Raw genomic sequence first — 70431 nt, 5'->3', positions numbered from 1 at the left:
CACGTGTAAGAAGGATCGCCTTGAACTTGTCTGTCTGTGTGTGCATCTCCTACAGCCCAGCCCAGCCCAGAAATCCACACACCACCACGTGACCCAGTCAATGCCACACAGGACCTAAGGATCGCCCAGATGAACCTTGCCCAGATCTCTGACCCCCAAATCATCACATAGAACAAAATGAAAGTCTTAAGCCGCTACGTTTGGGGTCCTTGGGGTCATTTGTTACTCAGCAGTAGGTAACGGCCACCCTGATTCCCTCTACCTTTGGACAGTCACTGAGTCAGAGACATGAAATCATCTTAAATGACTATCAAGTGCCCCTACAGGAACTGGGGGAGATCAGAAGGACAAGAAAAAAATTTTGAGACCCTCTTACATGCCAGACCCCATGCCAAGCATTTCCACCGGTTATCTCAGGAGACTTACACTCACTGGGTCACGTAGGAGTCCCTCTCCCCACGCTACAGAGGGCCTCGCGGAGGCTTGGAGAGGGCAAGGTGACTTGCTCAAAGTCATACCACTAGTTAGTGGCACCCCAGCATTTGTGCATTCAGTATTCACTCATTCACTCATTCCATCAGCCAAAGTCTCTTGAGTGTCTGCTGTGAGCCAGGTTCCACATGAGCCATTAGGGATGCGTGAGAGAAAGAACAGAGTAGATTCTGAATCAGGGATGAGAGTGGCTGGGGAGGGGGCACGTTTCAATAGAATGGTCAGAGCGAGTCTCTCTGAGAAGGGGAAATTCTAGCTGGGAAGTCTGGGGCAGCCTCCTCTCCGCTCTGAGCCCCAGACTCTGCAGCCCCGGGTCCAAGGCAGGGCTGGGCAGGCTCCGTGGCACCAGATAATAATGCCTCCATGTCGCCCACACGGGCACACCAGCTGCGAATGCCATCCGGTGGCTCCGTGTTAATTGCTCTGGAGCACAAGGGCCATATAATTTGGATCAAAAGGCCCCTCTCAGTGAAGTCTTAATTGTTGCACTCCATGCTGCCCTGGGGCTAGCTGAGCCAGGAGCACTGCCTCTAGAATCACAAGGTCATTGTGCTGGCCTCAGCATTGCTGCTTGGCTGCTTAACCCTCTCCCAGCCTCAGTTTCTTTGCCTATAAAATGGGAATGAAAAGCTGTCCCCTGGTGACCTCATGACACTATAGGTGAAGATCAGGTAAGGAAGTCAGTATGAAAATAATTCCATGAATATGTCCTGAATCTTCAGTTCTAGACACACAGACAACTTGGTAATCTGAGAATTTGCCTTGCATATTCATTCATCCATCCACCCACCCACCCAGCCAGCCAGCCAGCCAGTCAGCCAGCCAGCCACCCATCCACTCATCCACTCATCCATCCATCCATCCATTCATCCATCCATCCATCCATCCATCCTTCCATCCATCCATTCATCCACCCATCCATCCATCCAGCATTTCTTGTGCCCATTTTGTGCCAGGCATGGGTTCCAGGGTTGCAGAGCTTGCTAGCATAGAGTCACTGGCCTCTAAGAGCTGACTGTTCAGAGAGAAGACAAGCAAGGAAATGGAAAAAGGTAAGTAGAAAGTCACAGTGCTACTGGGGAGAGGAGTTTGGGGCTGGCTTTTGAAACTTGAACAGGAGTCTGTCCTTTGAAGTGTGGGAGGTCATCTGAGCAGAGCAAACTGCATGTGCAGAGAGGTGCAGCTGGGTGGCCCAAGAGGGCGGACAGGGGTGCATGCCTGACGAGGCTGGGAATGCAGTGTCTGGATTAGAAGTGCCTCTGGAGCCTGGCAGGAGAGGCTGACTTGGTTCCTGGACAACTGGGAGCCATGGAGAGATTCCTCAGCAGAGGAGAGATCTAGTGAGCTTTATTCTGGGGGTAGGGGTCTCTAGTAACCGTGTGAAGGGTGAAAAGGTGAAAGGCTGGGGACAGAATGGTCTGTGAGAGGCTGTTGCAATGGTTTAAACCACTCATTCATCCACTCAACAAATACTCATTGGACACCTACGTAAGCTTACCCTGGGCAGGTGTGGGGGTACATAAGATGGTGCTTACATTCCAGCAGGAGACAAAAACATGAGACATGAATGTACAAGGAACGCGGGAGGCTGATCAGAGTGGTGGAGAAAACCACAGCAGGTGTGGACAGGTTCATGCAGTCGGTTGGTCCCAGCATCCCCATTCACCTGGCGACCCCTTCAGAACCGCAGGAGCTGGAGAGCGAAAAACTACATTTCCCAGCCTTCCTTGCAGCTAGCGCTAGGAGACAAGTTCAGCTCCCATGCATGGACGCAGCTGTTGGAGCAGAAGAAAGCCAACCCAGACAGGGCCCTCTCTCCACCGCTTTGGGCTACTTTTCATAGGCGGCCAGGGCGTGTTTCTGCAGTGAGCCATGTAACAGTAAGTCCGGGCAGGGACGGAGTCAAGGGACAGGCCCCTTGTGCCTGATGCAGCAGGTCTGAGGGACCGAACCATTGATGTATCAGCCGGACTGTGAACTATGAGTCTGCAGAGATGACCTTGGTTATCTGAGTCCCATGGACCCGCCAGGAGGGTCCCACCCTTCTCCTCCAGCAAAGAGAATGTCAGGAGCCGTGTGGCCTAGGCCAACAGGGGCTGTTACCCAGCATTGTGGGAACTGCAGGGAAGCAGAGTGAGGAAGGGGTGACCGAGCAGGCCAGGGGCCGGGCCACGTGGCCAGCGCTGTCGCTGTGGTACCTGGTCCACACTCCACACTCTCCCGTGCATGGGAGGCCCGGGTGTCCGGAGGGCTCGGCATGTGCTGGCCTCGGACCCTCTTAGTGTCTGACCCAGGTCTGGTTCCCTAGGAGACACTGCCATTCATGCGCGGGAGATGTTCGTGGGGAGCAGGGACCAGGGACACTCAGGGGCAGCATGGGCTCAGGAGGATGGGCCCTCAGACAGGACTGTCCCTTTCCCTGCCCCTTGAGCAAGAGGGCAAGTCTGGAGAGGGACTCAGGAGAGAGCCACGGCTACCAACATGCCCACAGCTGGGAACAAGTATTTCCCCCTGCAAGGGGTCAGGGCTTTGAAACTTGCTGTCGACCATGGCCTTGCTGGGGGGGTGGGGGGCACGTAGCTGCTGCTACTTCTCTGTGCTCGGGGGGTGGAGGGAGCAGCCACATTTCTACTGGTGTGAAAAGCTAGTACGCCTGTATGGGAGCCGTGTTCAGGGCAGGCTGCACAAGCCAGGCAGGTGAAGGAGGTGAGGGGCGTGAGGGAGGCCGTGGCCTTGGGCAGAACAGCCTTGGTCCCATGCTGGAAAGTGCCTTGACCGAGAGCAGGCAGATCTCTGGACTGAACTCTGGGGCACGGCCACGGAGAGAGCTGGGAGGCTGGTGGCTACCTTGGATCTTTCCCGGTTTCCCAAATAAATAAGCCGTGCACCGTGCAGTTCCCCACTTAAAATAAACCCGATTTCCCCGTGGAACATAAACTACGGCTTAGCATTTCTTGGCAGCCAATGGTTTCCAGAATTTCACGCAGGTTAAAAATAAAAATGCAAAGCATGATGATAATGCCTTCTGTTCTCCCTGCACTTTCCGGTTTGCAAAGAATTTTCTGAGCCGTGTTTCAGCACGGATTCGTTTTATTCCTAACGGTGGATGAGGAAACTGAGGCATTTGGGGGGCAAAGTCCCCGAGATTGGTCATATCCACGAGGCCCCTGTTGGGCATCCCTCTGCTGTCCACGTTGTCATGTTAAGAGACGAGGCACAGGGTTTAGGGAAGGAGCCCCTGTGTGATGTCCCGTTCATGCATTAGGCAAGACTGGGAACCCACTAAACCTCAGATCAGCAAAAACCCATGCTCCCCAACACAGAGAGGGTTGGAATTGGTGTCCATATCATTTGCATCTCCCTCAGGGGACATTTGCCACTCTGTGCCTGTCTTGGTGATGGTACCCATCAAGGTCTGATGGGAAAAAGATGGTTTTTATTTTATTTTATTTTTTTACATTTATTCGTTTATGAGAGTGAGAGAGACAGAGCGTGAGTAGGGGAGGGGCAGAGAGAGAGGGAGACACAGAATCCGAAGCAGGCTCCAGGCTCTGAGCTGTCAGCACAGAGCCTGATGCGGGGCCCAAACCCACGGATTGTGAGATCGAGACCCGAGCCGAAGTCGGACGCTTGACCAACTGAGCCACCCAGGCGCCCCATGAAAGATGGCCTTTTTTAAGTGTGGGGAGTTGAGATCTGAGAAGGGGCTGTCCATGGAGGGAGGTAATATGTGCACAGGGGTCAGCCGGCAGGTCAGCCCCGGCTCCAGCACTATTTGGAGGCCACCCTCCAAGAACTGGGTGCTTGAGACATCACAGAGGAGAGAAAAAGGAGCCTGTGAGCTCAATGGGGGCACCTGGGGGCCTCTTTCCACTGGCCGGGGACCGTGTGGCCGGGTCACAGGCTGGTGGACGGCTGGGATCAGGCAACGTGGTGGTGACCCACTGAAGGGCTTGCCAAAATTCAGGTCTCCAGAAACGATGCCTCAAAGCAAGGCCTCTCCCACAGCGGGACCCGGCAGAGAACGGGATGTGGGTCTATGGCCATCACCGCACGTGTTCACCAGAGGCCCCTGACCTGACCACACATCTTGCAGGGCGGTTGGCCTCGGGCTCACCATCTGTGTCGCCACTTGCCGGCTGTGTGGCCATGGGCCTGTTACTCAACCTCTCTGAGGCCCAGGTTCTAAATCAATAGCAATAGACTCAGTGACACTTGTTGTTAATCCGGAGTGAGAGTGAGATACTCTTAAAGTGTGCTTGCAAATCAGCCTGTGGGAAAGACGTGCCATCGTGCAACATGCAGGGGTGATGTCTCGGGGGAGCTCAACCACGCGCAGGCACAGCAAAATGATATAATTCCTGTCTCCTCTTCCAGGAAGTCCTCCCTGACTGATGCTACCCTCCAGCTGGTTCGGCGCCTCTGGGCTCCCACATCCCCTCCACCCCACCCCCCACCATGCCTCTATCCTGACACATATCAGTCCACATCTTTTGGACCTTTTGTCTGCCTTCTCTCAGAACCAGGATCTCTTTGAGAGCAGTACTTCTTCTTTTTCTCCCCGGAGCTCCAGATCTAGCACATTTCCGGGCATGCAGGAGGCTGGTCCCTCAGCAAAGGGTCATTGAATGAACAAAGGCATGAAAAAATGAACTTCACCCTCCAGCAATGCCGTGAGGCAGAAGGAATAGACCGGACGCCCCATCTTAGAGGAAGAGGGAGGCCCTTAGAATGGAAGCACATCGTCCAAGGATACAGAGAGGCCAGTCCGTAGTTGCCTCTGGGCAGGAAAGTCCCAAGGACTTTTGTAGGACGATGAATCCTGGTGTCATCTGGTTTCCAACTGACTGCTAAGAGCATTGCTCTGGGGCCCTCGAGAACGCCTCCCAGGCAGAGAAGACGCAGGGGAGGCTCAGGGCCCATAGTGAGCCAGAGGGCGAGAAAAGGCGGCTTCTCAGCAAATAATGGTGCCCAAATCCCTGTTCACCTTATTTAATGCTCCGATTTTCTGAGAGGCCTAATTGAACATTCCTCCATGGAACCCTCTAGATGGAACAATTAACCGGCCTCTTAGCAGCGAGCAGCTCCCTAGGCAGGCCCCAGATTTATGTCTCGTGGGGAGGCAGCCTATTAGCTGTGACCATAAATCTCGGGGCCCTGGCTGGCAAGGTGGATTTTAATAAAATCATAGGGGACAGAGCCAGGCTGGGGCGGCAGATTTCCGGGGGGAGAGCCAACACTTGCCTGTAATTAATCGGGACACCTTGGAGTGCTGGGGAAGTGCCCAGGATTTTAATGAAAAGTCAGGATCTAGAAGCGCTGACCAGTTGGCAACCACGCCAGTCTCCCTGCGGGGGTGGGGGTAGGGGGGAGGATGTAGAGAATCGGGGGAGGGGGCCCAGGTCAGCCCTGCCAAGAGGGCTTGAAGTCGGGGTGCTACCTAGTGGATAGTGGTACAATGAATCCGAGTTTAGCTATGAAAATACTTTCATACCAGTTGGTAAGTTGCTTCTCCAATCCGCCAAGGACCTCCTCCTTTCCAGAGACCCTGTCCAGGAATCGCTGGACCTCCCCGTCACCCAGAAACAAGAGAGTAAGTGCCTGACCCAACAAGGGGCTTCCCGATCTTGACACAGGGCTCCACCGCTTGTGGTCAGTGTACAAGACCCTTCTTTACTTCATATGCTGGGGTGTCCCGGGGGACCCATCCAGACCCCCTTTGTGCCCTCTCCCTTCTCTCCTCTCTGCATACTTTTGCGAGTCCGGATCTGCAGCGCATGCCCGTCTTGAGCCCCCGATTGGGTACCCATGTGCCCTCCAGCAGGCATCTTTCCAGTGTATCCGAAACTGGACAGCCTCCCTGCCTCCCCCCACCTCGTCTCTCCATCCTCATCTCAGCAAAGAGAGCTGCTTCACAACATGTGCACAGACCCTGAACCCAGGAGTATCCCAGGGTCCTCATTCTTCACTATGTCTTGCCACATCTATCTCCAAGGCCCCAATGACCATTGTCACCAGGGATGTCCTGGCCCCCTGCCCCTTGTCTTAGTCAGTTAGTTCTGGATGCCACACCAAAGCATCATACACCGGGTGCTTGCACAACGGATATGTGTTTCTCAAGGTTCTGAGGGCTGGGAAATCCAAGATCAAGGTGCCAGTCCATTTAGACTCTGGAGAGGACACTTCCTGGTCTGCAGACAGACGCCTTCCCATGGGTGGAGATGGAGATCTCTGGTGTCTCTTCTTTTCTTCTAAGGATGCCAATCCTATCATGGAGGCCCACCCTCATGACCTCATCTAAACCTAATCTCCTCCCAAAAGCTCCACCTCCTAATACCATCCCATTGGCGGTTGGGCTTCAAAATATAAACTTTGAGGGAGACACAAACATTCATTCAGTCCATGGAGTCACCATTGGCTTCTGCCTCGTGAACTGCAGTCAACTCCCACCTTGTCTCTTCACATGTGTGTTCTTGCCTACCTGTCCCCTCCACACAGCAGCCCAAGAGCTTTTAGAAATTCAAATGAGGTCATGTCACTGCTCTGTGACATGTCTGTGATTTGTGCTGTGAAGTGTCTGGGATTTTAAGCTCCTTGCAAGCTAACAGGTTAGCCTCCTATAGTTTCATGGATGCTGGCAGAAGACACGAAACTCTTGGATCAGAAACAAAGAACAGCATATTACCGACAGCAATAGCAATAGCCAGGATACCATGCTCTCAAATTCCCCAATTCCTGTAGGGTGAAGCAACAGGATCCAGAAACGACTGCACAGGTAGAGGGATGCATTACAGGAAAGGAACCCCAGGCTTAGGGAACCTGAATCTTTTATAACGAGCTGCAAGCAAACCTGCTCAACCTTTGTCCTGGAGGGAGACATTTATCTCCATCATACTAGACAGCAAACAAATTGCCCTCTGTTTTGGAGGCAGACACTGTCTTTATCTTCTGAGGATGTTCACTCTACAAACATCTTTGAAAAGATAGTGTAGAACAAAGGTAATCAGAGCTTCTGATTGTGAGATGTGCAGAAATGTGATGGACCCATAGAGAATTGTGTCTGAATTAATTACCTATGGCTGTATGACAGTAACACTACAGTTTAGGGGCTTACACCAACATATATTTATATATATCACATTATCTCAGACTTCTGATGTCTGAAAATGGTTTAACTGGGCTCTCTGCTAGGCTGGAGGTTTGGCCAGAAAAGCCTGTGCTTACATGCTCATGTGGTTCTTGGCAGAATTTAGTTCCTTATGGTTGTAAGATGGAGGCTTTCTGAGTCTTGCTGGCTGTAGACTGGATGCTGCCCTCAGCTCCTAGAGGTCATTGGCAGGTCCCTGCCCAAATTTGGACTTTCCTAAAATGGATGCACGCCTCATCAGAGCCAGTAGCAGGGAGTCGCTTAGCAAAGTAAATATGCTACAGCCTTAGGTAAACTGATCACACACATGTAATCCGGTATACGCCTCATCAGCTTTGCATTTTCAGTTGGTTAGAAGCAGGTCACAGGTTATTCTCACACTCGGGAGGAGGGGAATACACTAGAGTGGGAATCTCAGGAGGCGGGGATCACAGGGCACTCTTGATAGCCTACGCCATAGTCTTCCAACAGCCCCTGCTTAAAATGAAAGGATGGATTTTATGGTACAGGAATTATATTTTAATGTAAAAAAAAAAATACAATGGCTTCTCACGACTTAGAATTAAACCCAACCTCCTTACACTGCTTTGTCAGGCTCTATGATAGACTCTGCCCGCTGCCTATAACCTCTGACATCACCCCCCTAAGGGTCTCTCCCTCACTCATTCCAACCAGACAGCCTTTTGTTTCCCAAACAAACCAGCCTGTTTCCTGCCTTCACACATGCTGGTCCTTCAGCTGCAACACTGTTCCCCGTCCTTTCCACAGCTGCCTCTCTCACTGTCCTCAGCCATTCTGTCCCGGCCTAAGGCACCATGGCTCCTGCTTAGTGGACTGGGGTCACCTCCTGCTTTGTCCCCTTGACAGCACACGTGTACTGCCCACGAAGGCCTTCCTGTAGTTGTGATCACGGCAACCGATGTTTCCTGGGGGCAGGGCACTCTCTCAACTGCTCCCTCACTCCTCACTTCATCCTCCAGACCACCCGACGGCCATGTGTGCCATGTTGTCTCATTTTCCAGCGAGGAAACTGAGTCACAGAGGTGAAATGATTTGTTTGAGGCCACACAGATGGTTGGCTTCAAAGGCCGTGCTCTTCTCCATGGAGGCCTCCTCCTCCCAGACTCCTCGGGCCCTGGCTCCACCTGCTGTGGGTCCCCATCTAGACTCGTCTTCTTCATGGGCCCTTTTGATTTCCGCCTCCCAAAGCCTGCGCTCTCCTCAGAATGGGACTATGGCTCTCCGGCCCACCAGCGCCTGGCACATAGCAGGTGCTCCACAATGCTGTGTTAACTTGAACTCTATTCTCAGCAGATGGTGGGTGGAGGGCCATTGTGAGAACCATGTGGGCTCTGCACGTGTTTGGGATTAGCCAGGGTTCTCCTCCCGGGGAAGGGGTCCGCTCCTGCCTCGGGGGGGGGGGGGGGGGGGAGGGACGGACTCAGCATTTTCTCTGTCACTCCCTCACTATAGGGGAGGTGGGGGCGGGGGGAGACTCACAGTGCTGGAGTAGAGCATGGATTTGGCATCTGTCTGCAGCTGTCATGCCTCGTGCTCATGGCATGGGATCCGTCCCCCATGAGGCTCCGTTGGTTCACCTGTGAGGTTGGGATGCAGTGCCGGTCTCCAGAATCCTGTCTGCGAGCAGGTGGACCGGAAGCTGCTGCCAGCACCTCCTAGAGCAGTGTCCCGGCCCGATGCCAGGCTGGGACCCTCAGGCGAGTCATCGGATTTGATTCTAGGAGCCATGCCCTGAAGAGCGCACGGATATCCTCATTTTCTCTGGGGAAACTCACAGCTTCTCATGTTTGAGCTGCGCCCCTTTCAAGCATCACAACCAACAAGTGATATCTGTTTATTTGATAGCTCTGTTTGTGGAATATTCCTAGGACCCCTAGGAGAGAATATTCTAGAATCCCCTAGAATGTTCCTGCAGATTCCAGCCTTCAGTCTCCAGAGGGCAGGGAGACATGACCTGTGCCTGGAAGCTTAGGGCGCCGGGTGAGTGGTTGTCAGAAGCAACCCACTCCCTCCAGAGGAGAGCTCTTACTGAGGCCTACCAGAAATTTCCCACAAGGGCCTCCTGTCGGGCTCCTGTGTCGTGAAGGGGACAGTCTGACAGGGAGATCTGGACAGACTGCTTTCCGTTTCCTGCTAACCACTGACTTTGCTTTCCTCATCTGCAAAACAAAGTGGGGACAAAATTCTCTATGTGCAGGTGCGCTTGGAAGGATGATGTGGTCAGAGAGAGAAAGGTGCTCTGTCCGCTCCGGGGAGCGGAGGTGGGGCACAAAAGACGCTGGTCTGATCCGCGCCCCACTGTTGACTCCCTGCTTGGGAACAGAGCGAGGGGCTGGTCCAGCGACAGAACTTCCAGCATGGAGCTGGAGAGGCGCCTTGTGTGTGTGACGGCCCTGGCGGGGCAGAATTAATCCATCTGGTGGGGACCCCCAGGTGTCTCCAAGCAGAGATGACAGGCACTAGTGGGCAACCATTTCAAAGAATTCCCAGTCCCCCAGCCCAGGGGTCGTGGAGACGCTCAGGAGCCTTCAAGACCTCGCTCCGGTGCGCAGGGAACTGAGAGACCTTCTAGAGGAGCCGGTGACTCTTGGTTGTACACATGAGGAAACTGAGGCCCAAATAGGGTGAGTGGTTTGTCCAAGGCCTCCCTGGCAGGCCCAGCACCTCACATTCTCAGAGGCTCTGCCCTGGGATGGGATTAGAAATGGCCCCCTTCTGTGGGTTCTCGCCTGAGCTTCCTGAGGCCCCTGATGTTACAGCTGGAATATCACCTCTCAGAGCGGTCACCTCTGATCTCTTCCGGGGGGACCCTTCTAAGGGCCCCAAAGCTCTCTGCTCCTCCAGCAAATCCGCACGTGGTTTACGCGGGTTTCGCCCTGGACATCCGCTTTGCCCGCGGGTCGCCAGCCTCCTCTCTCTTGCTCCTGACCTGCGGTCCCGAGGGCCTGGCCCAGCGGTGCTGAGCGAGTGGGCTCACGGGTGTCTTCACGCACCGCACATCCGCCAGCCAGAGTTGGACCACATAGGTTCTTTAGTGCTCTGCCTGGCACGAAGCCCGTCTTCCACGTGCCTCTGGCTGCTTCGTGTCCCTCCTCTCGGGTTCCAGTGGCGTCACTCCGAGGGCTGGACCTGGTCTGCCTCGTCTGTTGTCCTTCAGTTTGTCACGGTTCAGGCCACAGGCACTGGCGGAGCGGCAGGTGCGACACGGCGGAGAGGGAAGCAGGCTTTAATTCCAGAGCTCCCGCCTAAGAGCAGGGTGGCCTTGAGGGAGGGGCTTGACCTCTGCAGGCTTCAGCTCCCTTGTCTGCAAAATGGGGGCCCACGCTCCCAAGCCAGGTGGATGGATTACAGGAGACAGGGTCACGACAGGGCTTAGCAGAGTGAATGGTGCATAGTAGGCACTCAGCCGCTGAGTCTTCCCAGTGCCTTATCTGGGATCTGGTCACTGAACACACCACCCGTTGTTTCTGTCCACCCCTCCCCCATCCCTTCAGCCTTGGGCCTTCGTGATGACCTCATGGCTCTGTACCCCCCACCCCGCCTGCAGATCTCTTTCTTTTCCTCCAAAGGAACGGCTGTGTTGGGCCATCTCACACGGGGACCTCTGCCTCCAGTGCCCTCCCCACTCTCCCCCTCCCCCTCTCCAACTCTCAAGTAGCGCCTTTTAGTGGAGGCCACCCCCATAGGTGCATCCGGCCACCCCCACCGACCTGTGAACCCATTCGTCTGTGTGTGCGTCCGTCCGTGGGACCCACGTCTGGTCGACTGCTCAACTGTAGGACTCGTCACAGCGGGGGCACACCCATGGGCCTCGGGCAGCTTTTCACAGATCTAAAGGAGACAGAGCCACGCCCAGCAATGGAAATTGGATGCATCCGATGCATCAGCGAAAAGTAGGGAGGCTTCCCCTTCTCCGGCGCCCACTCCGCTCACTTAGCTCCCTCCTGGTCCCTTTTCCCTCTTCAAACCCAACGGAATCCCCCCACCACCCACTGCGAGGAATCAGGCCCTGAAACGGCTGCCGGGCTGCCTAAGAGTAAAGCAGCATAATTATATCTTAATAATTGTTTTGCAGCATAGGATTTATAATTACTAAATGTGCGATAACTGCTCTTTAAATGCCCATGCTCTTTAAAAAACCTAATTTATAATTTAAAACGCTGACACTTCTCCGAGCGCTTTATTTTATCTTGTCGGGAGTAATGGAAGAGTAAGTTATTGAAAACCTTTATTTTTCATTAGCCTTAAATTCAACGACAATTAATGTGCCCAATTTGATTATAAACTGCACAAATTAAACAATAAAGAGCTGTCTAATGAGAAATTAATTATGAGGAAGGGAAGGGGAGCCGGGCTGGATAAAAGCAATAACTTATGGCCCATGGCAGGATGTGTCAGGTTTTAAAGGAGATGAAGGGCCCTCTCCTCAATGTGTGTCTTTGCTGATAGGACCCATCACAGATCAGTTGATCCAGAAACCATAACAGGCTAGTAATTGAAACCGCCAAAATCAATAGTGCTGACAGCCTTAATTAAATTAAATATGGCTGTGATGGGCTCCCAGCGCCCGGCGGCGGTGGGCCACTTGACCCTCCGGCTGAGCACGCCTGATCGAGTGGAGCCGTGGTGTGATGGATCTGACCTCAGGGGACAGTTGGGGACCGGGCTCCCGCACAAACAGGCTCTGGGAGGAAGGAGGCCGGCGCCCCGCCCCCTGCTGCCTGGCTGGGGCCACATGCTTTCCCCCTGAACGTCTGGCTCGTTCTGTTGGCAGTCGGGAGGTCGGTCCTGTGGCATCTAATTGGGGCGGGGGGTGCATAGAAGCCTCCCAAGTTGGAGGAGATAGAAATTGAAGGCGCTGGCAAATCCCTCTGTGACAAAATGGGGCTGCTTACAGCCCCTTCCGTGAGCACACTTCCCTTGCTTCTCTCCGTGACCGAGAGAAATGAGATAGGCGTGGTGTAAATCTCAGACCTGCCACTTGAGACCCCGGGGACCTTCCACAAGTTACTTAGCCTTAACAAGCCTCACTATCGTCTTCTGTAAAATGGGTACATGTGCCCAGTGAGTTGTAAGAGATGGTGCCTCAAACGCACAGTGTAGGATGTGGAGTCCAGCTCAGGGCAAGTGCTTGATGAGCCGAGGAGCCTGGAGCTGGGTTGCTGTCACAGCCGAAGATTGCCTTCCCGTTTTGCAAGGAGCAAGCAGGAGCCTTGAGAGGTAACTTAAGTCATTCAGGTCACGTGGACTCGGAATCGGAACGTCTGACCCTGACCCAGGGTCCTTTCTTCATCATCCTGGTGCTGCCTGAGAACTAAACATGTTTAGTGTTTGTCAAGGGCTTATTTTGCCCCCATGCAGAATCCTGACCTATGAGAAAATTATGGGGTTGTGAGCTCCATTTCACAGATGAGAAAACTGAGGCTCAGGCTGGTTAAGGAACTTGCCAAAGGTCTTACAGTCAATGGGGCAAAGGCTAGCACCTTGCAAACCCAGGGACCCAATGATGGAAACCAAGGACCGATGGAGGAACCCTAAATCCCTGGCTGGGAGGTGCTGGTGACACCCAGCACAGCCAACCTCCTAGAATCCGCAACCTTTCCTCTTACCCCAGAGCCCTGATGGAGGCCCTGTCTTGCTAAGAAGAAGAAATATGAAGCCACTAGCAGCTGAGGTGTGTTTTCGTAGCTATTCTTATCATTCCTTTTCCCCAAAACATCATCAAGTTAATGATATTGAAAAACTGTGGCGAGATCTAGGTCACACACCCCTCTGCTTGTCACTACTGCAGATTTGGGCTTTAATCCATTCAGTCCCTTCGAGATACCCTACAGCAAGTCACCAGCCACAACACCGGGTAAGCAGAGGGAACACTGTTTTTCACTGAAAGCCTTGGGTGGTTCCTATCCGGACCCCATCATGTCTTGGCTGTGTGACCTTGTGTATGTGACTAAACCTCTCTGTTTCTCTTCTCCACACCTGCCCATGGGGACAAGGGTGGATGTTCTGCCTTCCTCTCAGAGCTGGTCCATCACTGAAGCAGTGAGGCCCAAGAAAGAGCTCCATCAACCAGATGGTCTGCACAAATGGTATCTCCTGCATTCATTATCAGACCCTGATACTCCACTTGCCTTAGCTGTGGGTTGATTGGAGGAAAAAAATATGTGATCACTTTCTGAGATACTGTTATTTCCTTACCAAAAAGAAAAAAAAAAAAAAAGAAAGAGAAAAGAAAAAAGAAAATCAATGATTACAAAAAGAAAAAAAAATCCTGGCCTCATAAACCATAGGAAGCTGAACAAATAAATATCTTCACAGTTTGCTTGGCTGTCGGCTGGCTTCAGCTGACTTCTTAAAGGACATGAAATAGGCGGCTCGGGTAACCCAATGTTTATGTCAGCGCTAACAAACTGTCCCTTCATTACAGGCCTGCCTGAGATCAGAGGCCCAGATTATTGAAGGAGACGCCTTTGAGATGCCCACGCGGTTGCCGTGACAACTCCCAGAAGGCGGGTGGGAAGGCCGTTGGTTGTTGGCCGGACAGGCTCCAGGCTCACCAGCCCAGAGTGGGGGTGATCCCGCCCCAGGCTGCTTGGGGGTGGGGGGGCTCTCTGCACAGTCCGTGCCTGGTGCCTGGGCTGGTCCGCCCTCCCCCGCCCCGACCAAGGAGGCTCCGGTGAATGTGAAATCTTGGAGAGCAGCAGGGAAGCCACCAGACAGTGCAGGTCAATGCCACTTTTCTTAAGGCCAGTGAAAGAGCAATGGGGCTAAACACTCCCAACAGTGACGGCCGCCATGTGTCATCCACCGCCATGGATCCTGAATGGTGCCAAGAGCCTGGGCTTTGCAGCCGAGTGATCTGTGTTGAATCACAGTCCAGCTGTGTGACCTTGAGCTAAGTCATTCAACCTCTCTGAGCCTCAGATCTAACAGCTTCTGCCTCATAGGTGTGCTGTGAAGGTCATGGGCACCCCTATGGCAAGCACCGTGCAGTGGTCAAGCCCGCGGGCTCTCGGGCCGCACAGCATCAGGGGCTGGGCTCCAGCTAGTCTCTAGCTGTTAGATCTTGGGCAGGTCACCTATCCTCTGGAGACTCAGTTTCTTTATCCAAAAAAGAAGGAAGGGAGCCTGGGTGGCTCAGTCTGTTAAGCGTCCGACTTCAGTTCAGGTCATGATTTTGAGGTTGCTGAGTTCAAGCCCTGCATTGGGCTCTGTGCTGACAATGCAGAGCCTGCTTGAGATTCTCTTTCCCTCTCTCTCTGCCCCTCCCCTGCTCGCAGTCTCTCAAAAATAAACAAAATCAACATTAAAAATAAATAAAAATTTAAAAATGGAGAAAACGGCACCCAACTCAAATGAATTGATAGACATAAAGCACAAATGTAGTTGATCAATATATTTTTTTAGCTTTTTTAATGTTTATTTATTTTTGAGAGAGACAGAGACAGAGTGGGAGTAGGAGAGGGGCAGGGAGAGAGGGAGACACAGAATCTGAAACAGGCTCCAGGCTCTGAGCTGTCAGCATAGAGCCCGACGCAGGGCTTGAACTCATGGACCGCGAGATCATGACCTGAGCCGAAGTCGGACGCTTAACCAACTGGGCCACCCAGGCGCCCCATGAAAGATGGCCTTTTTTAAGTGTGGGGAGTTGAGATCTGAGAAGGGGCTGTCCATGGAGGGAGGCAGTATGTGCACAAGGGTCAGCAGGCAGGTCAGCTGGAATGCCACTACTTTAGCACCTCACGGTCTTCTTGGAATGCTGTTTGAGACTTGGCAAGGCTGGGCTCAGATGTGTCACCTGCAAGTCTAACCAGCTCCCAGAAGATGCTGAGACGCTGCCGCTGCGGCATGGGGTACCCCATGTTCGGGCAAGGGTACAGACCTGACTCCTGTGTGCCTGCTTGGCTCACTCAGAGGGGCCCTGCAGGTGGGAAGATGGACAGAAGCTTGGCATCCGACAGCTGCACCACTGCTTTCCTACCTGTAGAACCCTGACTACAGGGGCTGGGGGAGAGAGGAGGGAATGAGGAGAGAGACAGAGACGAGAGGTTTTAGAACTGGCTCATGCAATCCTTAAGGGCTGGCAGGTCTGCAGTCCATAAAGTGGGGCCAGCAAGCCGGAAGGAGCTGATGTCGTAATCTTGAGCCCAAAATCCGCAGGCCAGAAACTCAGGCAGAGTTGCCGTGACATAGTCTTTGAGGAGAATTCCTTCGTCTTTGAGAAACTTCATTAAGACCATCAGTTGATAGGGTGCGACCCACCCACATCATGGAAGCTCATCTGTTTCATTCCAAGTCCACGGATTTAAATGTTCATCACATCTAAAAAATAACCTTGACTGCAACATCTAGACTGGTGTCCGATCAAATAAGCGGGCCCTACAGCCTAGCCTAGTTCATGCATAAAACATTAACCATCATTCAGCTGGATGGCCAGCATCTGAGCTGCTCCGGGCCTCAGCGTCCACCTAAGTAAAATGGGGATAAGCAAGCTCATGGCACGCAGTGATTGGGAGGCCCCAAATCCAGTCAAAGTGAACATGAAGTGCTTGACACACTGGAAATAAGAAACAAATGTTCTATCTTCCCAGCCTCCGCACAGGGTGCTCTGAGCAAAGGAGCCAGGCCTCATGCAGGGCCTCAAGAATCAGTAGTCCCCTAGGGAGCCCAAGTAGGCATGGATGGCAAGAACCAGGCTCAGGCTGACAAAGGTTGGGGGGGGGTCTTCCCTGGAGGGAGGGCAGGGGCCACATGGCCATCTGGAGACACAGCCCCTGCAGGAAGAAAGAAAACAGGCTCAGACACCAGCAAAGGGAGCCGCCTCTGGTCTGGCCACAGTTCTCTGCCTTAACTGCTGCTGGGGAAGGAGTCTGTGGGGTGTTGAAGAGCTGCAGCCATGTCGGTGAGGGTGGGGCCGGAGCCCCTTGAATTCACACGGCCCTCCAAAGAGCAAACTAAAGTCCCTCTCTGCTTTATTCTGCAAGGGACTCCTGCTCAGAGGCACATCTGCCTGTGTTCCGAGGGAAAGGGGATGTGTGTCTATTGACGTTGCAGTTTGGGTCCAAGGCTCTTTGCGGGGCCCATCGGGGCCCCCAGCTCCGGCCTCCAGCTCCGAGCCTTGAAGCTCATGTTGGCCAGCGCCCTGCCCATCTCAGAGGACAGTCTCCGTCCGGGGGAACTGTTCACAGTGTGCACCGCATCGAATAGTGTCCCTCCCCCTCCCCCCAAATTCATGTTCACCCGGAACTTGCAGATGTGGCCTTCTTTGGGAATAGGGTCCTTGCCGGTGTGATAAGGCGTGAGGCCACGCTGGACGGGTGGTGTCGGAAGCATGATCAGGTGTCCTTATGAGAACAGAAGAGCCACAGAGCCACATGGAGAGCCTGGGGAGACAGGGGCAGAGACCGGAGCCTTCCATCTGCAAGCCAGGGATGCTGGGAACCACCGGAAGCTGGAAGAGTTAAGGAGGGATTGTTGCCTAGATTCTTCAGAGAGCATGATGTTGAGGACTTCCGGTCCTGGCTCTGAGGACTTCCGGTCTTGGTTTTGGACTTCCGGCCCCCGGGACGGTGACAAACTTTTCTGTTGTTTGAAGCTGCCCCGTGTGTGGTGGTCACAACTTGGTCCGGAAACTGATACATCGTTCAACAGCAGCTCCTGGAGCCCCCATCACGTGCAGAGCCCCCCGGAATGCCCGATTCCAGTCTCAGCAAAGGCCCCGCCCCCCGGAAGCCCCTCTGAGCCCCCGCCCTGCGTGCCCCCTTCCCCTCAGCGCTGGCCGTATCTGTTGTCACTGCCTGGGATACTGCCTGGGGTCCCCTAGATGAGTGCGGCCCCCTCCCCCATGACCCAGAGCCTGCAGGGCAGACCTCAGCCCCGCACCTTCCCAGGGCCTGGGCTCAGCTCTGGGGCCATGACAAGGGGTTTATTTCTGGCACCGCTGTCCTGGAGGTATAAACACATACCTGGTCGAGACACAGCCGTTCCTATCTTGGACTTCAAAATAAACTCATCTCCGTAATTGATAGTCTCTGCACATCACAGGCCCTTATTAAACCTGGCAGGACCTCTGAAGGGCAGGGAAGGTCGCCCAAGGGCACGTACAAGAGGCTCCTGAATTCCCTGGGCAGAGTTCTCTCGGATCTCCCTGCTTCTCCTCCTCCCCTACATGTCTTCCCCTCCCCCCTCCCCTCCCCTCTCCTCCCTCTGCCCCTCCTCCATCCCTCCTCCAGTCTTTCCTGGCTCTGCAGGGACCCCCTGTCATCCTCGGCCACCCCCCACCCCAGCAGCTCGTCAGGCATCCTCAACACATGCCACTCCCTCCCCACCCACATTTTGGTATCTTTAGGAGTCCATGCCCCCCCCATCCCCACAGCCCTCCCTATATTAGGAAACAGGTTCTGAACCTGCTGTCTCTCATTTCCTCTCTCTCCAGAGCCATGCTCTTCACGGAGCCACAGGTATCTGCCTCAAGAAGTCTGCCTGGTGCTTCCCGCTGCACAAGCCCTTCAATGGCTCCCCATTACCCCTGGGTTAAAGCTGTCATTGCTCAGTCTCACCTACCAAGCCCTCTGAGCTGCAGCCATAGACCTACTCAGCCATCTCCCAGGGCTGCCCTCAAGGTCTGGGCTTCCCTCCCCCCCATCTAGAAGAGTCACACAGCAAAGGTCAAACCCCAGGCCTTTGAAAATGCTGTCCCCTCTTCCCTGGGACTTCTCTGCTGCTTACCTTTCCAGGTCTGGATCGGACGTCTGCTCCCTCTTGAGTCCATCTGACCTCAGAGTTTATACTCGCCAATGGCATTCCCAGCTCTTTTTGATGGCAGGGCCTAGAACTTGCTGGTGGAGGGCGCCTGTGGGCCAGCCCGCAGGGTGGGTCACTTTCTTCCTGGCAGGTGAGTGGGTTCCACGTGGTCATGACAATGGGAAGGGGCCTGTCCCTGCCTCACTGTGGGCCCTTCCCCCTCCTCCAGGGTGAAGGGAAAATGCCTAATTTATCTTTCCATCCCTAGAAGCTAGTCTGAGTCTGGAACAAACTATACCAGTAAAAGTTAATTGGATAAAGGAGAGAAATAATCGGGAGTTACAGAGAACAGAGGACAGACGGAAAGAGAGGAAGCAGGGAAGATGGAGGTGGCAGAAGAGGGATGAAACACACACTCAGCTCAGAGCCTGCTCCCCAGGCACCCACTGTGGTGCCCATTTTATAGCTGTGGCAACTGAGGCCAGAGGAGTCCGAGGGAATTACCTCAAACTGCACACATGTTTGGCCCCGTGACATCTGTCTCAGTCTTTGAACGGTTTGTGGGCATTTTCACGAAGCTAGCTGTCTGTTCTCCTATCCCTCAGCCACTGAGTTTCCCAATGCTGCTTCCAGTTTACAAATACAAGCAATGCTTTCTTTTTATGAAAGCCTTGGGTGCTTGTTTTAAAGAATTAGGAAACTGAAGAAGAGCATTTAAAGCAGCAAATATAGGGGCGCCTGGGGGGCTCCGTCGGTTAAGCATCCCACATCGGCTCGGGTGATGATCTCGCGGTTTGTGAGTTCAAGCCCCATGTCGGGCCCTGTGCTGACAGCTCGGAGCCTGGGACCTGCTTCCAATTCTGTGTGTGTCTCTCTCTCTGCCCCTCCCCTGCTTGCTCTCTGTCTCTTTCACTCTCTTGAAAACAAATAAATGTTAAAAAAATTTAAAAAATAAGTAAGGCAGCAAATATAATTTTTGTGAATCCCAACATCCCACGACAACCCCTGTTAAAATTGTTACATCTTCTAGCCTTTTCTCTGTGGTTGTATTTATCACATATGTGGTTAGCAGATTGCCAATGCCATCTTAAATCCTGCTTTTATTAAGAGGAAGCTTTTATTTTATTTTTTATTTAAGGTTTATTTCTCTATCTTGAGAGAGAGAGCATGTGTGTGCACAAGTGGGGGAGGGGCAAAGAGAGAGGGAGAGAGAGAGAATCCCAAGCAGGCTCTGAACTGTCAGCACAGAGCCCGACATGGGGCTCAAACCCACAAACCATGAAATCATGACCTGAGCCCAAGTCGGACACTTCACCAACTGAGCCACCGAGGCACTCCAAATCCTACTTTTTTCCACACATTCCTGCATCCCAAACCTTTCTCCACATCATTAGAAACTCTTCATAAGCACTGATTTTTAACTTTCTTGTTAAGCACATAGTAAGAGCAGGTCCTGTTGCAGGTGTTTACCTTCATAATTTACTGCGTAGATGCACCATAAGTTATTTAGCTTTCTCCTATGGTTGGGCATTTAAACAGGTTTGGTTTTCCACGATTATTATAGTTCCACAATAAACTTTTATGAGCATAATTTTTAATCTGTGCTTGGCTAAGCCATTAGGTTTGAAAAGTTAACCACGGCAATAGACTGAATTGTGTCCCCCCACCACCACACAACACACCAAATTCTGCAAATTTATACAAGATCTCCCTCGACTTCTGATGGGGTTGGATCCCGATCGACCCACTGTAAGTTGAAAATATTGTAAGCTGAAAATGCGTCGAATATATACATCTAACCTACCAAACAGTGTGGCTTAACCAGCTGTCCCTAAATGTGCTCAGACCACTTGCATTAGCCTATCGCTGGGCAACACCATCTATCACAAGCCCATTTCATGATAAAGGGCTAAATATCTCATATAAGCTACTGAATGCTGTACTGAAATGACAAACAGAATGGTGGTACGTCTACCCTCATGATCGCGGGGCTGCCTGGGGGCCGTGCTCACTGACCCTGCAGAGGTCACACCACACCAGAGAGGGTCATACCGCATCGCTAACCCAGGAAAAGATCAAAATTCAAAATCTGAGGTACAAGTGCTACTGACTGTGTATCGCTTCCACACCATTGTGCCGTTGAAAAATTGGAAGTTGAACCACTGTAAATCAGGGACTGTCTGTATATTGAAGCCCGAACCCTCCCCTCCGACTGGGTCTGGAGATTGGGTTTAAGGGAGGCCACTCAGATTACATGAGGTCATAGAGCAGGGTCCTAATCCGGGAGGATTGGCAGCCTTGAGAGAAGAGGAAGAGAGACATCTCCCTCTGTCTCCACGCGCACATGGAAGAAAGGCCATGTGAAAACACAGTGAGAAGGCATCCGTGTGCAACCCAGGAAGAGGTCCTCACCAGAATCTGATCCTTCTGGAACCACGAGTTCAGACTTCCAGCCTCTAGAGCTGTGAGAGAGTAAAGTTCTATTGCCTCAGCCCCCCAGTCTGAAAAGGGGGGCTTATTTCAGGTGGAAGTAAGAAAGATATATTTTGTGCATGATCTTGGTTGTGGTGAAGGCTTTATGGACATTTACATTTATAAAAACTTTTTATTTATTTTATTTAATTTTATTATTTTATTTTATTTTATCTTATTTTCTTTTCTTTTAAGTAGACTCTATATCCAACATGGGGCTTGAACTCATGACCCTGAGATCAAGGGTCACATCCTCTATCAACTGAACCAGCCAGGCACCCTACATTTGTAAAACTTAATACATTGTACACTTTAAACATAAATATTTTACTGTATTCAATCATGCTTCTATAAAGGTGCTTTATTTTATTTATGTATGTATATATATATATAATCATGTATGGATGGATGGATGGATGGATGTAGGCTTCACGCAGTACTAAGCCCAACGCAGGGCTTAAACTCATGACCCTGAGATCAAGACCTGAGCTGAGTGATGCTTAACCAACTGAGCCCCCCAGGCACCCCTCAATAAAAGATTTTTCAAGTAACTATCAGTGTTTAGATCAAACTGATTGAACCATACTGTATTTCATCTGGTTTAGTCCCTCATTTCTGGAAATTTCTGCAGGATTTCCACAATACCCTCCTCATCTACATTAATAATGTTTACCAGTTGGGTCATTCATTATGTCAAAGGACATGAGCCCAAGTTCCCTAGGGCCTCTGTCACTCCCTGGGTTGATCCCATTGGGTAAGTCCTCTCCTTCTATGGGCCTCAGTTTCGCCATCTGTAAAGCGGGGCTGGTGACACACTCTTCTTAAATCACCACGAACCGTGACTATTAGCCACGAGAGTTTGGCACAAGGAAGAGCTTCAAACTGTCTGTTTTAGGCAGTATGGCCGTGAGAAAATCGTGAGCGCTCATGTCATGTGCCAAATTATATCCAGGCAGCCAAACCTTCCACCTTCTCAGAACCAACAATCAATCAGTCTCCTCAGTGAAAACTTGGACCAGCTTTCTTAAAAAGAATTGTACCACATCACCCAGGAGGCTTGTTTCAAATGCAGATTTCTGGCTCAGGGCCAGATCTATGAAATGAGCCGCTCTAGAAATTGGACACTGGAGTGGGCATTGTCACACGGCCTGGAGAGATTCAGACAACCACCTCCCCGGCACATTAATCATGGTAATGAGAATATCATCAGCTTCTGCTTATGAGCATTTACCCTGCTCCAGGCACAGTGCTGAGGATCCGGGCTGGATGATCTCACACCATCCACAGCTCCTCCCTGCGAGGTGGGGCCCACAGTGCCCCCATTTGACAGAAGACGACAGCGAGGTTCAGACAACTCGTCACTTCCAGAGCTGAGTTTCCAGTCTGGGTCTGTCTTAAGGCTGTGCTGCTTTATGCACCATTTAATGCATCCGTTTATTCAACAGACGTTTGAAGTGTATTTTATCTTTATCTTTTTAAAGTGTATTTATTTATTTTGAGAGAGAGAGAGCATGCATGTGAGCAGGGGAGGGGCAGAGAGAGAGAGAAAATCCCAAGCAGGCTCTGCACCTGAACCTGATGCAGGGCTTGATCTCATGAACCGTGACCTGATTCGAGATCAGATGCTTAACTGACTGAGCTACCCAGGCGGCCCCTCAACAGACATTTATTAAGTGCTTACTAACTACCAAGTTTGGTCTAGACGCTAGGAACCCACAGTGAGCAAAACAGGAAAGGTTTCTGCCTAGCCCTTGATCATGGGAAAGAGGCATTTGAAAAGTGCACGAGTCAGCATAGGAGAGGTTATGCTGCAGTGACAACGACCCCACAATCTCCATGCTCACAACAACGCGAGCATTTCTTATTCGTGCTGCACGTCTGCCGTGGCTCGCCAGCGCCTCTGTGCGTCACTCAGGGACCAGACAGACGGAGGAGCTACCTCGCAAACAGTGCCGGTCGCTGTGCCGTGGGGAGAAGTGCTCTGCAGGGCTGGGTGACAGCTACTAAGCCTTTAGGCCCAAAGTGACACAAGTTAGTTCTGCCCACAGATCGCTGGCTCAAGTCAGTCATTTGGCTCCATCCCCCCAGGAGGGGCCAGGAACGGCCATGTGAGGCCTCCCGTGTGCCTGAAGAGAACACCACCAGAAGCAAGTTCCCGGCAAAGGAAGCAGCTCATTCTACCATCAGGATTCCTGCGAGGAAGGATCTAACCCAGGGGTGGGGGGTAAAGAGAAGGGAGTGCACAGGTGCCTTCAAGGGGGCGGTCGGGGGGTATGCCATTTAAGCTCTTGAAGGAGTATTCGCTCTAGGGTGAGGGAGGCCGCTGCCATGCTAACCTTCTTTGCTTGGTGAATAATCTGGATTCACCAGGCTCAAATTGTTGAGAAGGCCCGAAAGACCTCGGCTCTATTCCTGAGTGTATCCATATTCTCTCCAGCAACTCTGGAAAGGCCACTGTCCTTTCCAAATCTCAGCTTCCTCATCTGTGAAATGGGCACGATGGCCCTGCTCCCAGGTCATCAAGTGGCCGCCCCCCCGCCAACAGATCAAACCTAAAGCTGTTACTGTTCATTGAATTAATGGCCAGCGTTTTTAAATTGGGAAATGTGTAATAAAAAGGTCTCTGGCTCCTCTTCAAACAGGAGTGGAGTGAGCAAGCCCAGGCCAGGACTCCCCCCGTGTGCTGGCTGTCCACACCGAGTGTCCGTGTTCTCCACCCCTGATGGGCCCCGTCCTCTCTGGGTCAGGGAGGCCCCACCTTGCGCTGGTCAACCTGCCTCTCTAATAAGTGAGTTTGCTGCCTCTGGACCAGAGGGCTTCTAAAGGCTCCTTGTCATGTTAGCAATCTCGGGACCCTGTACACCGACTCAGTGAGTGCTGGGAAATCGTGTGTGAGCGTGCGTGTGAGTGTATGATGTGAGAGTGCATGCGCACGTATTTGAGGTGTGTATGGTATATACGAGTGTGTGTGCATGTGCGCAAGCGGGCTGTGTACATGGTGTGTGTGTGTGTGATGGACGTGTGTGCACATGCATGTGAGTGTGTGTGTGTGTGTGTGTGTGAGTGTGAGTGCGCATGTGTTTTAGGAGGCAGAGACATTCAACAATTCGACTGGAGGTTGCAAACCAAGGTTGTGGCTACAGTAAAACCATTAGAATAAAAACACTCATTTTTAAGACCCAGAGCAGAGGCAAGAAACACTAAACCCGGCTTCCTCTGTTTCCTTAATCAAACCTTTTAACGTAATCTTATCCCCTATCTTGCAAATCCTAATCCTTACTGGCTAAACCTCAGAACCCAATGATGAATGCAGTCTTTGCGAAGGACTGGAGTGATAGCGGGTCTGTCTCTGGAGACGGAGGAAGAGAGGCGAGTCCCACTTGATGAAAGAAGCCTGGTCCCCCCCTCCCCCCCCAAACCCCCGTCCACACCCCACACACTGTGTCTCCGCGGAGGGACCTCCTCCCCCCCCCCCCCCCCCCCCCGGGGATCTGGAATCAGGCAAACAGGTTTTGATGGGTGTTGTGTCCTAAAGTTCTGCGTTGCCTCAAGGCGGGGCCCCAGCCCCCCACCCTCCCCGGGGCCGGGCCTGGTCACCGTAAAACCCTGTCTTGCTGCTACTGCGTAAAAGAGGACCGGAGAGATAAAGTGCAGCCGCGCAGCCCTGACCCGCAGGGAGGCCCCAGTCAGGAGATCAGCCTGAACCCCGAAGACCTCTGCCCCCCACCCCGCGCCTGGAAGTGCGTCCCCCCTCCTGCCCCGGCTCCGGCTGGGGTTGGGAGGGCGGTGGTGAGAGAGGGCCCCGCACGGCCCGCCCCACAGGAAGGAGCCGCACACAAGCAGATTCCAGGCCTGCGGTTCTCTCCTCCTATTTGTAATCGTTTGGATGAGGTCAGAATTAAAATCCGTTTCCATGGTGAGAAAGGAGGGAGGGACTTAGGAACCGACACACACCGGCTGCGGGAGAGACGGGAGAGAGGAGAAAAGGGGCAGAGACAGACACAGACCGGGAGGCAGCGGGGCTGAAGCGGGAGGCCCCAGCGGTTGGGCCGAGTCCGCCAGGCTGGTCCAGGTCGCCCCGCCCGCGCGTGCAGGTCGCCGACTGCTCCACTTAGCAAGCGCACTAGCTGCCGCGTGCGCACTACACGGGGCGGGAGGTGTCCGGAGCAGGAGACTCAGGGCTCTGCAGCACCCCTGTGGGGAGGTGGCCGCTGGGGCCTTTGGCAGGGGGGGTCTCCGCACCAGGCCCGTGCAGAGGGGTGGGGAGAGGAAGGGAGGGAGGGGCGAAGGGGACCTGAGTCCAGGCTGAGAAAAAGGTTAGTGGGAAGGGGGCCCTGAAGGCACAGTCGTCTGAAGGCAGTGAAGACACGGCCAGGGGAGGCCGGCCCAGGCACGAAGGAAGGCTCACCGCCCTTGGCCTTGAACGCTACTACCCAGCGCGCCCCCAGGGCCCTGCGATCCGGCCTGGGGGACCCCTTGCTGGACGTAGGGAAGGATAATGGTGGACAGGAGGCTACAGCCCACCTCCCAAGAAGTTCCAGGATCTTCCCCAGCTCAGCCCCTAGCCCCGTGAAGTCCCCGCTTTGGGACACTCCAGCTGTCACCTGAGTGCTACAACCGTGAAAGAGCTCGGCTCTGCTACATGCTAACATGTGGCTCAGAGAGGTTGAGAAACAGACCCACAGCCACAAAGCTGACCAGTGGGAGAGCCAAGAGTCAAAGCGGGGCTCGCATCCCAGAAGACAAAGCCTCCGTGCTCCTCCCACCACTGAGCCTCGGGGCTGGCACGGAGTCACAGGGCTCCACAGACCCGCATGCTGACTTTGCAGACTTCAGCGCACATTCAGGTTGCTTGGAAATCTTGTTAAAATGCAGACTCTGCTTTGGCATTCTGACCGTTTTCTAGAATCAAAACATTCACCGCTGAACGGTTTCCAGCTAAGGCTGCCACAAGCCGGTTCGGGACACCCTGGGAGCAGCCAGGGGCTATGCCGTCAGGACTCAGTTTCCAAGTTCTTCAATGGGAAGAAAGGCTGAGGGGGCTCCTGGGGAGCAGGGAGGGGCGAAAACGAAGAGGAAGAGAGTCCTGGGATTAGGGGTGTCCTGGGATTAGGGGTGTCCTGGGATTAGGGGTGTCCTGGGTTAAATAGTGACAGACTGTTGTTAACACCTGCTTTGAAGAGAAGCCCAAGACCTGAGCAAAGAAGAAAAAGGAGTCACAGTCCCGCCCCGTCCACGGTGCGTGCTTCCTGCCGGCAAGGCTGTGCGGGAACACCCATTGGGTGCAGACATATCTGGCCCAGGATCCTGGTGACCCCCCAGGGTGCTGAGGGACCCTGGGAAAAGCACTCAACCTTTCTGACCCTCAGCCTTCTCATCTGTGTATCAAGGAATAATGCTCCCTCCTCAGCAGGTCCCTAGGGAGACTAACACAAAATCTGCATCCACCCCCTGGGGAAATGGGGGAGGGGAGGCTTTTAAACAACGCAACCTTCTCCTCTCACAGTCCTGGAGGCCAGAGCCTGAATCAAGCGGTTGGCAGGGCCTCGCGGCCTCTGAAGGCGGGAGGGGAGATGTCGCCCTGTGCCTCTTTCGGCTCTGGGTGGCTGTGGAGGGGGTGGGGGGTGTTCCTTGTCTCCTTGTCGGTGGCTGCATCAGCCTCTGTCGTCATGTGCACCCCCTTGTGTCTCTGGCCCACACTGGGGCAGGAAGCGAGCCTGGCGGCTCTCCCTGAAGGAAGGTTCTAGTGGCAGAAATGGGGAAGAGGAAAGGGGCAGGCCACTCACTGGATTGGCTCTCCTCTGCTTGGCTTCCCTTCCGCCAGCTACCTCGCTGGGCTGTTTCGAACTCAGCCCTGTTTCCTCCTCTCTGCAGGCTTGCAGCATCCACCCCCACCAGACCTGACCCTGGGGCTGCCTCCCCCGCCCTGAGCCTCACATTTGCCCCAGGAAGGGAGGGCGCTCTGGGTGCAGCTCTGGGTGCAGCTGCTGGACCCAGGACCTGGGCCTCTTTCTGGCCAGGGTCTTTCTTGCCAGGACCACACCCACAGCCCCGTTTCGGCACCCAGGAAGGACACGGAGTCCCCAGTGCTTCCCTACCTCTACCAGTTCACCCACATTATCCCAAGTATTGCTCTTAGCAGTACCCCCACTGGCATCAGAATTCCCTTGAACCTAGCTGGGTGCCACCCCAGCACTTCTCATTCAGCAGCAGGTCAAGGGTGGGGGCCAGTGGTCAGCATTTCTTCCAAGTTCGCAAGTGATGTTGCCACTCCTGGTCCAGTTGAGAACACTGTTCTAAGGTGAGGATCTAAGGGGGGTGTTATTAACACCATAGTATAAATAAGGAATGAATGAGGGATTCAGAGAGGTAAAGTGAACTGCCCAACGCCACACAGCTCCAAGTGTTGTGCTCACATGGATTATGCCACTGTTTCCCAAGTGATCTTCAACCTCCATGTCAGCTGTCTCATCTCTGCCACCACCGCCCCCCTCCCCCACAGCAGCAAGCCCACCCCCACAGAGCTCTGCCCTCATGGAGAGAGAGGACATTCATCATGAATACAGCAGCTCCAGCACCAGGTGGGAAGGGTGGATTCTTATGAACAGAGGGTCAGCCAAGAACTCTGCAAACACCTGGGAAAGTGACGGCTTCCAGATGGGGAAGCGGAGAATGAAGGAGGCCTCAACTGAAGAGGGACTTAGAGCTGCGTCCTGCAGGGCAGCTGAACTTCCAAGGGGGAGATGCCTTCCTGATGCTTACAGATCCTCCACCTTCCCAGGGAAGCCCTCCTCCACCCCACCAACCACCTCACTCAGCTCCCCCAGCACAGAAAGAGGGAGGAGGAGATGCACACGGCCAGGGGCGGGGAGAGAAAGGGAAGGGAGGGAGTCCCGTCCAGGGCTCTGAGGCACCGGGACTTTGCAGACACCCTGGGAGCCAGCACAGGCCTGCATGACTGGTAGAGGTTAAATGCAGACACAACGCCCAAGTTGGGAAGCCATCCTTCAATTTGTAATAAAACCCCTGAAGTAGGGACGAGGCGCCATAAATCCACAGTCCGCGAGTCTCATCTCGGAGTAATCTTTTCAATTATCTGCTTGCCCGATGCGCGTCTCGTAAGACGGTCAGAAAAGTACAGCAGGGATGCCGATCGTGGCCAGGAAGCACTGAGGCCTGAATGGTCAGTGTTCAGCTGATGGGCCCCACGCACCTCCCAGACCCAGCTGGTCACGGTCAGAAAGCAGCTGAGCACTGAGCCTCCCAGGGAGAAAAGGGCTAGAAAGAATAGGCAGGAGGTCGGGCACTGATGCATCTAAGCATCTCAGGAAAGATGTCTGCGGGCACTCACTGTGCTTCAGGGTCGGGGGGCTGAGCAGGGTCTCTGCCTTCTTGGAGCTGGCCCTACAGCGGGGGGGTTGGAGACACAGACAGGACAAGGCGTGATGGAAAACAGGCAGTGCCGGCCATACCAAGACGTCTTCGAGGAGCTGAAATCTGAGCTCAAATCAGCTCTTTGGTTACAGGCAGGGTGACTTGGAGGAAGTTATTTAACCTCTCTGAGCCTGTGTGATGTCCACAAAGGGGAGGGGACATCAGCATGTGGTGAGGGCCATGGAAAAGTGAGTTGCTTCCCAGCTGCCTCTTTGCTCACCTCTCCTGCCCAAATTCTCCTCCGCTGAGAAGTGCCCCCTTCTGTTCTTGCCTCTCCCAAGAGCCTTCCCTGGCTCCCAAGTATAACACTTCTCTTTCCTCTGTAGACCCCAGTACCAGGTCTTTCCTTCTCTTCACTCACCCCTGTGCATCACAGCCATTTGCATTCATGTTTTCTCTCCCCTACAAGACTGAGAATTCCTTAGGGCCAGGTTTCAGACTGACTTGACCCTCGGGGCCCCTCAGAACTAGCACAGGATGGTTAAGAGGCAGGTGCTCAAGTGTCTACTGCCCTGATGAATGGGGGTGTGGGCAAATGGGTAGGTGAATAGGTACATGGATAAATGGAGATGTGGATGCGTGGGAGGAGGTGAGTAGGTGGAGGTGTGGATAGATGGATGGGTAGGTGAATGGGTGGGTGAGTGGATAAAAGTCATGGATGGATGAGTTGATGGATGGATGGATGGATGGATGGATGGATGGATGGATGGATGAGTTGATGGATGGATGGATGGAAGTGTGGATGGATGGATGGATGGATGGATGGATGGATGGATGGATGGATGATGGATAGTTGGGTGGATGGAAAAGTGGATGGATGGAGTGGGTGGATGGGTGAATGGATAGATAGGTGGATGTATGGAAGGATGGGTGGATGGATGGGTGGATGGAGGGATGGATGGGGTGGATGGGTGGATGGATAGATGATGAGTAGGTGGATGACAGATGGGTGGGTGAATGGATGGATGGATGGATAGATGTATGTATGTACGTACGTATGGATGGATGGATGGATGAGTCGATGGATGGATGGATGGAAGGATGGATGGGTGGAAGTGTGGGTAGATGGATAGATGGATGTATGGAAGGATGGGTGGATGGATAGACGGATGGAAGAGTGGATGGATGATGGGTGGGTGGATGACAGAAGGATGGATGGATGGATGGATGGATGGATGGATGGATGGATGGATGGTGGAAGGATAGGTGGCTGAATAGCTGGGTGGGTAGATGGCTGAGTGGTTGGGTAGATAAATGAAAGTCAGTACTTGGAAATATAAAGGATTAGAATTAACGGCACTAAGACGGGACAGCTTTGCAGAAGTGGAGGAATATTTCTTCCTCAAAGACAGAGAAATTTGTTCTGAGGCATAAAAGGGAAAGTTGAGGAAACACTCTCATTTCCCCTTCATTTATTCAAACATTTATCTAGCATTATGCTGGCCCTAGGGATCTAAAGAAGCAGGCTTCGTGGTAAAACAGGGAAAGTCACAAGTGAGCAGGCAGTGAGCATGTGTTGTGGTCGGCACTATTTGAGCAGAGGGTCCAGGGGATGGGGAAGAGGGGCTAATCTCCCACTGGCCAAAGCCAGGAGCGGCCTCAGCTCTTGGCGGAAAGGTGGCTTGGTACCATTTCTTTGCCACCTCTGGCAAGCCTGCCCAGGCCTGGGCCCCAGCTCTGGAGCTAATGCCTGCGCGGGCTCCCTGGGGACCGCCATTTGGCACATACTTGTGGAGGCCAGGGGGCTTTCTTTGGTTGTCCTAGTGATCTGCACACTGGGATAGAACATTCTCCTCCATCGTGTCAATGAGGAACAGGACGTTCAGGAAGGGGAGTTGCTGCACCCAAGGTCACCCAGCTGTGGAGCCGAGGGGGTCAGAATTCACACCCGCCCCAGGACAGGGTGACCCGAACCCCGTGCCCAGCCTACCACTCTGTGCCGCTGCTCTGCATGGATGTCCCATCTCCGTTGCTAGGGTAACCTCCCTCCCGGCCCAGCAGTCACCCCTCCTGGAGCGTGATTCTTGCACCTGACATCATAATCCTCTGTGACATCTTAATCAGCTCCCAGGCAAGTGACAGTGGCCACAGCAAGCAGCAGTATTAATGCCCAGTGAGTCAGCAGGGCCTGGACCTGCCCAGCCTCAGCCTTAACCCTTGCCTGCCCGCCCCAACCCTGGTTTTGGAGTCAGGCACTATGTTACGGAACCCTCATAAACATCAGTTTCCTCATCTCTAAAAGGGGCGTAAGGATTCCTGTCCAGCTACTGCACAGAATCATGCGACAGCTTTGCCAAAGGTGGTGATGGTGCCGTGTCGTCATCTCAAGGAGCCGTGAGTCCTGTGAGCTGTTACTGCCGTCATTCTGCTGGGAGCTGGCTGCTCTCAGAGCCTGGGTGTCCAGCAGCGCCCCAGAGCTCCCTGGGGGGAATGGGGCTCTGTTGTGGGTTGCCCTCAAAGATATGCCGAAGTCCTAACTGTCCCTCACTCCCCCGTACCAGCAAGCGGGACTTTATTTGGAAATAGCATCTTTGCAGAAGTAATCAAGTTAAGACGAGGTCATATGCAAATCAGGTGGGATCTTAATCCAATATGGCTGGGGTCCTGATGAAAAGAGAGAAATTTGGACAGACACGCAGGGGGAAGATGGGGAGGACACGTAAGGACCAGATGACACCCCGGCAGAGCACTGAAGCCAGGATCAGAGGAGGGAGGATTTTCCCCAGAGAAAGAAAGCACGGCCCCCAGACACCTTGACCTTGGAAGTCTAGCCTCTTGAACCGGGAGAAGACATATTTCGGTTTTAGGCCATCCATTCTGTGGTCCTGCCTATGCTGGCCTCGGAGATGATCACGTGTCCTAATAGGAGTGCCTAAGTTCAAAGTCCCAGGCCGTGGGGCTCAACCCCACGGAGTCGCAGGGACCTTCGTGGACAGTGGGAAGGCTGCTCTGCTGAGTGACTTTCAGCAAGTCCCTAATTAACCGTCTTCCAGAAATAGGGACTGCGACGCCACCTCACAGGTCGGAGGTGAAGAGCCAATGGCATCAAGGCTGAGAAGTGTCAGCAGAATTGATGGGCTTACTTATTCGCTGGCATTCTGTAGCAGGGTTTCTACTTTTTTTTCCAATTCTCATCAGAAGCCCTGAGTCTCCGCTCAGGAAAGCGCTGGCTTCCAGTAGAGGATGGTTGGGCTCCTCGAAGGCTCCTCTTTGAAGATCCCCAACCCACCCTGGGCCTCGCACGTGGACAGCAAACCTGGCAGAGCAGGAGGAAGGGCCCTTTGATGCCCCCTCATTTCCTCCTCTGCTCTCCCCTCCCTCCCCCTCCTCTCCCTTTCATCTGGCTCCCTCCCCAGCTGAGACCCAGGGCTGGCTTGGTATTTGAGACCAATTCTGCCTCAGACGCACCAGCTGAGCAGAGCGACCTACTGTCCTCACCTTTGATGTCCATGCACATGTGCAGAGGGAACAATCACGGGGGCTTTTCCTGCCAAAAAGCATTTGTTTCCTTTCGGTTTTTTTGCTGCATGATGTCTCCTCTGGTCTTCCAACCGAAGTGTCAACTTCCTTTGAGGAGACTCCCTTGCGAGGTTCAAATCCTCTCTCAGCCTCCAGCAGCTGAGTGACCTTGGGCCAGTTACATGTCCCCTTGTGATCTGGCCCAGCCCTGGAATGGAGAGCACAGCACAAAACCCCATGTGGCCAGGAGGGATTCAGTGAGATGGTGTGAGTGAAGAGCCTGTACAAGCCTCCTGGTGGTGCTCATTACGCCATTAATATTCTCGTGTCTGAGGTCAGAAGCACACACAGTCCACTAAGCCCCTCGCCTAGGACCACAGCCTCTCAGTGCCTCTGTTTTCTCATCTGTTAAATGGGCGAATGGTGCCTGGGTTTAAGCGTTGTTGGACACATTCATTGAGACAATTAAAGTGCTTAAGGCAGATTTGCACCCTGAGGGTCAAGTCTCAAGGTCAGCCCAAAGAATTCTTCCAAATTTGCCCTTCAGGATAGTGACCTCACAGTGCATCCAGAAGAATCATTTCCCAACCCCAGGAGAGTCTCAGGGAGGTTTTTCTGTCTGCACTCAGAAAGCAGAACTAAGGCCCCTGCCTTTGACGTGCGGGGGGGGTGGGGGGGGTGTTGCTGGGCTGGCTTTTGTTTTTCTGGAAGGGTTGTAAACACAAGATAATGAGAGCTTGAGAAGGCAGCTGTAATGACTGTTATTGCTGGTGAAATGGAGTCCTTGGAAGGCCCAAACTGTCCCATGCTGCCCTCCGACCAAAAGTGCAGAGCGTCTGGGAATACCAGAAGGCAGGCAGGGGTCACTTCCCTGGCACGCGCACCCTGTACAATCTGCCCCCTTCCCACCCCCCTGCCTCCGTGCTCGCCGCCATCCTCTCCTGAACTAGTTCATCGCCCTCCACCTGGCTGGTCCAAGGATAGTGGCCCACAGGCTGCCAGCCTCTGGATGGGTTGGGGCAAGGCCAGGAGAGCCATCTCGGGAATGCGAAAGTGCTCCCAGGCTGTGCAGCATCTGGACAAGTTTCTTGACTTCTCTGGGCCTCGGCCTTCCATCTAGGAGAAAAAAAAAAAAAAAAGAAAGAAAGAATCAAACATCTCCTGGTCAGCTCACAGCCACTGCAAGGCTCAGATAAAGTATGAGCTAGAAAGTGGCTGTATCTTCTGGAATGTGCTATAAAAATCTGTCACCATGGCTGTGTTTGTGACATCACTCTATGCGGGACAGGGCTCTTCTGGAAGGCCCAGTGAGCTCTTCTACTCAGAAAACAAGTTTTACTGCAGGCTTCCTAAGTGCCCCGCACCATGCCAAGCACCTCACATGCATTCCCTGTTTATTTCTCACAATATAAGCTGAGTAGACTCACGAGGCCCATCTCATACAGATGAGGAAACTGAGGCATGAAGCCAGCAACTTGCCTAAAGTCACAGTGAGTGTGTGGGAGATTTATTCAGTCATTCAAAAGTATTTCCTGAGCACCTGCTCTGTGTTGGGCCCTGGGCTCAGTGCTGGAGAGATAGCCATGAGCAAAACAACCATTTGCCCTGAGGGGCTGAATTTGAAAGGGGGAGGAGGGAGGAGACAGAACAAACAAGTAAAGGGACATAAATCAAATGTTGAATGGCAATGCGTGCTATGGAGAAAAATAAGGACAGAGGGAGTGATTGTCTGGGGAAGAATTCTGTGCCTTGGAGAACGTGGTCTGGTCGGGGAAGACTTCTGTGAGGAAGTGACATTGCTGCAGGGACCCCAGAGGAAGTGAGGGACGGAGCCATGTGGGTGTCTGGGGGAAGAGAGAATAGCGGGCATCGGGAACAGCACCCTGAGGAGGCAGGAGTGTTTGGATAGCTTGGAGGAGCCCGGGCTGTAGGAGTGCGCCAGGTTTCAGGGGAGGAGCGAGGGGAAAAGGAGGGAAGGTGGGGCGATGTGGGGAGAAGGGGGGCACCTCAGGAGCAGCCCGACATGCCCTGCTAAGGGTTTTGATGGCTCCACGGCCCCACCTCCACTGCTCTGAGCCCCTCTCTCCACTGCGCAGGTGGGGGGGTGCCAAAGGACACCGGCTTTGGGGGCACAATGCTGGTTTGGGATGCTGTCTCCAGACACTGGCCCATCTAAGTCCCTGGACCTCTCTGGACCCGGCTTCCTCATCTCCTTAAAAGGGCACAGCATTACGGCCTGGGGCCCGGTGCCCTGTGATGTCAATAACAGGCTGTCCAGGCGCCTGGACTCTCACATCGAGCCCGTGTCAGGAAGCTCTGAACACTTGAGAGGGGTTCTTATTCAACAAATCCTCACCCTTAAGGCGCAAGGTAGGCTGGAGAGGGTCAGTAACTCCTCAGGGAGCACCCTGTGGAGGAGAGTCCTCCAGGCTCCAAAGGTGGCCTCCTGCTTCTCTCCCTGCGCCCCCCCTCACCCATCCCCGCCCCCCGCCTCCCCTGCCGACCCCCAATCCGAGCCAGCCTCCCCTTACCTGGCAATCACGCTCCCGGCTGGCTCAGGTTACTGGAGGCCCTGAGGGGTCTGTTTAAACAAGTGTGTCTGAGCAGGAAAATCAAACAGACAGCGACCCTCCGGGGCCGCCGTGGGACCACCGCCATGGACTGCCCCCGAACCTGATAAGGCCGGATCTATTTTCACTTAATTGGGCTGCGGCCAGGGGCCCACCTTTCCATCAGATAGGAGGTCTCCCCAGGGATGGAAAGGGTCCCCTTCAGGTGGGGCCGTCGTGCACCCCTGGCTGGGGGAGCCACGGGCTGGGGCGGTGCCGCCTGAGAGCTGGCTCGCTCCTGCCTGAGAAGTTGCGGAGGAGGCTGTTGGGTGAATAATTCTCCTCCCCTAGAAAGGCCCCGGGAGGGAAATTCAGTCTTGAGACACGGGTGGGGCCTGGTGAGCCGCCTCCTTCCAGCACCCGAAGGCCCCACCCGCGCCGTGAGTTCGAGCCCTTCTTCGGGCTCTGTGCTGACAGCTGGGAGCCTGGAGCCTGCCTCGGATTCTGCTCTCCCTCTCTCTCTGCCCCTCCCCTGCTCGCGCTCTGTCTCTCTCAAAGATAAATAAACGTTAAAAAATTATAAGTCATTCAAGAACCATTTGATCAGCACTAAGATGGACTGTCTTTACCCTTGACCCCAAGGTTCAGCTCTGGCCCTGGGGCCAGATGTGCGGTGCTCTGCGCTGGGAGTCTGGCTGGCGCTGAAGGTTTGCTGTCACCTGCTAGTCATCCCTTCACCTTTCTTCTCAATTGTCCCCTCTTTAAGCCGGGCCGGTGCAAGCCTCGGAGGCCCACACAAGCTTGCTCTGGGGAGCCGGACCGACGCACGCTCACGGGCATCAGAACAGGGGCCCCCGGAAGCACCACGCCCCCTGGATGGGCAAGGCTTTGCACCCTTCTCTGCCCTTTCAGGGAGTCGAGGGCAGGGGTCTCCAAACTGGGATACGTCCAAGCCGTGGGGCGCGCTGAAAATCTCCTGGGGTGCCAGGAGAAATTTTAGAACTCTTCATGGCTTTATGTTGGTGTTTGCTCGCGTAAACTATTTAACCCCTGTTTCCCCATATGTAAACTAGGGATAAAAAGAGAGTTGCTGCCAGAATTAAAAGCATCAAGGTACTTAAGTGCTCAGAACAGTGCTTGGCGACTGCAATTGTCAATACACGTCAACTACGAATAGCAGGACTTAGTCCCCATCCCGGCGTTCAGCTCCTCAGTTTTCCAGTTTCCTTGGACTCAGGCCGTCTTCATACAGTCTCAGGAAGCACCGCAAAAACGAAGTTCCTTCCACCGACGCAGCAACTGGGGTCCAGGCAGGCGCCGTCCTTCGCCGGTGTCCCTGGCAGGCGGGGCCTGGGTCCCCAGATCCGGAGGGACGTGGCTTTGCAGGAGCCGTGACCCCGCCCCCGCGGGTCGAGGGACGCCCGTGGGGCCCGGGCAATCGCGCACCAAACCCGCCGGAGGTGGCGGAAAACAGAACTGAATCAAAGCCTCCGGCCTTGACGACCTCCATGGCCCGCCCGCGTACCCCAGGCCAGAGTCTGGGAGAGGGACACCAAACATTCCCACCCTTCCCTGAACGCGCGGCGCAGTGGAAACCGCGCCCTAGCGCTCGCCGGTTCCGGCCCTGGTGTCCAGGCTGCCCAGGTGCGCGGCCTGAAGCAAGCGACTTCAGTTTTCAGAATCTCAGTTTTCTCATCTGGAAAATGGGATGCCCACCTCGGGGACTGTTGTGAGAAGTTAATTGTGGTGATGCATTTGAAACAGCACACAGTCGGTGCTTGGTCGGGGTGGGTCGGCTCCAGCATCCACCGCCTCACCACCCCCCACCCCACCCCCCAGCTCCAGTAATAACCGAACCCTGCCCCAAGACTCCGAGCCTGTGTCCCAGGCCCTCACCGGAGACGCAGGCCAGACGCGCCCTGGACTTCTAGGAACCAGCGTGGGGCAGGGTGCATGGCGCTTTATAGTCTTGCATCGGAGTCCTCACAAGGTGCAAGCCGCTGGCCCCGATGAGACACCAGGTTTCCTGACCTTCCCGGGAGCCGGGGAAGGATGAGCACTGGGTTAGGGTTGGGGAACCTGTGTTTTAGTGCCACTTCTGTCCGTCTCAGCCTCAGTCTCCCCATCTGTGCCCCACGAATGTTCCATTGCACACTGATGGAACGCTTACTGCGGGCTGGAGGGTTCCTGGACTCTACCTCCCTGAGCCTTACACTCCACTCAGGAAGGTGCTGAGCACCCCAGGCCCCTTTGTGGGGTAAACATCCAGGTTGAAGCTCACAGGGAGGCTCCAGGATCTTGGAGGCCTGAAGGGAGGGAGGGGAGTATAGGGCATAGGCCAGCGGCTGTCTTTTCCGGATGGTTGAGGTTTAGTGCATAGACAATGTCAAAGGATCAAAACTCTGGGGGTGGGGGGTGGGGAGGAATCATTTCCTTCTGAGAACTTTCTAGGGGGGAGCCCAGGCAGGAGGAACAAGCCAGCTGGGGTAGGGCCTAGGTGTCCCTCCGGGGGTCCCGATCCAGAGCAGAGCCAACAGCCTCTCCACCTGTGTCACACGCCTTTCCTATCCTCCCTATGAAACTGGGGAGAGGGTACACTGTGCAGCCCGCAGTTCAGATGTGGAAACTGAGGCTCAGAGGAGAAGTTAGTAGCTGGGGTTACTGGCGTGAGAGACAGGAGCCGGGGCAGGGGAGGGGCACTTCCCACTGTTCCCGGAGGTGGGAATGGCCGCTCCAGGACTCAGACACTCTGTGCAGAAAGAACTGGCTGGAGTGGCGTTAGCTCCTGGGTGACTTGAGGACGGTAATTCTAACGGAATCATGGCCGGGAGGAGGGAGGGGGAGGCGAGAGAGACCCCAAGAAAGGGACAGGCAGACAGTGGAGAAAAGAGAGCCTGCAATGGAGAGAGACAGCACAGGCAGAGATCAGAGGTAGGGGCTTCCAAGAGAGACCCATCTGAGAGAGAAAGGGAGAGACAGAGAGACAGAGAGAGACGGAGGGAGGCAGGATGCAGGCAAGGAGTGTCAGAAGTCAGGACCCCACGGGGAGAGAGCAGAGAAAGGGGAAAGGGGTGGGAACGGCGGTGAGAGGGGCTCAGGCTCCCCAACCTCACCCCCCACCCCTCTTCACAGAGGAGGCACCTCCCACGAAGTCCTTGGGGTGCCCTCGTGGTAGGCGAGTGGGGGGCACATTTTCAAGGCCACTCCCTAGACTCCCCTCCGCGGCTCTTGTCCGCTTTCCATTTCCGTCACTAGTGCCCGGACCGCGGGAGGCTCCGCTGCACCCACCGCTGTGTTCTGTTTCCTTCTGCCCGGGCGCCCCTGCCTTCCCGCCCGTCTCCATCCCCGTGCGGCTCTTCCCCGCCCTGTCCCCGGGGTTGCGGAGCTGGGGTGAAACCCGAGGTTCCCCGCCCACACAGGCCCCTCGGGCCTCCCCTACCCTGCGGGACGTACCCCGCATTCTCCCGCAGGCCCAGCCCCCTCGATGCCAAGTGCGCGCAGCGCCGGGGCCCTGCCGCCGAGCGAGCCGGCCGTGCGGCCGGCCAGCGGCTGCGGGCGAGCTCACTGTATCTGAGCGCGGCGCAGCGTACCCATTTTTAAAGCGGATAAACCGAGGCTCGGAAAAACCGGTCCTTAGCCTCGGGCTGGTGACGCCTCTCGCCGTTCGCGCTTGTGTTATCCTCGGCATTTGATAAATTTCATCGAAAAACTGGAGAGTCTTCGAGACTCCCAAGTAGGTGGTGGGCAAGGGGAGGGGAGGAGCAGGCGCGACGTGTGCTAAGTGCTGAACCCAACACCCATTTTGTGGGTTGGGGGCGGGACTAGAAGGCGGTTCCATCAAAAACTGCTGGCCTCCGCCGGATTTCAACGCCTTCATTTCGTCTCTTGAAAGCGCAGTGAGAGAGACGGCTCCCTGCAGTGTAAGGAGCGGATTTGGGGGGGGGGGGGGTTCAGACCCACCTGCGTCCGGATCCCAGCGCCACCACTAACTCGCTGTGTGACCCTGGGCAAGCCACTTTCCCTCTCTGATCCTGTTTTCTCATGCGGAAGTGGGGAGGGGGGAGCCCCTAATAAAGCCCATCTCCGCGGATAGAGAGGATTAAACCGGATAAAGTTTGCAAAACCTTTGACGACAGGCCTGACACCCAGCTCAGTATAAGTCAGTTTTCTTTTTCACATTCCTTCCCTCCAGTCCCCTGCCCCTCCCGGCCCTTGCCGGAACAGAGGTGGGGCCGTCAGCGGGCTGGGCAGAGCCTGGCGGGGGAGCGGGGCGAGCCTCCTCGGGCGGGCAGAGCCGGCACGGAAGAGGTTTGGTCGGCCCCTGGAGCCTCGGGGTCTGCCTGACATCTCCAGGCTTAAATAACCGTGCGCCTTTGTTATTCGTCGGCAGCAAAGTGGTTCGTTACGCCTGATTGGTCTAATTGCTTTGAAATGGGATATATTATCTATAATTATAGAGCTCTAGGAGGAGCCGGCCGGCCTCCGCTTTCATCTTCCCCAAGTGCACCCTCATGTCGCGATCACATTAATTTGGGCCATTTGAAAGGGGGCCCCTCTCTCCCCCGCGGATCCAGGCCCCCTCTCCCGCTTCCGAACTTAAAGACACAAGGAAGCCCCAGCCTGAGCCAGAGGAAAGCAGCAAGGGGGGAGGGGCGGGAAGGGGGTAAGAAGCGGGCAGTCAGACTCCTTGCAGCGCACGAGTTGGGCCCACTTGAGGCAGAGGAATTAGCAAGAAGGACCAGACATTTTTTACGAGTAGCTTTTTGTTGTTGTTGGGTTTTTTTTTTTTTTTTTTACTTTGCGTTAGAGAAGGGCCCCTAAACTCTTAAAATCATAAGCTCTGCCCAATTTTGATTTGGATCCGTGCTGTGGATACTCAGCCAGTAGCTGAAGACTCCCTGGAGTCCTCAGCTCTTCCGAGTTTTTCCCTGGAAAGCTGTGAAATTCTCCCGAAGGAAACCGACAGAGATTCCCGGACAGATTCCCAAACCTCTGACTCGCAGCCTCCACTTCTGGGCGGCGAGGCCGAAAGACTGGAAGGCGCGGGATTGGGAGGCCCCCTGCTCACGTTGGGGAATCCCGAGGTCGTGCTTTCTGTCTACCCGTCAACCTCCCCCCCTCCTCCCCACCTCAGGACAAAATACCTCCTCTCTCTCCCCCTCCCCAGCCCTCCTGGAGATTGGTGAATTCCCACCAAAATAAATCGTTCCGGGTAATCGGTTTTCATAGCACATTCATTCTATTAAAGAGGACTGTTTGGGGCTCGCTAATTGCCGGGGGATCCCACTGAGCTGCACATTTTTTAAAATGCACGCGGGATTCCTGGGTCGAGGCCACAAAATGCATTGGAAGGGGGGAGGGGCGTGAACAAAAACCCGACGGAGGCGACAACGAATGCCCGAGTGAGGGGCCAGCCGGCAGGCTCTTCCAGTGCTTGCGGTGATACCCAGATGCTGACAGCGCTCTTCAAGATGGGACCCCTCTAAAAACTAGTCTTTCCCTACGAAGGGGGAGTTCAAAAACACCACCCTGCCGCCGCCGCCGCACACCCTCCTAAAACAGGCTTTTGGAGGAAAAAGACCAAACCCATTCCCGGTTCAGTTGCCCAGAGAGCAGACGCGGGGCAGTCAATCCGTCTTTGGGATCCCAAGCCCGCCCGAGGTGCTTTGTTGGGGGACAGAGAGCCCCGCACGGAGGAGGACGCAGCCGGGCGCGAGGGGAGGGAGCGCTGCGCCAGGGGATGCCCGCCGAGCGCCGTCCCCGGGCGTTATCTGCCGGGCCAGCCCTGCCCTTGCCAGGCATGAATTACAGCCCGGCTTTCTCGGCGGCTGCGGCCGCGCGAAGAAATGTCGGGGTGGAAGCGCCTGGGGGGGGGGGCCGTGCTGGCGGCGAGATAACAGGCGCAGCCCCCCTGGCCCCGTCCAGCTCGAGAAACCCTCCAATCGGGAAATCCGGAGAGGCCCAGACGGATAGAAACGCAGAAAACGCTCCTCGCCGCCCCCAAACTTGCGCCTCTCCACCCGCGGGCTCAACCAGCTCGGAGAGACACACGTACACGTTTCCTTTCCTCGAACCCCCTTCTCCGAGACCGGGGGGCATCGTTCTCCCCCTTGCAGTTCAAAGGCAGATCCGTGCAAGAGCCGCGCGCGCAATTCGCAGCACGGGCTCCGCGTGGAGCCTCCTCGGAACCCCCTTCCCTCTTCGGGCACACGCTTCTCTCTTGCAACGCTTGCACCCAGCTAACCCGCCCCGTCCGGCGAGAGCAGGCCAAAACCCAGTGCGAACCCAAAAAGATACCCTGGGGTTCCGGACGGGCTCGGGATGCCTAGGGGAGGGCGGCGGGGCCGGGGGCTGCGGGCGCAGGCGGTCTGCTCCCGGGAGGCGGGGGCGCGACTTCAAGGGCCCCTGCGCCGGCTGCTGCCTTTGATCGGGCCGCCGCTGGCGCCTAAAAACAACATCCTCGTCTGCCTATTAGGCGCGCTGAGGGATCGTGACAGATTGTTTATCCCCGCAATTAGAGATGCGGCCCTTCTCCCGCCGCCCGGCTGGCCGGCCCCGGGCCCGCGCCGGGCCTCGCTGCGCCGCCGCGGGAGCCGGCCCGGACACCCCTCTGCGTCCGCGGCCGCACTCTCGGGGTTCGAGCCCCTGCTCCGCCCTGAGGCTGAGGTTCTCGGCTGGCGGACTTCAGGAGCGTCCAGAGCCTCCCCCCGCCCCGCCCCATCCCCATGAAGTTGATTTTACTGTTGTGCATTTTTCTACGGAGGACGTTCTTAGGGCAGATTCGCCAAGTGATCTGAGAGTCGGACATTCGGAGATGGGAGATGACGGCGGGACAGCGCAAGCCCCACCGAAAAGCCACGCTGCTGTCTGTCGAAATGGTGACCTCAAACCAAGGGGCCTCGGTTTCCTCTGCCCATCGACCCCCAGCGCAGAGGGAGATTCTGGCTCGACTGTAGGGTGTCGTTCCAGCGACAGCTAAGTTGAAAACGCAGGCCATAGAAGTTCGCGGTCTGGGCTGGGATGCTGGCCCCCCGTTCGGCCTACAGCCTTGCTGAGTGTCAGCCTCAGCTGAGTGCCAGCCTCGTCTCCTTGCATCTGCATCATACCTCCCGGGCCTCGGTTCTGCTGCCTGGTGGCAGGAATCTATTCGTCCTGCCCCTGGGCCCGCGGTACCGGGAGGTTAAGATAGGCCTTGTGGGTGCAGCTGGGCCCGAGCGAGCTGGAGGCCCCAACCCCTGCCTAATGCTCGTGTTGCAGCCTCGGACAAGTAAGGAGTCTGGAAACGCCGCGTAAATTTCACAGATGCGAGTATTCCTCACCTCCCCCCCCCCCCCCCCCCCCCCCCCCCCCCGCCCAAGGCCTGAACATATCTCTGGAGCCTATGGACAGATGTGAGGCTGCCGTTCACCCTGGCGCCCGCGGCCCGACCCCTCCCGCCAGACCCCGGACGCCGTCAGGGTAATAAAGTTCCCGCTCTAGCAATTCATTTTCCTTAATCTGGACGCCCCTAATCTACAGCTTTTATTGCGCCCAGTTAAAAGGCGAGGGAATTCACTGTCCCTCCGCGCTCGGATAATTACCCCTAAATGGCCACGGCAGCCCCTTGTGTTTCCTGGAGATTAGAACCCCGCAGTCATCAATGGCGGGTCCCCGTGAGCCGCCAATCACCGCGCTGGCTCCCCGGGAGTCGCCGGCCTGCGCCCGGGGATAAGAGGCCATAAAGAGGAGGCGAAGAAAACTGCTGAGCCCCAGCCCGACTTTGCATAGATCTTATATCTCCCCACACTTTCAACTCATTTTGCTCCATTTTTTTTGCAGAAAAAAAAAATAGTCACGTTTCCTCCGAAACTGGCAAAATAAAAGTTCTCAAGCCCTGGTACCCAGGACCCTTCCCAGGAGGGATCTCTGTGTCCGCTGACCCCCCGCCCACAAAGGTGCCTCCCCGGTCCTGTGCCATCCGCGACCCAGAGACAGCGCCGTGTTATTGTTTCCGCGAACGCGTCGAGGTCACGTTAAGGCCAGATCAGTGTTTTGTTGACGTTTCTGCTGGTTTTATTTCAATAAGTTCTGTATCGAAAGGACCCGGCGGCTCCTTTCCCCCAGCTGGCCGCCGGGATAGGTGTTGTCATGCTTCCAGGGAAGTTCACCGCGGGGAAAAGTACACATCGTGAATGAAAATCGATGAACGACCCCGGATAATATGATGTGTTCTTACTCTTAGCATCTCGAGCGCCACAGGAGAGGGGCCGCTTTAGGCGAACTTCAGTCGGGCGCCCAGAGAGAGACAAAGGCCCACTTTTACGCAGAGGTAAAGTTTCGAAGATTAACACAGAGGGAGAAAATAGAGGCGCTTTAAAAAAAGAAATTAACAACCTTACTCTCTACTAGAACACACAAACATCCAGATTTTTTGTTAACTGTAAAAGAAGATGTCTGCAATGACTCATCTGAAATGATCACGGTGGAGAGGGCGCGAGGCCGATAGCGGAGGGGGTAGAGAAACAGACACAGCAGCAGGCTGAACAGAAAGGTGAAGGAAGCCCTGATGGAAACAGGAAAGGAGTTGGGGGGAAAGGGAGGCGTGGGAGAGAGAGGGGGGCGATGAAGGAAGGGAAGGGGGGGAGGGCAGAAGAGATGGGGCGAGAGCTGGGAAAGTCCCCCAGGAACGCAGAAAAAAATAGAGACCCACCAGGGCCGGGGGAGAGACGCGCGGCCCCGGCTGCGGCGCGGAGGAAAGTTTCTCCGGCGCCCCCTCCCCTCCTCTGCCCTCCCGGGCCCGGCCCGGTCCCGCGCGCCCCGCGGCGCAGGGCGCCCCGGGGCCCGTCCGCCGGAGCGCGGCCCAATGGCCGGCGCCGGGCCCGCCCCCTCGCGCGCTGATTGGCTCGCGCGGCGCCGGCCTCGCCTTATTAACAAGTTCTCTGGGGAGCTGCGGCCCGACCCGGAGCCGGCGAGCGCGCCCGGGAAGTCGGCCTGCGCCGCGGCGCCAGCGGAGAACCAGGCCCCGGGCGCGGAGCCGGCCTTCTGGGGAGGGGCGGGAGGCGCGCGCGCGAGGGCCCGCCCGGCCAGGGCCCCGGGCGCTGCCAGAGGCCGGCCGCGCTCCAGCCCGCCCGAAGCCCATGCCCGGCGGCTGGCCCGTGCTGCGGCTGGAGGGGGGCCCGGCTCTGCATGGCCCCGGCTGCTGACATGACTTCTTTGCCACTCGGTGTCAAAGTGGAGGACTCCGCCTTCGGCAAGCCGGCGGGGGGAGGCGGGAGCCAGGCCCCCAGCGCCGCGGCGGCCCCGGCGCCCGCCATGGGCGCAGACGAGGAGGGGGCCAAGCCCAAAGCGTCCCCCTCGCTCCTGCCCTTCAGCGTGGAGGCGCTCATGGCCGACCACAGGAAGCCCGGGGCCAAGGAGAGCGCCCTGGTGGCCTCCGAGGGCGCACAGGCGGCGGGCGGCTCCGCGCAGCCCCTGGGCGCCCGGCCGGGGTCTCTGGGAGCCCCGGACGCGCCGTCTTCGCCGCGGCCGCTGGGCCATTTCTCGGTGGGAGGACTTCTCAAGCTGCCCGAAGATGCGCTTGTCAAAGCCGAGAGTCCCGAGAAGCCCGAGAGGACCCCGTGGATGCAGAATCCCCGCTTCTCCCCGCCCCCGGCCAGTAAGTAGCCAGAACCCAGGCGGCGGGGGGAGGGCGCGGGCGGGGGTGCGGGACCCGAGGGCGCCAGGCCTGCAGCCGGCGCCGGCCTGTCTCCAGCAGCGGCGTACCTGCAGCCTGGTACCTGGAGCCCAGGCTGCAGATCTGTTGGCGGGGCGGCCAGGGGGTTACCACTCTCCGCACCCTCATCAGCAGGAGGCGCAGAGGCCTCCCTGAAGGCCAGCTCTCGGTCCACTTTCGCCGACTCCTCGCCTTGGCCAGGCGACGCTGCGCGGGGGCGGGGGGGGGCAGTTAACTTGCAGGACACGTTGTCTGGGCACCCTCCCCTCCTGCTCCCATCAAAAGACTCCTCGGAGTCCCCACTTCCCTATCTGCCCCTATGCTCTGCTGCTTCGCCTTATCCCCCCGGGTGGGTCCAAGTGGTGCGGACATCTTCCCTGTGCTCAGAGTTTCACTTTCTCATAGAAGACTGCCCCCCCCCCCCATTAAAGTACTTCTCTGCCCTGAGGTTCTGAACCTCTTGCAAAAATTCCCCCCTTCCCCCTTCAAGTTTCTTGGTGCTCACCGTGGACGGTTCAATTATGGGAGGGGGCACTCAGGTCCAGTGGAGGGGGCGGGGCGCCAAGTCGATTAGTGGGAGGCGTCCCCTCCGTGGCGGTGGGAAGCTAGCTCCCAAACGCCGCCCGACAGGGCCCCTGAAGCGGACTCCAGCCAGCCAAAGGCGCGTTCGGGGTCGTTCCGAGGCCTCACGGCCCCCCGGCTTCTCTGCCCAGCAAACACGCTCGGAGATATTTCAGGAGCACGGGAAATTCCCAAGTTTTCCTCGCTTCCTCCGATTATTTTGCGCGGCATAATAGCAACCCGAATTCAATGGCGTGATGCTGAGGAATGATTTTTATCTGGGGATTAAACTTCTTTGAAAGGCCAGCCCCTCCCTGGGCCTAATGGCTGGAGAAGGTGGCCCCGGGCTAGGCTGTCGCTGCCGGAGGGATTGACGTTTCCCTAGGCGCCCGCCCCTCGGGCGGCCTGGCGGAAAGCGAGTCTGGGGCCAACCGCTTCCCGGACTCTCAATGGCCTGGAGCAGGGACGAAGAAGGGATGTTAACACAAGATTTCGTTTGACTCATATCCTGGTGGTCTGCGAACCCAAAGGATCATTTAAAAAAACAAAAACAAAAAACGAGAAAGAAATGCATACATAGGCAAAACCCGCATGGTGAAACATTCTCTACTTGAGCTCATTCCCCCCACCCCCCAGGGGAGCTGCTGAGTAGGCAAAGCATCCTTTCCAGGACTTGGGAATTCGGTTAGGGCCTCCCTGCGACCCCAAAGTCGTTGAGATCCCCGTTGTCCTGGGAATCATTGGTTCTACATTTCATCTGGCCACAACGGCCCTGTGTGGCCGGGGTTCACTGGCCCGGGGGACTCAGTCTCAGACCTACGGGAGCCCTCTGCCGGGGTGCTGGCTTACCGCCCATCTTTGAGGTATATTCTGATGCCATAAGAAAAAGCTGGGCACCGTCGATCTCCGTGGACTGAGACCCAGGTGGAGGAGAAAGGATTGCAGCCCCCCTCCCGCTCGCCCCTATTTGTGTGTGACCAGAGGGCCAAGGAGCTGGGCGTGGCAGAGTCCAGAGACCATTGAGACCATCAAAAGATGCACCCCCTCCCCTTGGCACTTCGTGTATTCGAGATATGGCCACAGGGCGACCTTGCTGACCGCCTGACAGCAGGCTTTGCTCCGCCTGCCTTTCCCTGGGGCCGCCTTTCAACCCCTGTGGGGAATATGCTCTTCCAAGGGAAAGAGATCTGGGCCTAGCCTAGCACTGAACGCTCGGTGAGGCACAGGTACACATTCACCCAACACAATAAAACTAGATGTGATCTTGGGTTTGGTGTAGGGCCTCTCTGCCTGTTTCATCAACCTTGTTAACACCTAGGGTACCAGCTTGGGCCATGGTGGGGGGAGGCTGGCCGCAGAAGGCCCTCGGAAGCATCCATCTAGCGCCAAAGCATTCCACCCGTTCCCACTTAAGTTCTGGCCTTGAACTGGCAGGCGCGTTTCACCCGGAATCTTTGTTTTCTTCATTTGCAAGAAGTGGACAGGACCTCCACCCTGCGGGGGTGGCAGTTGGAGAAAATCTTTTCCAAGTGTCTCTCCCAGTACTTGGCACCGAGGTGCCCCACGGAGATGCATACCTGGTATTGTTACTGAGCACTATTCCTGCTTGGTGGGCAGGTAACGCTGCCCGCGCCGCTCTCTCAACCCGCTGCCTTTCTCCCGGCCCCCTAGGGCGGCTGAGCCCCCCGGCCTGCACCCTGCGCAAGCACAAGACCAACCGCAAGCCGAGGACGCCCTTCACCACCGCGCAGCTGCTGGCGCTGGAGCGCAAGTTCCGCCAGAAGCAGTACCTGTCCATCGCCGAGCGCGCCGAGTTCTCCAGCTCGCTCAGCCTCACCGAGACGCAGGTGAAGATCTGGTTCCAGAACCGCCGCGCCAAGGCCAAGAGACTGCAGGAGGCCGAGCTGGAAAAGCTGAAGATGGCCGCCAAGCCCATGCTGCCCCCGGCGGCCTTCGGCCTGTCCTTCCCGCTCGGTGGCCCCGCGGCGGTCGCGGCCGCGGCGGGCGCCTCGCTCTACGGTGCCTCGGGCCCCTTCCAGCGCGCCGCGCTGCCGGTCGCGCCCGTGGGACTCTACACCGCCCATGTGGGCTACAGCATGTACCACCTGACATAGAGGGTCCCAGCCTGAGGCATCGGCCATTCCTCCAGGCCCCCTCCCCACCCCCGTCTTCTGCAAAGCGGCAGGAGCCACCTTCCCCGCAGCGAGCTCCCCTGTTCGCGGCAGCGCCCGGCTCCTTCCCCTTTCACCCCCAACCCGCTCCGGTGCATCCTTGGCTGCTCCCCGCCTTCACTCTCCGAAGTCTGATCCCCTCCCCAGACGTGGCTGGAAGGGCCCCTTAACCCTCCTCTAGAATCTCGCCCCACCCTTTGTGTTATCGGTGGAGAAACTGGGGTGAGAGGTTAAGTTCCCCAAGGGTCCTCAGCCGAGTTAGTGGTTGGACAGGCACCAGCGGCCGGTCTTGCTGTCGCTGCCTCCTGTCCTGACACCGGGCGCGAAAAACAGGAAAAAAAAAACCCAAAACTCCTGTCTGAAGGTTTTGGAAATACGAACATTTGAAGAGAAAGAGAAGAGCATCCTGGGGAGATGGACCTCCCCGCCCCCCCCACCCCCCCAGGTCCTTCCTTCGAAAAACTTCTGAGAACTTGCAACAGCAGAACGTTTGTTTTCGGTGCGGGGAGGGGGGACACACAGATGCGTTGCCAAGGTAGGTTGAAGGGACCCCTCTCACCAGTATCAGAAGAAATTGTAAAATAAAATTTAAAAATCCTGTTTCTATTTAACAGTACGTTTGTGTGACTCAAGAATCCCTTTGGAAGGGATGGTGTGTAATATACTGTATATTTGAAATTTTATTATCATTTATATTATAGCTATATTTGTTAAATAAATTAATTTTAAGCTACAAGAAATGATCTCTTTATTGACTTAGGGTTTTCTCTGAATTTTACATCTTGCCATTTCTGCACATGGGCAATTGCTTTTCAGTTCGACGGTAGTTTTACTCTACGGCCTTTCAGAGGTGATCACACTATTCAGGGACAGAGGGGGGTGTCTTTTTGAACACACAGGACAGATCTGCGCTCGCAAAGTCAAGTGGAGAATTGAAGCAATTACCTACGATAATTAGGCTCAATTTTCCAATTCACTTTAAGCTGAAATCGACACTTGCTCAGGCGACCCATAACCGACTCTTTCTTTTTTCTTCCCTTTTAACCTGTCTGTGAAAACAAAGCGAATCACCCAAATGGTTTGATGACTGCAGACAGCTAATCCAGACAATTCCCACCCCCGCAAACCTGTTTTTCCCACAGGAGGCCAGGTGGGGGGCGGAGGTACGGCTTTCCTTCTCTAAATCGCCGCTGCGCTGGTGTAGACCCGGTTTGTGGATCTAATTTGGAGCCGCCAGAACGTGAACTCCTTCACAGCCCCTATGAGGACCCCTAAACACAAAACACTTTACTGAAAACCCAAGGCGACAACACACTTCCCACCTTGGCGTGTCCTTTGCATGAGCCCTGCCTCCAAACTCCCACAAACTCCGTTTTTCTTTTACATAGTGGGTTAAATTCAGGCTTCCAGGAGAATGTTGTTGACCGAGCGCCAGGTTTAGCCTTCTGGGGTGAATGCTCCAAGGATGTTGATAGCAGAAAATGACCTCGTAGTAAACGGAGCCTACTATGTTCCAGGCACCTCTCTGTTCTGTTTCTAGTCTGAGGGGGGCCGGGTTTAATGCTCACCAGATCTGCGTGCGCCCCCCTCCCCGGGCTAAGCCCTCCAGACTCCACGCAGGACAGCCCCAGGCCGCCTTTGCGGCGAGCCCTTGACACCGCAAGCCAGCAGGTCAGCGGTTGTTAGAACGCAAAGTATCTGGCGTTGGACGTGGGGAGGGCGGACGTCTCCACGAATGGAGGCCTTGGCGCAGAGTGGAAACCGAGTTAGGACCCGCTGCGCTGTTTCTAGCCCCAGGCGCCGGAGCTCTGCCTAGCGTTTCCAAGGGCGCACAGGGTTGCGCGCACGCACCCGGGGCGGGCTGTGAGCGTTCGCCCGGCAAGTTCCGGGGTACCCTGGTTCTCGGGTCCTCCAGTCCCTTCGGACCCCGAGGCTGGGGCTGCAGTGTGAACATGCCACAACTCCCCTCCCGAAGAGAAGAAAACAAGCTTGCTGTGGAGTGCAGTTCCGACGCGCCAGACAGACTGGGGGAGCCCGGCTTCTGGGCTCTCAGAAGTGTGGTCAGAACCTGCATCTGGCCCTCCTTGTCCCCACGAGAGGGCGGTTAGACCTAAAAAGGTCTCAGACTCAAGCAGTCCTTGGAAGGCGCTTGCGGGCTGAGGTACATCGCTGCTTCCTTCCGGCAGACGCAGAAGGGGGTTGTTTTTGCCTCCCCTCTCTAACTAAGCAACCCGACAGCGATGCAGCGAAGGACACTGCCTCCTACACCTATTCCAGGTTCCTTCCTGGAACACTTCTCGTGATTCTCCTGTCCTGGGGATAGTATTGAACTTGAAGTCAGACAAGCCGGTGTGATTCATCCCAGTCCTGCCACTTACTTTGCCTGACTTTGGAGAAGGAAGATACTCCATGTCTTCGTTCCTCAGTTTTCTCATCTGCAAAATGGGCCTGGAAAGCCTTCCCCACTCCCAGGATTCTGGGAACGCAACAACCAACCCTCCCCCCGCCCCCACGCGGGAGAGGGCTCCTGGGGAAATAGGGGCTGGATCTGAACTTTTTCTCAGTTCCCAGCACAGCCGGGAACTAGTCTTTTCCTCTGGTGCGGGTAGGGGAATGGTGGGGCAGGATCAGGTGTTTCTGGCTCAGACTCCCGGGCCTCCTGGCTCCTCGAAGTTTGGCAATTTAGGGTCGAGGCAAACTTACAGCAACATAATTGCAGTAATGAGCGACGGCTCGCGCTCTGCAGACGCGCCCCGGCTCCAGAGAGGCGGTAGCTGCAGGCCATGCGGGCGCGCCCCCTTCCCCCACCCGGCACCTCAGAGGGTGGGAGGAGGTGGCCGCCCTGGGACCCCCCGGCTCGCGCCCGCCTCCGCGCGCGCCTCCACCCGCCGAGTTGCCGGTCTGGGTCCGGGTTTCCTTCCACTCCCGCATCCCCTCGTTTTCCCATTTTTTGTTTCTTTCCGTCTAGCTCTTTCTTTCCCCACTTTTTATTTCTGAATTCCCTCTCTCAATAGAGCATGCACACAGAAGGTGCCCAATAAATGTTTGCCGGATCGGAGCGGTGCCCTGGTGTGGGGTGAGGACCCCGAGTCCCATTCAGCCAGGTCTGGTGGGAATTGGAGGCGGGGCTCCAGGCACCGCTTCTCTTTCAGTCGTCTGAACTAAGTTGCTTGTTTTTCGAGCGAGGACAGAGTGGACAGGGGGTTCCCAGGCCTGGTCCTTTACGGATCAGTTTCCTCCTTTGGCAGAAAACATCAGATCGTTCACTCGGAGTCACCACCTACGGCGCCCAGAGGAATTCCCGACAGCGCCGCCTGCCCCAAACCTTAGGGGATTGTTTTACAAGGGAGTGGACAGCAGTCCAGAGAGGTGACGTGTTTTCCCAAGGTCACACAGCCCATAAAGGATAGAGGAGGGATTCGAACACAGATCACACTGCGGTGTCTACGCTTTCCCCACACTGCCCTGCCCTCTCTCCTTGAGGGTCACCCAGGGCCCGAATGGCTCTTTGGGGCTGGAAACGGTCTGCGAAGAGCGCGTATCGCTGGCCAACCGGCCCCGGGAACCACGAATTTAACTCCTTCGCGCTCTGGCCGCGAGCAAGCCCCGTCCCTTGGGGAACAAAGGGGCTTCCCACCTGCCCCGCGAGCTGTGAAGGCATTTTCGGTTCGTTGGGGAGGAAACAAAGCCTCGATCTGCAAACTCAGCTTCTGACCACGCCGCTGGACCCAACGGCCCCAAGGCCGGTGGCGGGAGGCCCCAGGTAGGAGAGAGCTCTCCGCGGCAGGGGGCCTGGGGCGCTCTCGCTCCGTGTGGGTCGGCGGGGGCGGTCGCGGCTCCGCGAGGCCGGGGAAGGGGCGGGGAGCTCGCGCCAGGCGCGCCTTGTTTTTGGGTCCTTTTCTCCGCTCGTTGATCCCGGGATTGAAGGCCCAGGTCGCGCAGGAGGCCCAGGGGAGACAATCACTCGGGAGGCGGGGGAATTCAAGTGCGAAGCCAGCTCCGGGCCGTGAGGCTGGCGGGGTCCCCTACCGAAGGATGCCCCCCTTAGTGACCCGCGGCCCCGAGGTGAGCCCGCCCTACGCCCCGCCTGGAGCCCTCGGGAGCGCAATGGGAAGCGGCGAGGAGAGGTTGCGGCCGCCTTTCAACTTGGCGGCTGGCGCCGGCCTGGCCGGGCCCCCGGGGCCGCGCGGCCTCCCCGGCTCCGTCCCCGCCCTCCCAGCAGCTCGCACGGCGGCGGGGCCGGGACACTCCCCCAGCCACGACTCCGGCCGCTCCTGGGAAACACCTTCACTGTCCCCTGCCCACGGCCACCGAGTGTCCAATCTCCAGCGCACGCGGAATCCCCACTTCAGACCCTCGGATTTCCTTTCGTTCCACTCGACAGTTTCCACTCCCGCCTCGCACAACAGCCCTGCTCCAGGCCTGGGGTGACCCTCTGGCCGCACCCGCTGGCCTCCCGCACAGCGCCCTCCCGCGGCCCCGCGAGCCTCCAGCTCCCGGCTCTCTGCGCGCTGGGGCCTGAAGCGCTTCCTCCGAGACGCAGCTATTACGCACGCGCGCCGTCGTCATCACCATCGCATACGCCACGCACCAACGAACACTGCAACACACACATCTAACACAACACATGCAACACGTGTACAACAAGACAGACACCCAACACACATCCAGCCAGCGCGCGCGCACACACAGACGCACGCGCACAACCAGCGCACACCACCAGCCATACGCGCCCAGCGCATACACACACAGCCAACATGTTCGCACACTCAGACAACACCTCTCCCACAAATGCAATGTAACACGCATACACGCACAACCCACAGACACCCAACCACACAAGATCAACGTATGCTGCACACTCCGAACACACAGAACTAACACACACCCCCACACACCCACCGTGAGCCCACACATCCCGGTAATTACACAGCTGCAGTTGGTAGAGGCGAACGTACAATGGCAAGGCGCCACCCTTCGACGTCCCTACTGAAGTTCTGTCCCCCAGAACCTGGCGACACCCAGAGGCACATGGAATCTTGGTGCGAGAGAGACATTGATTGGAGCCAGATGAACCCCGAGAAGTTACGGACAGCCAGCCACAGCAAGAGACTCCAGGCAGAGGCCTATCAAAGCCACTTGAAGGCACTCAGACTGGGCAGATGAGCGGACACAGGAGCAAGATGGGCACCTCCGGGCACAACGGGTGGGGGAGGGGCTGGCACACTGCGTGGACAGCGGGCCAGAGGTTCATGCCTGTGCACGAGTCAAGCTTCAGTCGCAGAGCTTTTACTTGAAGGCTGCTAGAATCGCCAGAGGGAACGCCCGGGAGCTCCCTTACCTGAACCCTGGGTGACTTCAACTTTCCTTTCTCCTCTTGGGGCTCCTCGTCTGGAGACCACCCCCCACTCCATTCCCACCCCTTTCTGCACACCGCCTTCTCCTGCTTCCGAAGAGACTTAGCACGCCTTCCCAGGAATCAGATCCGAAGCCTGCTCTCGCTGGGCTGAACCCAGGCCAAAGATCTGGGATGTCCATCCAGTCCCCCAGCACAGCACTCCCGCCCCCCCCCCTGCACTGCACCCTGCTCCCCCACCGAGAAGGCGGTGCTTTGAGAAGTAGCCAGCTACTCAGCGTTAGGACATTGATGGATCGCCAGCCGGAGTCAGACCATCTGGTTGTAGGAATCCTGGTTTTGGTACTCATTAGCTGTGTGACCTTGGAGAAGTTACTTAACCTCTCTGAGTCTCACTTTCCCTGTAGTAAAGTGTAGAATCGTGGTAATCTCTTCCTATTATTATGGGTATGAAATGAAGTGCTCTGTGAGATGCTTGGCACTTGCAGCATTAAACATCCATTATAAGTAATTAAGAGAGACGAATTTCAAAGCGGTGTGTGTGTTTGTGTGTGCGCGCGCGTGCGCGCGCCCGCCCGCCCCCTCTGGAGACTCCAAAAGGCAATTGGGGCAGTCGACTCCAACCTGAGGGCTGGAATCGGGTTCTGCCTCTCCAGGTGGTGACGTCTAGTGTGTCACTACGCCTCTCTCGGCTTCCGAATCGGCCCGGAACGCCTGGCTCACAAGGCCTCGAGCGCCGCCCCAGGGGTGCAGGAAAGAATTCAATGGCCTAGTCTTCACTCTGGGCCTGATTGGGGACAGACGGCGGGAACGCCCGCCGACCTGAGACCAGAGTCGAATGGAGTAGCAGCCCCGCGTGGCGGCCTTTGCTGCCCATTTTACCGACGAGCAGACTGGCCCCAGGCGGCGCGGAGAGGAAGCTGGATCCTAGCCGGCAGCTCCGGGGACCGCAGGGGCTGCCTCCCTCCCCGCCGGGGTAAAGCGGGTTTTGACAGACACGCGGGGATGGGATCTGTCTGCGAGTCTCTGCGAGGGCTGCGCTCCTGGCCGTGCGCGCCGGGTGTGGGAGGCTGCATATGCGCAGCTTATGCGGAGCCGGGTGGGGTGCGTTGGCGGTGCGGTCTGGGCGACCTCGAAGTCTCCCCCCCACCCCCGACCTGGCCAGTCCCCTGTCTTGACCCCTCCCCCCCGCCCCCGGGGGCTTCTGGCGCCGAGTCCTATCCCTCTGTCTCCGCTCAGATGGGCTGCCCCTAGCGTAGGCTGGACTCTGGTGCTCTGGGATGTTATCTGAAAAAAACAAAAACAAAAACAAAACAACAACCCTCTTTCTTCCCTGGTGACGCCCTTGGATCCCCCAGCGGCAGGAAGAGTGACTCACCCCTGGAGTTTCCTGGACTCAGGCTCCACTTCTGTTAAGTGGGCACAGCAATGACTCCTGGCAGGGGTCCAGAAAAAGAGAGAAAAGTTGGTCTGTTGGTCTGTTAGGCCATCCGTGTTCCCAGTTGGGGAATCAGAGGAGACCTGTCCCTGCTAGTGCGACAGCAGCTGACGCGTCCAGAGCCCTTGTTTGATCCAGGCCCCCTCCAAGTGGTCCGTGGGGATTATGCCAGCAAAGCCACACTACCTGGCACGCATGCTCCATTGGTACCCCCATTTCACAGGTGAGAAAAAGGAGGCATGGGGAGATGAGTGACTCAAGCAAGGTCACACAGCTGGTGGAAGCTGGGACAGGGCTTCTGACCCGGGGAAGCCTCAGCTGGATCCTGTCACTTCACCTTTCTGAGCCTCCATTTCCTGGTTGGAGAAATGGAGGTGGGGTTAGGTGGGGTTGGCTGCTGGATGGGGGCGTGGGTCTGAGGCTGGAGGGATGGGTGGGGCTGAAGGGAAGGTGTGTTCTCCTCTCTGGACAGTGACCCGAAGGATGGACAGAAGACTGTGACCCTGTGGCCCTGAAATTAAAAGAGATTCTTCCTTGGATCCTCTCTCTGTGCCTCAGGCACCCTCATTAACTTCTATTACAGGGGAAGAAATCAAGGCACAGAGTGGGTGAGTGACTCACTGAAGGTCACACGGGTGTCTAAGACGGGATCTGAGTCTACCAATTATGCTGCTGCCGCCAGAGGCGTGAATGCAGACATTCACCCAAATGCCCACCAGGTGACCGAGAAGCACCGGGCATCCGGGCAGCGGCACTTTGGCAGAATCGCCCCACCCCAACCGCAGTCAAGACTGGACAGGTCAGCTTGCTCTGCGCGCTGGGGCTGGGTGCACCCCTAAACCCAGCGGGAGTGGGGAAACCGTTCCGGATGCCACCTTGGAGATGTGCCTTTGTCACCAATGGGGTCAAGCACTCATTTACAGGTGAGGAAACTGAGGCTCGAAGGGGTACTTGGGATTTGGCTAAGGTCATGCGGAAAGTCCGGCAGAGCCTGAATCTCTGATTTTAGTCCAATGTTCTTTCATTCATTCGTTCAACAGCTAGTGGACGCATTAACGAACAGATAGGAATTTCGGGTAGAGATGAATGCTTGGAAGGGAGGACATAATAGCGTGAGGGCAGGGAGCAGGGTGGGGTGGTCAAAGCGGACCCCTCTGTGAGGAGCAGGGTGTGAGCTGGGACCCACAGAGTGAGGAAGAGCCTGGAATTCCAGTAGCCAGGAGAGGACCCTCCCGTGGGGAGGGACCAGGGCAGAGCCTCTGAGGCAGGGACAGCCATCGAGGCTGGAGCTGGGCCCTGGCTTGGTTAGGACAAGAGCCCTACAGGATGCGGCTCCAATGAGGCCAGTGCTGAGGGCAGAGTAGGCGAGGTCTCCGGCCCCAGTTAGGGGATAACCGTTAGTGACCTGGACCGCAGTGACCACCCGTGAGAAGTTTTTCCCTTGGCCTCTTCTCTTTTGTGATCCGCCCCCCTCCCCACACCACCGGAGGTGCAGAAGCCTGAGGGCTTCTCAGGGTGAAGCAGCCCCAGGCCCCAAAGATGTTTCTCTTCTCTCAGATTTAAGACCCTGTGCCATGGGGCCCAGCTCCCGTCCTGGAGTCTCCTGGGAGCCAGTGGGGCGGGGTTTGGGTGGGCATCAATTCTTGCACCCAGTACATCTGTCTTCTCTTTTCCTACAAACTTTCTGAAGGCAGGCTATGATTTGACAGATTTTTAAATTTTTTTATGCCAGCACCTCGTATGGTCTCCGGAGGGGAAGCAGCAGCTTCTGGGTGAACCATCTGGAATCTGATACCCAGTTTTCCCGCCTGCTCAGAGGTCTCCGGGAAGAGATCCGAGAGGCGGGGGCTGAGCTGGACCATCACCCCACAATGACTCTCGCGGGACACAAGGATGCGTGGTGGCGGGACCCTTCCCAGGGCTACGCCTTCTGGTAAAACTCACTTGAGAGGCTGGGCCTTAGGGCACAGAGATCTGAAGCTCCTCCCTGTCGATTGGGCCCCAGATGAGGCAGCAATCGATGCGCTGGGTGGGAAATTCCTGGTTCGCGGGTGAAGGCGTGGGACAGGTGCGTCCTGGGCGGGCGCCACGGGTCTACAGCTTTGCCCTTGCACGAGACCTTGATTTCTAGGAGGCGCACCCTGGATCTGACTCCCGAGGTTCCCTGATAGCAGGGCGGCGTGAGGTGGAGAAGGGAGGTGAGGACCCCGGAAAGGGGGTTCTTTCTGCTTTTCTTTGCTCCTCTTTCAACTAATTTTTTCCTTTTATTTTATATCCAATATGATAAATATACTTTTTCATGTTAAAAAGGTATAAAGTGGCCAGTAGAGGTTCCGGGGACACTCAGTCATTTAACAAATTATTGTTGCTCCTGGCTGGCCGAGAGAGGTACTGGGGACAGTGCGGTGACAAGACAAAGTGCCCGTCCCTTAACAGGATGGGAGTGGACGCCTCTGACACTGGGGATGAAAAGGAAAAGAAGGTTCCCAGGCCAGGAGGCGTATCAAACAGAAGGTGTGACTGGGGGCGGGGGCTGCTACCTTTGGAGGGACAGAGGGGACCTTGGATTGACTAACTAGGACTTCCAGGCCAAGGGACCAGCAAACTCAAAGACACCCAATCAGTGACATGGGCAGAATGGCGAGGCTGTGGCCGGCCTTCCGCCGTGGAAAGGCACCGGCATGATTCATCTCGATGAGGAAGGTCTCTGCTTTAACGCCGATTCACACATCTGAATTCCTATGACCGTCATCGTCTAGCAGGCAGTAGGGACAGGTTCTCAGTGCCCATTTTCCAGATGAGGGAACGGTGGCCCGGTGGCGTGGCCTGGCCACTCACTGGGTGAGGGGTAAGTCTGGCGTGAGAAGGCAGGCGCGGGTCGATCCATGACACCCCAGCTGACTCCGGATGAACTGCCTCCCCAAGAATGCTTAGATCTGTGCCTGCATCCCGTAGGCACATCTCTTTAGGGCCGGGCCACAGGAGTTTCACAGTTGGGGGCCCTCAGGTGCCTGTGAATCAGGCCTCGGCATCAAATAGCAAAGAGAAAACTCCTCGGCAGGGCATGAGTAAGACTACGAGGAAAGGAAAAGTTTTTTTTTTTTTAAACGTGAGTACCTTTCCCGGCACTTTCCCCTGCCCTGTTTTTTGAACAAGGGGCCGTGCATTTTTACTTGGCACAGGGCCCTGTAAATTACGTAGTGGGTCCTGCCCCCAAGTGCTAGGCGGCTTCTGGGTTTTTCTTCCTTTAGGCTCGGGGGCCGCTCACCCGGTCAGCAGAGCTGAACCTCCAGGGGTCTGGGCACAGGTAAGAGCAGCCTCTCAGCTAATAACAAGTCTTCGTAAAATAGGACATGTCTTTCCCCTGTGAACCTCAGCTTTACCAGGAGAGACACTTGGCGGCACGCCAGGAAGTGCCGCCTGGTCCAGGGTTGAAGCGTCCGCAGTGGGGACTCTGGGAGCACAGAGAGCTAGTGGGGCACATGGACGGCCAGCCGTAAGCGCGTGTCCTCATGTGGGGGGGGGGGTGCAGGGCCGGAGAGAGTTGGTGATTGTCCTGATGTCCCACCAGAGCGGAAACGGAGTGAGGCCCGGCACTCAGGTTGCTGCGTCCGATTTCAGTGCAAAGCCTCTTCCTTCAACAATCTATCGGGAAGGGACTGACTCCCTCACCAGTTCCTTCGGAAGCCGTGGAGGGAGCGAGGCATATTCCATCTGGAGGGGATTCTGGAATCCTCCAGCCTGCACCTTCTTTTCCGATCCTTGAAGACAATCATGTGAACACCTCTTTTTCACACTTCTTAAGAGAGGGCCGTGTCCCTCTGTGATTCTCCGCTCTACGTTCTCTTTCTTCCTACCACGCGTTACCCCCAGACACGATCTATTGGTTTCTTGTCTGGCTGCCCCACCAGAATGTTCAGTGCTGTGAGGCCAGTGCATACCCTGAGGTCTGGCACGTTGGGGCTGACCAACAATGATTGTTGAATGACTGAATAAATGAATGAGTGAGTGAATGAAACGAATCTCCGCTCCTCTGCCTCCTTGTACATTTCCAGGAATGGGATGCTCACTACCTTGTGGAACAATGAATGCATCCATCTGTCTGTCCATCCACGTCCTTAGCATTTATCATACCCATAATTCACCAGGCCCTCTTAACTCCTTTTACAAGTATTTATTGGGCACCAGATATATCCCAGGAATTCACCCATAATGGGGGTCTACTGAGGAGGGGGGAAAAAGATACAACCTTTGTCCTTATGGAGCTTAGAGTCTAGGGGGAGACAGATACTAATTAAATATTATACACATACATGTGCAATCACCACTTCAATAGGTAACACACATTACGCTGTTTAATGATCACCCTTAACATACGGTCAGTGCTGCCTGTGGAGGTGTTATTATCCGTCCTTTGCTGGAAGGGGAGTCTGGCTCTGAGAGGAGGGAATTGGAGCTCAGAGAAGGTGGCCACGGAGGGAGCTGAGCAGCAGGGGAGGATGTGAACTCGGGTCTGGTTTTTATGTCCAGGGCTCCTTCCGCGGTGCTCCACGTGAAGCCTTCTTCTGTGCTGCGTGGTCCCGAGTCCTTCCGTCCTGAGGGTATACGGGAGCTGAGTTCAGTGAAAACAAGCAGAAGTGATGCAATCCCCATATTCCAGTGCCTGGGGGAGCTCTTGAAAGCATCTTGTCATTCATGGTGGGCACTGCCACTAACTCCATTTCTCGTGTGCTGGAATGCATCATCGGGGGCCCCTCAGGGATCGGCCTTCCCCACCAAGTTCACACAGCTGGTAAGTAGCAGAACAAGAGGCCTGGATTCAGGTCTCAGTTCTGCCACTTCCTGACCAGGCGGCCTTGAGCAACCCCAGCTGTCCCCTCTGAGTGCCCATTTCTTCGCCGCTCCAACAGAATGAGCAAATGTCATTCCGGCTCCGTGGGTCCACTCTGCCAGGCTTTGAGGATGACCACTTGGCGTGGTGACTGCAAGATGATGTCCCTAGCAACGATGTCCGGGCCACCATGCCATGTGTCTGACATTGTGCTTTGTTGTGCTGTTTCACCCAGTCTTCTCCATGACCCATTTTCTAGATGGAAAAAGAGGCCCAAAGAAGCTAAGGAACTATCCTGAGGTCACATGACTTTTAAATGTAGTTGTCGTTGGCTTGAACCCAAGTCTGTCTGATTCCAGAGACTGGACTCCACGCTTTTGCGCCCACCCGGGTCTCTTTGGATAAATGTTTCCCTTATGTCAGTCCTGAAATTGTTTCTAAGACCCTTTCACTTGCTGATTGGCCAGTGCTTTCCAGTCCTCCCCAGCAGCTGCGGCTTCCAGTCTCGCTCACAGGAAAATGCAGAGTCCTTATTCCAGCCCACAAGGCCCTATAGGATCCAGCTGCCTTGCCCCCTCCCTGTGATTTTCCCAGCCACTCATGCCAGACAGAGCCTTCTGGCTGTGTCTCAAGCACAGCACACTCACCTCTGCCTCAGGGCCTTTGCACATGCTGTTTGGCCTTGCCTGGAATGACTTTCCCCTGGGTATTTGTGTGCCTCTTTCACTGTCTCTCTCATGTTTCTGCTCTGGTGTCTCTGAGAAGCGATTCCTGTTCTTCTTTCCTGAAATTGTACTGCTGTCACTTTATGCTACTCCTTCCATGGCTTTGTTTTTCTTCATTTAAATCATTACCCGAGAGCAGGGGACGTGCTTATATGTTTCTATATTCCGTTTCTCCCTCACTTGATGCCTAGACCAGGAGAGCAGTGGCTCTGTGTAGTTCCCTTCCCCACTGGATCCCCAGCACCCAGAAGAGTGCCCAGCACACAGTAGGGCTTCAATATTTAGTAATGAAATGAAGAATTGCCGTCTTGTATCCAGGAGGAGTTCAAGGCTCTGAGAGGTTCTGTGACCAGGAATCAGTCTTCCTATCTGTATAATGGGTGTTATAACAATTCCTGCTTCATAAACCATTAAAGGATTGTATGAGTTAGTGCTTGTGACATGCTTGCAATAGTGGCAGAGACCCAGTCATTCTTATTAGGCTCCTAGGACTCAAAAGCCAGAAAGCCTGAGGCTTCTGCTGTTTCCTGCCCTCCCACCTCAGCCCCGAGCGTGGGGTGGGGTGGGGGAGACAGAGAGCAGGGGTGAAATGCTGGGAGGAGAGGCGTCGAGACACCTGGATTCTTGTCTTGCAGACGGTAACCACAGATCGGGGAGCCCTGGCAAAGCAGGAGGTAGGATTTTCTTTCCCCAATGAGAAAGCCAAGGCCCAGAAAGGTCGAGGGACTTTTTTTCTAAGGTTGCACAGTGAGGCCTGGGCTGCAGTGAGCCCCGGAGTCTGGGTTCCTGGGCCTGACGTTTACACATTTGCACACGGCACAGCTTGCCCTTCTTCTCCTTGGATCTGCATTACAACTTTTTTTTTTAAAATGACTTGGACGAGCTGGAGCCTTGATATAATAGGGAGTTGGACCCCGTTTTGTCCCTAATCCTAGGCCAGGGCCCGGCCGCGAAACGCTGAGGCTGTCAAAGAAGTTTTCACCAGGCCCTCTCAGATCGTGATGTCTGCAAGGTAATTACAGACACCGATTGCCCAGAAGTGCTCAAAATGTAGATGAATGTAGGAAATCCAACTCGGATGCAATTATCATGAGCCATTTAAGTCATTAGTGTTTGAGTACTTTTCCCTGTATGTGGCTGGGGAACAGGAAGAGCTCTTTGTCGAGCACCTAGTAGGCTCCTCATCCGTGTTCCTTAATCTATTACTTAATATCGGGCATCCCATCCCTCTTGTTTAGAGAATTCTGGAGCCCAGGGTGGGTAAGTCAATTGCTCAAGGTCACACAGTTAATGAGCCGGTATCTGGAATTCATATTAAATTCTGTGCAATTCTAATGCACACGTCTGTTCTCTCTACCCACGCTGGCTTTAAGTGCCTGTTTAACACAGTAATAAGCTCTGGAAGCGAAGGCAAAAATACAAATCAAGTAAAATACTCATAACAAGAGGAATTTTTTTTTTTTTTTATTGCAAACAAAAAACAAACAAAGCCCAAACCCTCTCCTGGTGTTGATGGCTTTCACTGGAGATTATAAAGAAACAGAAACTCTTAAAGTCAGTCTTTGGACTTGTTAATAATGAGCTGGTAAGACAATACTAATGAAATGTTATTAGTTTTTTTCTTGTTAAAATCCCATTTCAAATAATTCCATTCGTCATCCTTTTTTTTTTTATGAGGAATGAAAACAAATGTTTTCCAAAGCTTCAAACCAAAATCTCTGTGTGGGTTTCTCGTTTTAAGCCAAATACGCTCCATGTCTTTTCCCAGCTGGGAATTCCTCCCCCTCCCTCAGTGTTGCTCCATGCTCTTCATGTGGGGCTGGCCCACCTTTTTCTGTCTGTCCTCAGATGGTAGCCCTGTCCCAGCAGAGTCAAGTCCTGGGCTCGAATTTGGGATCCTTTTTTGTTAACCACCAAAACATTAGTTTTCGTTTTAATAGAAGCCATACTTAAACACATTCCTGCTGTAAAATAAACTGGAGACACACGAGAGTGTAGAGCATATTTCCACTCTTCTCCCCAGGGGTTATCAGTTTTTAAAGTTGTTTTTAGATTTAATTTTGACTTGTTATTAAGGAAGTAAGTTTATATGGTTTTAAAGGTCAAATGGCTCTAAAAGGCTGGCTATAATGAAAAAGAACAGCTTTCATCCTGTCCATGCCCACCTCAGTTCTTCTGCCCAGATGCAGCCATTTTCAACTTTTAATTCTTTCTTCTGGCATTTTCTTACTTTCTTCTAAATAGCGTCTCTATACTAAGAATCCTTGATTTTTCTGTATTCAACATCATTAATGGACTTCCTACTACAAAGACAAAAATTTGCTTGACACTAGTGCCCCCAGTTACCCTCTTGCCCATTCCAATTATACTTTTATCTTTAAAAAAAATTTTTTAATGTTTTATTTTATTTCTGAGAAAGAGGGAGAGAGAGAGACAGTGTGAGCAGGGGAGGGTCAGAGAGAGAGGGAGACACAGAATCCGAAGCAGGCTCCAGGCTCTGAGCTAGCTGTCAGCACAGAGCCCAACGTGGGGCTCAAACCCATGAACCATGAGATCATGACCTGAGCTGAAGTTGGATGCTTAACCGACTGAGCTACCCAGGCACCCCTCTTTTTGTTAAATCGATATTCGATGCTTATTATTTTGACCATGTAGTGTTTACTAATACACTATTAATAATGCCACATAGTATGATAACTTAAACTGCATTTCCTGTCCTGTATAACCTTTTCTTTTTCCTGGAGTTGATAATTACTTATGTTTTACTTAGTTTCCTACCTGCCTGTCATTAATTCATCTCCTTGCTCTGGAAATTTACACATACCAGGTAATTCTCCTTTTCCCTCCTGTTTGGAGTCATTTCCTGTCTCCTAGGTCACTGCACAGCCGTCAGCCTTGAATATCTCTTCCCCATCATCCAAGAAGTTCCCTTTACACCTGTCTGGGTTGGATCTCTTATTTCCTGGGTTCCGTGTTTTTGTTTTTTGTTTTTTGTTTTTTTGTTTGTTTGGTTTGTTTCCTGTCTTTTAGTAGCTTCCTGAGGCAGGGTGCAGTGGGAGTAAAAGTTTCAAAATTTTGCATTTTTAACACGGTTTTCATTCTGCTCTTGACAGTTTAAAGTTTTCAATGATAGTTGTACCTTGGAACCATTTCTCTGGAGTCTTCCCACTTACAGCCGTTGATAGTATGAAGTCATTCTGATTCCTGTTTTCTGTCTTTGTAGGCTTTTGAGATTCTTTCCTTATTCCTGTTGCTTTTCAACTTCACCATCATGTACCTTAGCGTGGTTCATTTTTTATACCTGTGTTGAGCTCCAAGTGAATCCTTTCAATCAAGAAACCCATGGCCTTGGTTGTAAGAAAGTGCCCCGAATTGTTAATATGATCAGATCTTTTTAGAATTCCTATTGTGTCCTATTATTTGGATGTTAGGTTACTTGGATTAATACTTTAAAATTAAAAAAAGAATGGGGCGCCTGGGTGGCTTAGTCGGTTAAGCATCCGACTTTCACTTAGGTCATGATCTCGCGGTTCGTGGGTTCGAGCCCCACGTTGGGCTCTGTGCTGACTGCCAGCTCAGAGCCTGGAGCCTGTTTCAGAGTCTGTGACTCCCTCTCTCTCTGACCCTCCCCTGCTCATGCTGTCTCTCTCTCTCCTAGAAATAAATAAAAACATTAAAAAAATTTAAAAAAAAATAAAAATTAAAAAAAGAAATCTTTTTATTAATCTTTTTTCTTACATGTTCTGTAGAGCTATTCCAGAAGATTTCTATTTTATCTTTCATTATTTTCTTTGATGTTTTTATTTATGTTGTACTTAAGAGATCCTCTGTGTTCTCTGATGCCCCCCCCTTTTTAAAAATGTTTATTTTTGAAAGAGAGAGGGTGGGATGGGCCGAGGGAGGGGGGGACATAGGAACCAAAGCAGGTTCTGTGCTGACAGCACTGAGCCCAGTGTGGGACTTGAACCCACAAACTGTAAGATCAAGACCTGAGCTGAAGTTTGACACTTAACTGACTGAGCCACCCAGGCGCCCCAGAATGCCCCCTTTTTATAGCATCTGTTCTCGTATCACAAATACAATATTTTCAGTCTCTGAGGCTTTGAACTATAGATTTAAATTTTTTTCTGCTGCTGCTGCATTGTCTTTCCTTTCCTTCAAGTTTTTTTTCCCCCTTTAGCCTTCTTCTTTCATGTTAAGAAGTGTTCCCCCAAATGGCTGACAATCTTTGTGCAAAAAAACAGTTCACCAGAAGCTCTGTGGGTCCGGGCTGGGCATGTGCACAGGTGGGCTACCTGGTTGGGCAATAAGACCACGACCCGCTGTTTCATGGGGGCGGCCCAAACCGTAGTTCCTGCGGGTCTTTCCCCTACGACAGTGGGCTTTCCAGAGAGGACCCCTGCAGTTTCTTTAGTGGGGAGAGCATCAGAGACAGAGCCTGGCCCCTGGTTCTGGTCCAGTAGACAAAGGTGGCCAGAGGTTTTACCGTTGTGAGTGAAGAATTTCTCCTAATGCTCTGTTTTCAGCCAGGTGCCGCCACATGCGTCTGGTGTCTGGTAGCCGGAGCCTGTTGGGATGCATCTGTCCAGAGAAGAAAGTCCCAGTGGTGCACCAGAACAGGAGAGGAATATATGGCTTACTGCACATGATGGGGCACTTTCCACGAGTCCACCTGTGCTCACATCCATCTCTGGCCTGGCTCTAGAGGCACCTGGGCCTCTGATTCTGAGCTAACTGCCCTCTGGTTCTGGGGATGACAGGTTTACGTGTAGAAGTCTGTTCTTCTCAAAGCTTGGATTTCACCTGAGGCTGCTCTGATAAATTGCGTACTACCCGTCCACCTGCTTACCGTCTTCTAAGATTGTATTGACGTCTCTTGGTTCTTCCTTTCTTTGCCCCTGTATATTAATGCTTCTTTAAATTCTGTTACTGTCATTTTAGTGAAAAGAAGTGTGTGCATTTAATCCACAAAAGAAGTGTGTGCATTTAATCCACAAAAGAAGTGTGTGCATTTAATCCGCGATGTTGACATGAAAAAGAAACCTTTTTGAGACTTTTACATAATAATGAAGCTATGGATGATAATGAAGATAATAATAACAATCGGGGCACCTGGGTGGCTCAGTCGGTTAAGTGTCCGACTTCGGCTCAGGTCATGATCTCACGGCTCATGGGTTTGAGCCCCGTGTCGGGCTCTGTGCTGACAGCTCAGAGCCTGGAGCCTGTTTCAGATTCTGTATCTCCCTCTCTCTGCCCCTCCCCTGCTCATGCTGTCTACCTCTCTCTCTCAGAAATAAATAAAACATTTAAAAAAAAAAGGAAAGTAGCACAATTTACATTAAGAAATAATAATAATGACAATAACTGTTTTCCCATCACTTAAATGAACCAAGTACTTTGTAGCCGCCATCTCATATCAGCTCAGGAGCTAAGCATTATTTCATCTCTGTGTTACAGATGAAGAAAGGGCAGTTCTACGAGGCTATGTACTTTGCCCAAAGCAAGTGCTGATGGGTGGAAGGGAGGGGGTTGGGACTGGGTCTGTTTCTGGAGTCAGGTGTCTTAGTCCTACGGCGTGGAGCCTCCTAGCCTTGTGTGCACAGAAACACACACGCGTGATGGATAGAACACCACACAATTGGGTTTTAAGAATTATTGTGTAGTTCCTTTTCTGATTCGGTGGTAGGTCTTGGATATCACTCTGCATCGGCCCCATTAGATCAAACTGGTTCTTTTTAATAGCAGTATAATATTCCCTAACGAGCCACACCAAGATGGGTGGCCATGGAGGGACATGTATGTTATCTCTAAACTTCAAGACTTTGTACCCATATGATTTGGGGTAAGTCAAATAGTCTCCTTGGGCCTCAGTTTCGCCATGTTAAGAATGGAGGCATCACAAGAAGGTACATTCTAGTACAATTCTATTATGTAGGACACAAAAGTAGCTGAAAACTCAAGCAGGTGGTGGAAAGGGTTGACTGGTGAATCAAAAAGACGTGTCCACGTCCTAATCGCTGTAACCTGTGAATGTGACCTTCTTTGGAAAAATAGTTTTTGCAGATGCAATTAGGTTAAATGGGGAGACCATCCTGGGAGATCTGTGTGGGCCCTAAATCCAATGACAAGTGTCCCAACGGGAAACAGAGGTTGGGATGACGAGGCTATATGCCCAGCAATGCCTGCAGCTCTCTGGAGCCACGAGTCAAGGAAGAATCCTCCCTTAGAATCTTGGGAAGAAGTATGGTCCTGCCAACACCGTGATTTTGAACTTCCGGCCCCAAGAAGAGACTAAATTTCTTTTGCTTCAAGCCACCACCTTTGTGGGTAAACGGCAGCCACGGGAAACTACTATATGCTGCTGGAAAAAGTTAAAAAAAAAAAAAGAAAGTTATCAGGTTAGAGCATGTCAGGATTCTCCCACGGGTGAAGAACTGGCTTTCCTGTGGAATATGGTGTGGTTTCTGAGACCCACCCAGCAACCCGGGCTCTGTTCCCTTCCACCCCAGGCTCCTCTGATTTCTTACAAGTCCTTTAGTTCTCACCGTGGAGTGTCTGTGTCTCCACCCCAGAGCCATCTCTCTTGAGATGAGGCCCAGTCACCGCACATAGACAAGGTTCTCTGAGCGACTCAGGTAACACAGTCCTGGTGAAGAATCATGGTTCTGTAATCCGCTTTGGGCCCCGAGTGTCCACGACATGAGACGTGAGGTAGGGACTGGAGAAGTCTCTCAGCCTGTTCTTGACCTCAGATGTCAGGGTTGGAACAGCCCTTTAGAGATCTAACCCCATTATTGAGAAACTGAGGCTCAGAAAAGAAAAGGGACATGTGACTAGCAAACTGTGGAGCTAGAATCTGAACCCAGACTAGAAGATGGGTTTATTGGCTGCAAACTCCAGCCTCCTTCCTGGAAATATATCACAACAGATCCTTTCATGGGCCAAGACAACGTGGGGAAATCTCACACAGTTCTAAGCCCCACGCATCCCACAAGATAGTGAGTGAGGCAGAAGAAAACAAAACTACTTTAGTTTTAAAATAAATTAGTTGACACGTTTCTTTTAAAATTGAGACTAATTAGGGGCTCCTGGGTGGCTCAGTTGGTCGAGCATCCGACTCTTGATTTCAGCTCAGGTCGTGATCTCACGGCTTTGTGGGTTCAAGCCCTGCGCTGGGCTCCGCGCTGACAGTGTGGAGCCTGCTTGGGATTCTCTTTCTCCCTCTCTCCTTCTCTCTCTCTGCCCCTCCCCCACTTGCACTGTCTCTGTCTCTCTCAAAATAAATAAATAAAAACTTAAAAAAATAAAGTAAATTGAAGATGATTGCAGTGTAACAATTAGTGAGAGGAAACATCTGGAGGTTTATAGTAATAATAAAAAATGCTATTTTTTCCTTTTCTTCTCACTCCCTCTACCTGTTTCTCCCAGCCCCAACCCCCACCAATTTGTTCTCTGTATTTCTGAGCTTCTCTTTTCTTTTTTAAAGATCCCATATATAAGAGAGATCATGTAGTGCTTGTCTTTCTCTGTCTGACTTATTCACTTAGCTTCGTGTCCCCAAGGTCTGTCATGTTGCCACAAACAGCAAGATGTCATTCTTTTTTTCTGGTTGAATAATACTCCACTGTATATATATACACGCCAGAATTTCTTTATCCATTCATCCACCGACGGACACTTCAGTTGTCTTGGCTATTGTAAATAATTCTGCAGTGGACATGGGGGTGCAGATATCTTTTTGAGCTAGCGTTTTTGTTTTCTTCAGTTAAATTCCCAGAAGTGGAATCGCTGGATCATACGGTAGTTCTATTTTTAATTTTTGAAATACCGTCATACCATTTTCCACAGTGGCTGCACCCGTTTGCATTCCCACCAACAGTGCACAACTGTTCCTTTTTGTCCACAGCCTCCCCAATGCTTGCCATTTCTTATCTTTTTGATAACAGCCATCTTAACAAGTGTGAGGTGATCTCTCATTGTGGATTTGATTTGTATTTCTCTGATGATTAATGAAGTCGAGCGTCTTTTCATAAACCTGTTGGCCATTTGTATATCTTCTTCAGAACAATGTCTGTTCAGATCCTCTGTCCATTAAAAAATTTTTTTTTAATGTTTACTTATTCTTGAGAGAGAGAGAGACAGACAGAGTGAGAACAGGGCAGGGACAGAGAGAGAGGGAGACACAGAGTTCGAACCAGGCTCCAGGCTCTGAGCTGTCAGCACAGAGCTTGACGTGGGGCTTGAACTCATGAACCGTGAGATCATGACCTGAGCCAAAGTCGGACGCTTAACCGACTGAGCTACCCAGGCGCCCCCCCTCTTTTAAAAAATTTTTTTTCTCTGTCCATTTTTATTTTATTTATTTATTTATTTATTTATTTATTTTTTTTATTTTTATTTTTATTTCTAGGAGAGAGAGAGAGAGAGAGAGACAGCGTGAGCAGGGGAGGGTCAGTGAGAGAGGGAGTCACAGACTGAAACAGGCTCCAGGCTCTGAGCTGGCAGTCAGCACAGAGCCCGACGTGGGGCTCGAACCCACGAACCGCGAGATCATGACCTAAGCGAAAGTCGGACGCTTAACCGACTAAGCCACCCAGGCGCCCCTCTCTGTCCATTTTTAAATTGGATCATTTTCTTTTGTGCTAGTGAGTTGTATGGGTTCCTTATATAGTTTGGATTTTAACTCCCTATCAGATATATAATTTGAGACTATTTTTTCCCATTCAGTAGGTTGCCTTTCTATTTGTTGATAGTTTCCTTTGCTGTGCAGAAGCTTTAGTTTGATGTAGTCCCGCTTGTTTATTTTTGCTTCTGTGCATTAGTTTTGGTGTCAGATTCAAAATATCATCCCTAAGGGGCGCCTGGATGGCTCAGTTGGTTAAGTATCCAATTTTGGCTCTGGTCATGATCTCATGGTTTGTGAGTCTGAGCCCTGTGTTGGGCTCTCTGCCGACAGCTCAGATCCTAGATCCTGCTTCAGATTCTGTGTCTCCCTCTCTTTGCTCTCCCCTGTTCAAGCTCTGTCTCTGTCTCTCAAAAATAAATAAGCATTAAAGAACCCCACAAAATATGATTGCCAAGACTTACCACCTGTTTCCTTCTAGGAGTTTTATGGTTTCAGGTCTTATGTCCAAGTCTTTAATCCATTTTGAGCTTGTTTTTGTGTATGGTGTAAGACAGTGGTCCAATTTTTTCATTCTTTTGCATATGGCTGTCCAGTTTTCCCAGCATCATTTATTGAAGAGATTCCTTTCACATTGTATGTCCTTAATTCCTTTGTCATAAATTAATTGGCCATATACACATGGGTTTATTTTTGGGTTCTCTATTCTGTTCCGTTGATCTGCATGTCTGTTTTTATGCTAATACCTTATTGTTTTAATTACTAAAGCTTTGTCATATAGTTTGAAATCAGGGACTGTGATGCTTCCTGCTTTGTTCTTCTTTTTCAATATTGCTTTGGTTATTTGCTTTGTTCTATGTTTGTTCTATTTCTGTGAAAAATGCCGTTGGAATTTTGGTAGGGATTGTATTGAATCTATAGATTGCTTTGTGTAGTATGAACATTTTAGCAGTATTAATTCTTTTGATCCATGAGCAGAGAATATCTTTCCATTTATTTGTCTTCTTCAAGTCCTTTCTTCAACATCTTACAGTTTCAGTCTACAGGTCTTTACCCTCCTTGGTTACATCTATTCCGAGGTGTGTGTGTGTGTGTGTGTGTGTGTTTATGCAATTGTAAATAGGATTTTTAAAAAATTTTTCTTTCTAATAGTTCATTACTAATGTATAAAAGCATAGATTTTTGTGTATTAATTTTGTATCCTGTGATTTTACTGAATTCATTAATTCTAACATTTTTAAATTTTATTTATTTATTTTGAGAGAGAGAAAGAGAGAGAACACGCACAGGAGGGGCAGAGAGAGAAGCCCAAGCAAGCCCTATGCTGTCAGTAAAGCCCGATGTGGGGCTTGAACTCATGAACTATGAAATCATGACCTGAGCCACCTAGGCGCCCCGTGTTGCTGTTATGTTTAATGCTCGTCTCCCCTATCAGAATAAGAGCCCATGCACACAGGGGCCGGGCTGTGCCCTCACTGTGCAAGACCCCTTTCTACACAACACCTGACATGCAGGTGCATACTAGTTGTTGGCTGAGTGAATATACTAATTTGATTGTTAATATGACGTCGCACGATGTAGGATTAAGAATGGATAGAACATTGTAGAGATTGGCATATTAGTGACTGTCATCTACACAGCGCATTAGAGACTAGGGCTAGTCTTTATGAGCCGGGGGCCTTTTGCTGATCCATCTCTCTCTCTCTCTCTCTCTCTCTCTCTCTCACTTCCCTGGATTGAAACTCCTACTCTCTCCAACGGCCCCCACCTTCCTTTTGATCTCATGAGCTTAGCCTGATAATGTCGTTTGCCCATGTCCTCTCCTGGACAGGTTTGGACAGAAGCAAGCCGCGACCTTTCCCCCTTGATGCTCCTAGAAAGCCTCCATTCTTTCCCACGGGGCATTTCCAAGCCCAGGCTTGGGACCCTCTGGAGCCCCAAATCCAGGTTCTGGTGCAAGCCAGTGCCGGTCTCAGTGACAGGGCCGAGGCTGGGTGCAAACCTCCTGACTGACGTGAAAAAGATGTCAGGAATCTGAAAAAATATATGTTTTGGCTGGAGCCCCGCCTTAATCCCTCATGAGCTGTCTTAGTTGAAAGGCTTTTTTTTTTTTGTGTGTGTGTGCAGATTATCTGAGAACTATTTGGCACTTGGGAATTTTCCATTGGCGTGAGCTCAGCCTACGGGTGCCAAGAAAGGAGAGAAGAAATATCAGACAAAGTGGGCCCCGCTTTCCTGCCAGTCTCAATTTGGGAGACTTTTTCCATCCTTGGGGCCATTTGTGAGAAACCAAGCTCCGAGGCCTTCTAGGGAAAATCTTCAGACTTTTTTTTACTCTCCAGTGTGGAAATTCTCCACATTTGAATATTAAGTGGTGACATGAGAAGGGTGTGGGGCAGCGGGGCCAAAAAAATTGTGTGTGTGCTTTTTTTTTTTTTTTATTTGATTTTTTCCTCCCATGATAGGGAGGCAGGGAGGTTGCTGCGGTCTGAAACCATGGCCTCACTGTGCACGGGGCAGCCTCTCATCTTCCGGTGCTGATCCTGTTTCATGCTCTGTAAAAAGAGCTAATGGTACTTCCTTGAGCTGCTGTGAAGAGTCACCTGTGAATTCTGTGCTCTGCCTCCTTCTGGTGTGTGTGTGTGTGTGTGTGTGTGTGCGCGCATGTGTGTGTGTGAGCTGGGTCCTTCGCTGGGAAGCTGGACCTCAGAGCGTGGG

At 53.8% G+C, this 70431-nt stretch overlaps 1 protein-coding gene across 1 annotated transcript; it reads left to right on the top strand.

Moving 5' to 3' along the window:
* Positions 1-43267: 43267 nt before the first annotated feature.
* On the top strand, positions 43268-47084 carry MSX1 (msh homeobox 1). Its single transcript, XM_039248987.1, has 2 exons — positions 43268-43951; positions 46241-47084. Exons 1-2 carry the CDS (start codon positions 43483-43485, stop codon positions 46681-46683), a joined length of 912 nt encoding a protein of 303 aa, XP_039104918.1. The 5' UTR covers positions 43268-43482; the 3' UTR covers positions 46684-47084.
* Positions 47085-70431: the final 23347 nt, after the last annotated feature.

Source organism: Hyaena hyaena, unplaced genomic scaffold, assembly GCF_003009895.1.
Source record: "Hyaena hyaena isolate Hyena2069 unplaced genomic scaffold, ASM300989v1 scaffold_328, whole genome shotgun sequence".
Lineage (NCBI taxonomy): Eukaryota > Metazoa > Chordata > Mammalia > Carnivora > Hyaenidae > Hyaena > Hyaena hyaena.
This window is presented reverse-complemented; position numbering and strand designations above follow the sequence as displayed.

Excerpts from the sequence above, each read along its gene's own strand:
- MSX1 (XM_039248987.1), top strand. The coding sequence starts at position 43,483 with ATGGCCCCGGCTGCTGACATGACTTCTTTGCCACTCGGTGTCAAAGTG. Across the intron at positions 43,952-46,240 it reads CTTCTCCCCGCCCCCGGCCA|GGCGGCTGAGCCCCCCGGCC; the intron begins GTAAGTAGCCAG and ends CCGGCCCCCTAG.